This window comes from Lepisosteus oculatus, chromosome 14, assembly GCF_040954835.1.
Source record: "Lepisosteus oculatus isolate fLepOcu1 chromosome 14, fLepOcu1.hap2, whole genome shotgun sequence".
Classification (NCBI taxonomy): domain Eukaryota; kingdom Metazoa; phylum Chordata; class Actinopteri; order Semionotiformes; family Lepisosteidae; genus Lepisosteus; species Lepisosteus oculatus.
This window is the reverse complement of record NC_090709.1, coordinates 23,973,380-24,045,468: the sequence shown is the minus strand read 5'-3', so window position 1 is coordinate 24,045,468 and position 72,089 is coordinate 23,973,380. Positions and strand designations below refer to the sequence as shown.

The 72,089-nt window shown below is 43.6% G+C and overlaps 1 protein-coding gene, 2 long non-coding RNA genes and 2 other non-coding genes across 7 annotated transcripts; 4 read left to right on the top strand and 1 right to left on the bottom strand.

Annotated features, from left to right (window-relative positions):
* Positions 1–9,812: 9,812 nt before the first annotated feature.
* On the top strand, positions 9,813–13,566 carry LOC138242746 (uncharacterized). Of its 2 annotated transcripts, XR_011191699.1 has the most exons (4): positions 9,813–9,922; positions 11,764–12,035; positions 12,531–12,801; positions 13,207–13,566. It is a non-coding gene; the product is annotated as an uncharacterized lncRNA (long non-coding RNA). The 2 variants fall into 2 exon arrangements; XR_011191698.1 differs by lacking the exon at positions 9,813–9,922 and having other exon boundaries at positions 11,673–12,035.
* Positions 13,567–16,120: 2,554 nt separating this feature from the next.
* Positions 16,121–28,365, bottom strand: LOC138243241 (macrophage mannose receptor 1-like). 2 transcript variants are annotated; one of them, XM_069198766.1, is made up of 8 exons: positions 27,977–28,365; positions 27,398–27,477; positions 27,166–27,220; positions 19,255–19,632; positions 18,443–18,793; positions 17,802–17,890; positions 16,397–16,499; positions 16,121–16,315 (listed from the first exon to the last, which is right to left on the bottom strand). In XM_069198766.1, the coding sequence occupies exons 3-8, from the start codon at positions 27,200–27,202 to the stop codon at positions 16,290–16,292; spliced, it is 984 nt and encodes a 327-aa protein (XP_069054867.1). In that variant the 5' UTR covers positions 27,203–27,220; positions 27,398–27,477; positions 27,977–28,365; the 3' UTR covers positions 16,121–16,289. The 2 variants fall into 2 exon arrangements, with proteins under 2 accessions (XP_069054867.1, XP_069054866.1); XM_069198765.1 differs by having other exon boundaries at positions 16,121–16,499.
* Positions 28,366–39,136: 10,771 nt separating this feature from the next.
* Positions 39,137–39,209, top strand: trnav-aac (transfer RNA valine (anticodon AAC)). Its single transcript has one exon. It is a non-coding gene; the product is annotated as a tRNA-Val (tRNA).
* A 1,354-nt stretch (positions 39,210–40,563) lies between these two features.
* On the top strand, positions 40,564–40,636 carry trnav-cac (transfer RNA valine (anticodon CAC)). The gene has a single exon. It is a non-coding gene; the product is annotated as a tRNA-Val (tRNA).
* Positions 40,637–42,328: 1,692 nt separating this feature from the next.
* LOC138243189 (uncharacterized) lies at positions 42,329–70,171 on the top strand. The gene is made up of 5 exons (XR_011192025.1): positions 42,329–42,479; positions 61,877–62,026; positions 67,801–67,977; positions 68,130–68,354; positions 69,668–70,171. It is a non-coding gene; the product is annotated as an uncharacterized lncRNA (long non-coding RNA).
* The last annotated feature ends 1,918 nt before the right edge of the window (positions 70,172–72,089 follow it).

The window sequence follows — 72,089 nt, the reverse complement described above, 5'->3', positions numbered from 1 at the left end:
GCCTCTTTTTCTCCCAGCTCCGGCAAGCCCGCGTCCCTCGGCCTTCGCCGGGCCTGCCCTCCACCAGGTGAAGTTGCTCCCCCTGCCACACCAACTCCTGCCGGCTCAAGTCCAAACTGGCCCCCACTCGCTGCAGTACGTCCAGCCCCAGAATGCAGTCCTCCTGGATGGGTGCAAGGTAGCAGGGGTGGCACACCGTCGCTGCACCTAGACGGAAGGCAAGCACCCGTTTCCCCCGGACTGCGGCGAGCTGTCCCGTCACGGTCCTTAGCCGCAGGCCGGAGGCCTCCCATCCTGGGGGGTTGGTGCCCTCGGTGTCGGGGAGGACGCCCGGCCGGAGTAAGGTTACCGATGAACCGGCGTCGAGTAGGGCCAGGCAGGGTTGGTCCTCGATTCGGCAGTGGAGGTACAGGCCCCGGCTACAGCCGACTCGCCCCACGGTGACGTGAGGGGCGCCGGTCTTAATAGCGCTCTCCGGAGCGGGGGGTGAGGTGTTCGAGTGGCGGCCTTCCACACGCTGAGTCGCCCCGTTCCCGTTTCCCGACGCCGATCGAGGAGTGCGAGGTTCGGGTGCCCGGCAGAACCGGGCTCAGAGTTCCCTCTTCCTGCAGCGGTCGCAAAGCAGCGTGTGGGGCTGTTCCGCAGGGGTCGCTGCAAGGTCTGGCTCCTCTTCCCCCTCGCTGGACTCCTCCGTCGCCGCCTCGGTCAGCCAGCAGTGTCTGCTGGCGCTTCCAGCCACCCTGAACACGGCCTCAGCCAAGGCCTGCTCCAGCGATGCACTTGGTGCCGCAGCTCCTCGGGTGAGAGGGCCTTGAGAAAGGCCTGGAGAGCCATCTCCCCCTGCGCCTCCCGGGGAAAAGTTGGGTATCCTCGGCGGGCGAGGAACGCGACATCAGCGGCAACCGGGCCCAGTCGCTCTCCTGGTCGGCGCCGCCGCAGGGCCAGCCTCTCCCGCATCAAGTCCGGCGCCTCCTCCACACCGAAACGCAGCTGGAGAGCCGCCGCCAGCGCCGTGTATTCGCCTCTGTCCTCCTCCGGGACGTCCAGGAGCACCTGGCAGGCCACTCCTTCCATCTCTGCCCGGCACCAGCCATTCGTCCAGGTCGCGAGCTGGAACTGCGCCTTGTAGGTTTCCCAAGGCGCTTCCCCGTCGTAGCGACCGGGTTGCACCCGCACTGATGGGTGTGGGAATCGCTGGTCAGCTCCAGCAGGGAGGGTATCTTCTCTTTGGGGCATCCACTGGGCGGGAGTAGCGGGCAGTCGCCCCAATTCTACCGGCAGGACCACTACTGGATAGCCCTGGTAAGGGCTGTGGCCACCTGTCACACCCAGGAGTTGCTCAGGCTCCCTATGTGCGCTGCCGATGGGTTCTGTCTCTTTTAGAGTCAGACAGCACTTGACAGAATCAGCTAATGTCTGCCAAGATTTGTCCATCCTGCCCGCTTCTGACACCAATGTAGCATTTAGAGGTTCTTCTCAGAACAAAGGACCAGTGGAGACGCGATTAACAAACCAAGCAATAGCTTTATTCTTTAACAACCACAAAACCAAACACAGGATATACATGCACATGAGGAGACTGACAGAACACGTACACATCTTTAGGGTGGTAATTACTTAACAACACGCTATACACTTATAAGACTACACAGGGCACTAGAACTACTAGGACATTATTTACACAGGTAGGGTCAGCCGCTGGAAAGCAGGGATAATAAGGAAATGGGTGGCACCCAAGCACATGTTAAAGAAAAAAAACTTGGCTTCTTAAAAGTGATTATGATAGCCACAGGACAGAAGAGACAGTGCACTGTGGTCCAATAATGACTGTGTTGAAACAGCCAGAGTGTGCTGCATGCCATGGAGATGGAAAAGGTAGCTCATCCCAGTCAATCGCAAGGTTGTGTAGGACTGCACATGACCTGATGATGATGGTGCTGCCTCTTGATGGACTGGTATACAAACCAAATGACAGCCAAGCAAAGCGTTAGTTGTTTTACAATTCCGAAAGATTGTTCAAAGTGGCTTCTTGCATTTTTATGACTCCTGTTATAGTGCTTCTCTTGTAATGTTGTAGGATTGTGCACAGGTGTCAGAAGATATAGTCATAAAGAATAACCACAGGCAAAACAACATGCCAGCTTGCTCTTCCCTACTTTGAAAGGAAGATATTGGAACTGATTAAAGAACTTAATTTGAAATGTAAGCTCCTACTAACACAGGAGAGAGAGTTCTGAAAAGTAAGCACAAGGCACACCATGGATAAATAAATGTATTAATTTAAAAAAAGAAATACTGAGAAGGTCAGAGGAACAATAATTGTTGTATTTATTTGCTCAGGTAGTTTTATAAGTTTAACTTTCAGTAAAGTTCTGTTAAAAATAAAACTGGTCATTAGTTGGCGTCTTTTGTAACGATTTAGCAATAGTGACATGTCGGCTTGTTCGACTGGAGTGTTAAACAAAAATAATACAGTAGCGTCCTGTCTCAAGTGTACAGCTGCAGTTCTCGTTTGTTTCGTGACTAATTGCAATTGCATTAGTCTGTGTAAAAAAAGACTTCTGCAGCTCCAGTGGTGCAATCGAACTCATGCTGAGATTGAGTTCAAGCCTCACCTGGAGCAGTGTGGCCTATATCTTCAACTATTTAAACTAACTGACCAGTTTAGGTCCTGTTAAGTATTTGCTGGAGATCAGGTCTAAATTAACATCAAAGGAACAAGTAAAGGTTTGTTCCTTGTCAGACCTGAAGAAGGCTCCAAAGCTCAAACGTTGTTTGCTTCTCTTTTCTGCATGGAATAAAATTTTACTTGTTCCTATGCAGTCCACACATGCTGACACAGCTCCCTACTTAAATTACCATCAGCAATGGACCTCCAGCAGACCTATACACAAATATATGAGAGAGGTCTACTGAAATGAGAGGAGCATGATGGAGTACCGAAGACTTGAAAAAGCACTCACTTTTCTGTGTTTTTGTTGTTACCAAGATTTGTTTTTAATGTTCTTTTTCTCTTTGTTTTGAAGTTGTTCTGTTTTTTTTTTCTTTTTTGTAGTTGTTAGACTACTACAGGGATTTACCTAGTCTATTAAGACTTCTTTTATCAAAACATATTTTATTAATAAAAGTGTGATTTCTTAATAATCAACTTTAATGTTATCTTTATTAGTAGCTGTATTACAGGTAATGCATGCACAGCCTTTATTATGCTATAGTGAATTTTCAGGTATCCCATGGAGGGAAGAGAACTGAAATTAAGGAAATACTTATTTAAAGGGGTATAAGTCTTAAAAGTGTTCTGTCACATCTGGGTGTTAATTGAATAGATTTGTTGTATTATTTCATATGATTTGACTCTACACTTGTGTTTCTCAGGAGACAGCAGTAATATTGGGGATTTGCAGGTACAGATAATAAATTATACTATACAAGTGTAGAGGTTTGATGGGTTTACTGAGACAATTATTAATTGTAGCAGTAATCACGAGGTTGTTCATTGTGGCTTTTAGAAAATCAATCGTCAGAACAACTAACAACGCACACACACGGGTTCAATACACGAGATACATTTATTAACATAAATTGTGCACCAAACATATACTAGTCTGCCTGGATACGAGCGGCAGACCTTACTGTGAGGGTTATCAATATACAAGGTATATAATCTCGAAGAGATGCAAACACAAAGAAACACAACAGAGAATATATGTCAATATATATCGTTCGGTTACCAAATCGCTAATCAGTGTTATTACCCACTGTTACTCTAAACTCGGAAGTAAATACATTACTCATGAATTAAATTGATAACAACTTTTTTTGAGGTACAACTGAATTCTCGAGACGGAATGTAGAACATGGGGTTTACTTATCCACTGTGTATGGATTTGGAATCTCCTGGCACGAACACCAAACCAGCTGACAAGCTCTGTTGCAGCCTCTGTTCCAGCAGTTGTCCAATGGGCGTTGTCCCGGCGTCCTCTGGCTACCAGTCTGAATCCATCAAGAAGACAGGAATTTTAATATCGCACTGCCGTCTTGTGTACAAAATATTTGTTCAGCTCTAACGTCTGTGTGCGTTGACAAGGCATCTCAAAAGGACGTATTAAATAAGAAAATGATCCTTTCTGTTACCATTCCTGTGGTTGGAGCATTGTTTCACCCTTTTACGTTCTACAATATTTACAGACAAGGTTTTATCACTGGAGTTGTACAGAACAAGTGTGCATCAGTCCATGAAAATCATCAGTACTGCTGTTTTTCTATGCATAGTTTAATCAAGAGCACTTAAAAGATGCAAAAGATGGATTGTGGTCTGTGAGCACCTGCACATCTTTGAAAGGTCTCTATGTTGGGGGTGTAGCTTAGTGGTAGAGTGCTTGTCTTACATGTATGAGGTCCCAGGTTCAATCCCTAGCATCTTCAAGTGCTTTATGTTACTGTGCTCACATCGCAGTCTTCTGTCGAGTGAGAACTCTTTGCTCGTGTTCATAGAGAGCCAGGTTTACACAATTAAACTCGAAGTGCTACAGTGTTCTCTGCAGTTTTAGATGTACCTCCAAAGCATTTAGTTCTGTTAACTACCAAAGAATGTGAACTAATTTAAAGTCACATTCAGGAAATCCAGAGAACGTCTTCACACTTGTCGTGGCTGTTGCAGAAAAACCTCACCCGGGATTTCCTGAGAGATCATTCACCGAGCGAGTCCTCCCTCTGGATTCCGCACTGAGCTGAAAGCTGCGCGAATTCCTCACTGCGTGTCCTGTACTGTGTAGCACAGTGACAAGAACGCCTTGAGTTTTTTTCCGTATGTGAAGGAAAATGCAAAAGAGCATGAAAAGTGTTGATGGTATAAAATATCCATGGTACAACTTGAGAAAGAACTGACGGACAAAACAATGACATTTGATGATTACAAGAGAAACACAACCATCCGAACATGGGCTTGGATCCTGAACGCTTGTGTTAAAAGACAAAGCAAAGGATATAACCTGTAAATGTCTTCATGTCTTACAGTTTATGAAATAACACAATTTCTTCCTTTCTTAATAATTTCTTACTATTGATAGATGCTTTTTTGAATTTTAACAGAATCACAATTACAGACATTTGGGGTTAAACTGTTATTCACATATTCTAACGAAGAGAAACGTTAGTGTCTTCCGGTATGTGAGCCCATTTCTCAAATAAGAAAAGAATAAGTTATATAAATTGAATTATTCTATTTTGTAGGCTTGCATAGTCTTATTCATATTTCAGTTAAACCTTTTCTTCTGTAGTAATTTCACTTGATATTATATTAGTCCTGATTTACAATTTTTGGACATGGTTCATCTTAAATAATTTGTAATTAGTTTCAGTTTTGGAAAATCGCGCCCAGAAGCTACTAAAACTGGTAATGTTTGCATAATGTGTAATGCAATAGTAGCATTTTGGGTGGGAAAACAAAAGGTATTTCTTGGTATGAATCCCAACACTTCATAAGCGGTGTTCGAGGATTTCTCGCTTCAGATAAAGCTGTCAATACATCACAGATTTTTACTCAATCAATATCAGCAGTGTTATCGCTACCGAACACTAAATATAGATCCTGGCAATACTTCGTGAGATCTTCGTAAGAAAATCCAAAAAAGTACAGAAGCAATAAACGCTTTTTTTGGATCAAGAAGAGGATAATTATGAGACTCAAAATATCCCTGTCTTTTCTTTTTTCGAGGACAAATGGATTATTGAGGTGTAAAGATGGGTTCAAAACCAAAATCATCTGCTATTGCTGCTGTTTCTTTGATAGTTTCTTCAAATCCTTCAATTGATCATTGATTTAGAGGAATAATATTATACAAATTGTGGTTTTCTGTGAATTGCCAATTTTATTGTAATTACATCTTCGTTTACAGATGTCTTGCATGTATCACAAGGTATAATAGTCGCCGTGTGTCCTCAGCTAAAATGTTTTAAAAAGTACGACAAAAGTACAATATGCTTAACAACATTTATGGTTATATCTATATTAAAATGAAGGTAAATATACCAAGATATTAAAAAACAATTGTACAGTCCTAATCTCATAATGCTTGTGAAGTTTTCCAATAAATCCGAACTGTAATTTTGAAATATTATTGCTGAGAATGCGAAGAGAATACAAAGATCAAAATCAATGAGTGAAAATACAAAAGTAGTTCATTAAACTGAGTTTCTTCCCTGAAATGATTTGATTTGCTTGCAAAGTACTAAGCAGCTTTGAACGGATCACGGGAATCAAATATACAGATGGGTTCAGAGTGTGCTTTCCAACTTTTGTGTAACATTTTCCTTTGATAGGGCAGAGTTGTCTTCACAATCTGGGTTACATAAAAAGGAGTGACGTCAGTACAAAACAGCTTTCCTTCTTGGGGAACAACGGTTGTGTTCCATATTTCTAACTATTTTGGTTTCAAGATCTCAATTTAGTGTGAAACATAAAACCACCCTTTTGGTTAACAACCGAGCCACAAAGACTCATGTACATCTTAACACTCCTCGGTCTCAGTGAAAGTAATACACTCCGTAAAATTTCCAGAGATTCATTTATTTTTAAAGGAAAATCACCAACAGCGGCCGAGATCTACTGGAGTTTTTCATTCTATACTGCGATTTCTGAAGGGTACCCTGTGAAAATATGAGTTTTGACGAGAAGGGATGGACATATAAGGCTTGGGGAATTAAACTTTAAGGTGAAGACTGCGGGTTCAGCAGCAGCAGAACCTGATCAGTATCAGTTGACTCCGATATACTTTGAAAATTAACTTCGGGATTTAGAGTCAGACATGCTACCGTTGCACCATGGGGTACTTAATTAAAAAAAATAGAAAAACAGTCAGTGTTCCTGGATCTGTTATCAAGAACAACACCTGCACAAGAGCTGTGCAGGAAGAATAAAATATGGTCTGAGATGAAGAGACTCTCTTCGGAAGAGCGGCGCTCTTCACAGGAGAATTTTTTGTGAAGCTGATTTGTCTCCTTTGGGGAATTCAAAACAGCTGAGAGCTGTGATCTTGTGGCACAAAGGTAGCATGTCTGACTCCACATCAGAAGGCTGTGTGTTCAAATTATGTCGAGGTCTGCTTTTAGTTTTTCAGGTTCTGCTCGTCCTGAACACGGAATTCACACCATGTAGTTGAGTTCTATCTGTACACCACATAGATAATCTAAACAAAATAGAGCCCTACTGGACATACAGTTAGGATCTCCCACAGCGAATACCCTTGAACACAAGAGAGAAGGCACAGTTCACATCTGCGAAACATCACATCCGTCTTTAGAGACAGCTACATCAGAGAATGGAATCCCGGAAGTTTCAAATAATTTCTTTTAATACAGGTTCAAGCAAACCTGAAAGTTAGGGAGTTTCTGGACACTTTTGTTTTATTAAAAAGTGTCTGAAGCCTGAAAATGTAATTTGAAAAAAAAACGCTATTGGACATTAGCAGGTACTTTTTGTAACGATTTGCTATTTCATGCTGGAAAACAAAGGAAACAGACCCAATGTTTGCTTTCAGGTGCGGTTCATTACATAATAGACATCTATTACTGAGGAGCTTGAATAAAATTTACATGAGCCAGGTAGAAGTCGAACCTACAATCTTATGATCCAACATCAGATGCGTTATTTATTAAACTGCTGGTATTTCACATAACCTGAATTCCCCAATAGTGTGCTCAGCGTTGCTACTAGTAATATACCGCCCCGTCTAAAATTTCAAAGTGAGAAACGTGTGTTTTCTGATTTTTTATGAGTTTTAAAATATAATCTCTTTAAATCAGACAAAGGCTTTATGTTCCGCACTGAAATTCCAATTGATTGAGAATTCAAAGAAAGACTGTTTTCTTCCACAACACCGTATAATTATCACATCCACCAGACTCTCCAACTTCTCCAGACCTTGCTGGGTGAGCATTCGCTCCGATAAATTAGGTCACGTATCATGTTAAATCACTTCTTCTCAACACAACATTTCCTGGTACACGTTTTCTCTATGAAAAAAAGACATTTTTCCCTTGCATGATTTCTCGTTTTTTATCAAAGCGTACAGAAAGAAAAAAGAAGAAGAAATAGTGTTGCAAAAGAACTCTGTCGCCCTTGGGAAATGTCAAACGCATTGGACATGAAAAATGCCCAATAAAAGCCATTTCTCTTAGTTTCTTAGTGTCGGGGCTGCTACTGTATGTAAAAGAGGCAATTTGCTCTGAGAGCAGGTTCAACACTTTCTGAACGCAGATGTCTCAGAGCAGTGTGTCCAAGTAGCTGTAAAAGGTGACAGTCATCCTGTCACTGTAGCTTAGTTGGTTAAAGCGCTTCTCAATTAAACAAAAGAACCTATGCTCAAATCCCAGCTGTGTATTTCTTCCTATCTTGTAGTACAGAACGTACCATTTTGGGCAATCACAAAGGGCTTGACTTCGTTAAATGCATGTGTTCATTTCCTGTCTGGAAAACTTGTTTTTGATTAAATTCACACAGCTTGCGAAACATGAAATTCAGTTTTTGGTTATCAGTGCAGAAGAAATATTACCGGCTGGCAAAAAGAACGGTAAGATATTTTTTTTTTGATTCGAGAAAATACTCCACCAGTCAGTCTCTGTGGCACAATCGGTTAGCGTGTTCGGCTGTTATCCAAAAGGTTGGTGGTTCAAGTCCACCCAGGGTCGGGTTTCTTTTGTGATGTAAACATTGTTTTCGCATAGGTCGATTGGATTTCTCAGCTAAATCACAGCCATTTTAATATTTGTAGGAAATGCGATTGTTCAACACGTGTCAAAAATGTCCAATAATGCCCAACATCGCAATTCCCCAGAAAACCATATTCACCCAAGAAAAATGATCGTCGAATCGTCATTTATACTCCCGTCACATCCTCTGCTGAAATATTTTAAAAATACAATGCAGATTTGTTTGAGAACTTGACAAGCATTGTTTTGTTAGCACTGTGCAGTTGGATTTTGATATTTTGACATATTTACCTTAATTTTAAACTGTAAATACTGTACAATCTATTGTAATTGTGTTGTAATATTAAAATATGTTAGCTGAGGATGCAAAGGGGTGAAAGGGAAAGGTCAGAGGGTATAGTAAAAACGAGGTTAGGATTGGTGGAGGTGGTAGGGATGTTGATGGTTTTTCTCTGTAGAGGATGATTGAGTTTTTTATCGTTCTCTGAAGTGAGAAACTGGAAGAGTTGGGAGTTGAGAGATCTGATGAGGTTAGTTATAAAAGGAAGTTGATGTGGAGCTGTTAGCTGTAAGAATTCCTTAATGTCTTTGATGTTGTCATCAAAGATAAACTGCAGTAAGCAAAGATAAAAAGAAAATTATCTTTGCATACTGCCCTGTCTTTCTAACAACTGAAGAAGGCATGGAATAACCTTTTACTTGTTCCTTTGCAGCCTACGCATGCCGACGCAGCTACAGTATAGTTCTGCAAGTCCATCTAAAATAACTTTGTTAATATATGCAGGTGATAAATTAACGTGTCTGAGTATCTTTTCCAGCTTTACTGAATTACATCAACTTGCCCACCGAGGATAAGCGTACCTCCGTTGCCCGAGTAACGTGACGCCTGTGAATGACGTGTAAAGAGCGCATTCTATACCTAGTGGAGACGGACAACGTTTCCAGCGCTGGGTTTCAGGGGCTTTCCCAACCTCTCCTCGACCTTTAAACGTCTTACATAGTAAATTTACATTATCCTGTAATATGAATTTCCCTAACAGAAAAAAAAATGTAACAGAAGAAACTCTCGTAATGTTAAATTCCCCCCCCCCACGATTACAACCTCCGATTAAACTGCTGCCTGGCCGGTGTACGCGTCGCCAGTCCGCTCCGGCTCCGCAGGAGACGGGCTGTCAAACCCGAGACGGGAATCTGGGTCCGGGCTGCCCCACGGGTGAGTGAACCGCCGTCCTCTCCGGGTTTAGTCCGGACGGAAGCTCAGTAGTACCTAGTGCCCTGTTCACTAACTGCTGTAGGGTACGAGAGGTCGGCGGTGACTAAACACTCCGCCTGCAGGGAGAGGGACGGGACGGAGACGGTTATTCTCTTCTGGCAGTTTATTTTAACTGTCACATTTCCACCGTCTCTCTCTCTCTTTCATTTTCGTCCTGCTCTCTCCCGTTTCCTCGTCACATGGCCGCCGCATGGCCAGTCAGAGAACAAGGAAACGCGTGTATCATCATCGTAAACCTGTTCAGAGACGGAAGTAGAGAGCTCTCTTTAACTTAAAAATATTTTAAACTGCATAACCGAATAAAACAATGACAACGGCCCAGGGCATAAACGCGCACCAGTTTCTGACGCGTAGGCGGACTTCAGAGGCGCCTGACTCCTTTTGTCGTTGAACCGACTTCTGTCTTCATTACTTCGGAGTTTCACTCCTACTTCGTATCAGAAATAAATAACTTTCCAAACGACTTTACAGGAAGCTGGAAACAACAGGTTCGAGAAGTGATATTTACATGTCTCTATATATAATACTTTCCGTACAAATAAAAGGTATAGATGTCTGGGGGAGGCTCAGTGGTTGTTTTTCCTGCCCTGGGATCAGTTCAGAACCTGGGGTGCTGTCTGTGTGGAGTTCTGAACTGTGTTTGTGGGGGTTTCCTCCTGGTGCTCCAGTTTCCTCCCAGTCCAGAGACAGGCTGGGGGGTTAATTGACTTCTTGGTGTGTGTGTATATGTGTGTGTCCTGTGATGGACTGGTGCTCCGTCCAGGGTGTGTGTGTGTCCTGTGATGGACTGGTGCCCTGTCCAGGGTGTGTGTGTGTGTATGTGTGTGTCCTGTGATGGACTGGTGCCCTGTCCAGGGTGTGTGTGTGTATGTGTGTGTCCTGTGATGGACTGGTGTCCTGTCCAGGGTGTGTGAGTGTGTGTGTCCTGTGATGGACTGGTGCCCTGTCTAGGGTGTGTGTGTATGTCCTGTGATGGACTGGTGCCCCGTCCAGGGTGTGTGTGTCCTGTGATGGACTGGTGCCCTGTCCAGGGTGTGTGAGTGTGTGTGTCCTGTGATGGACTGGTGCCTTGTCTAGGGTGTGTGTGTATGTCCTGTGATGGACTGGTGTCCTGTCCAGGGTGTGTGAGTGTGTGTGTCCTGTGATGGACTGGTGCCCTGTCTAGGGTGTGTGTATGTGTGTGTCCTGTGATGGACTGGTGCCCTGTCCAGGGTGTGTGTATGTGTGTGTCCTGTGATGGACTGGTGTCCTGTCCAGGTGTGTGTGTGTGTGTGTGTGTGTGTGTGTGTGTGTGTGTGTGTGTGTGTCCTGTGATGGACTGGGGTCCTGTCCAGGGTGTGTGTGTGAGTGTGTGTGTGTGTGTCCTGTGATGGACTGGTGTCCTGTCCAGGGTGTGTGAGTGTGTGTGTCCTGTGATGGACTGGTGTCCTGTCCAGGGTGTGTGAGTGTGTGTGTCCTGTGATGGACTGGTGTCCTGTCCAGGGTGTGTGTGTGTATGTCCTGTGATGGACTGGTGTCCTGTCCAGGGTGAACCCTGCCTTGTGCCTGTTGCTTGCTGGGATAGACTCCAGCTCCCCCCTGTGACCCTGGACTGGATACAGCTGTTAGAAAATGGATGTCACTGTCCCCGGTCTCTTTGTGTGTGTCAGTGTCCCCGGTCTCTCTATGTGTGTCACTGTCCCCAGTCTCTGTGTGTGTGTGTCACTGTCCTTGGTCTCTCTGTGTGTGTCACTGTCCCTGGTCTCTCTGTCTGTGTCAGTGTCCTCGGTCTCTCTCTCCAGATGCGCTCCAGAGGTGGCAAGGCTGTAGACTGGAGGATGATGGGAGTGTGGCTCTGTTTGATCACTACAGCTTCAATGGACAAGACTTCCTGTCCTTTGAGGTGGACAACATGACCTGGAGAGCAAGTTCCCTGGAGGCAGAGGGCACTCAAAGGGACTGGAACCAGAACAAGATTAAAAACCAGTATACCAGATTCTTCCTGGAGACTGACTGTATGGAAACACTGAAGAGATTCCTGCAGTACAGAAAGAAACACAAAAACCACACAAAGGTGAGACAGAGAGATATCAGATACAATATGAGACAAATGCACCTAGAAGCTCTACACAAGAAGTTCCCCCATGTGCAGAGGAGTGGGTGGCACAGTGCAGTTTCTGGGGTGCTGTCTGTGTGGAGTTTGCATGTTCACCTCATGTTTGTGTGGGTTTCCTCCCACTTGCTGGTGGGTAAATTGGCTTATGGGAAATTGGCTCGTGTGTGAGTGTGTGTCTGTGTCTGTGTGAATGTGAAGCTTGTGTGATCCTGTGTGAATAGGACGTGTCTGCAGTGCTCCAGTTCTACTGTGATCTCCTTTCTTAGCCTGAGGAACAGACAAAGAGAAAATGTGTTTGATTTGTATAATTGTCTAATACTGACATGTTTTGGTTGTAAAGGTTTGCAGAAAGGAGCCACACAATATTTTGTCTGTGCAGCGATGTTGCCTCACCTTGCACAGTGTCCACACTAATTCTCAGTGTGTTAACATTGCTTCTGGTCTCCCTCTCAGTCTCTCCTCAGGTGTTTGTCTCTTCCGAGCATCTGGGAAACACACAGAGCTGTTCCCTGTCCTGTCTGGTCACTGGGGCTTCAGTCCTAGAGTCATAGAGGTCAGTTTGTCCAGGCCTGGAGAGACCGAGGGAGAGGACGTGTGGTCCAGTGGGCTCAGACCCAATGGAGACAGCTGAGGAAGAGTGTGGAGATCTGAGAGAGTAAGATCGAGGAATACAGCTGTACTGTCACTCATCACAGCTCCAACCACAGCGTCACGCTGAGCTGGGGTAAGTGTCTGGAGCAGATCAGTGTGTGTTATACTATATCACACACGGGGGTGAGTCTGGAGCAGATCAGTGTGTATTATACTGTATCACATACAGGGGTGATACAGGAGCAGATCAGTGTGTATTATACTATATCACACACGGGTGAGTCTGGAGCAGATCAGTGTGTATTATACTGTATCACACACTGGGGTGAGTCTGGAGCAGATCAGTGTGTATTATACTGTATCACATACAGGGGTGATACAGGAGCAGATCAGTGTGTATTATACTGTATCACACACAGGTGAGTCTGGAGCAGATCAGTGTGTATTATACTGTATCACACACTAGGGTGATAACAGAGTCACATTATTTTTGTTATGCAGCAGGTAACGTCTGAAACTTTTCTTGTCTCTATAACAGATTATGCCGCATGTCTGAACTCTAACCACCTGGATTCCAGACTGCATGTCAGGGTGATTCTGGCACTTCTGTGTGTGATGGCAGCAGGGGCTGTAGTCATCTTGCACCAGAAGAAGCTGTGCTATGTGCCATTTTTACCACTGTCTTCACAAAGTCTTTTCACAGACCCCAGCTTGCTCTCCATGAGACACACAGACAGGGAGAGAAGCTGGGGGTCAGAGTGCAGGGTCAGCCATTGTACAGCACCCCTGGAGCAGTTGGGGTTAAGGGCCTTGCTCAGGGGCCCAAAGGAGTAGGATTCCTCTGCCGGCCGCAGATTTTTAAAAAAGATTTTAAGATTTTTAAAGTACGCAGTTTGGATAGCCAGTAGCCATATCACCCTGCAACTCGCAACTGGTCAGTACTTGGATGGGAGACCTCCTAGGAAAGCTGAGGTACTGCTGGGAGAGGTGTTAGTGTGGTCAGCAGGGGGGCGCTCACCCTGCAGTCTGTGTGGGTCCTAATGCCCCAGTATAGTGATGGGGACACTAGACTGTAAACAGGCGCCGTCCTTCGGATGAGACGTAAAACCGAGGTCCTGACTCTCTGTGGTCATCAACAATCCCAGGGTGTTTCTCGAAAAGAGTAGGGGTGTTTCCCCAGTGTCCTGGTCTAATCCCCCCCTGGTCTTTACCAGTCACAGCCTCCTAATTATCCCCATCTCTGAACTGGCTTCATCCCTCTGCTCTCCTTCCCACTGAGAGCTGCTGTGTGCTGAGCGGACTGGAGCATCATCCAGGTGGGGCTGGAGGGGATCCCCATTAACCTGTAAAGTGCTTTGAGTGGAGTGTCCAGAAAAGCACTATATAAATGTAAGGGATTATTATTAATTTTTATTATTAAGCTGTTTAAGATGGCAACACACTTCAGGCGCATGGAACATGAATGCTGGACACGAATATTAATAAGCTTCCAATGACAACACCACAGAGCATGAACACGTTTGAGCTGAAAGATGTATATTTCACATTGAAACCGCAGGAAGTCTGATTACAGAGTAATTATGTGGTGAATGTTTCTACCACCCTGGGGGTGTCAAAGCATGGTGTTGTAGTCCTAGATGGTGATGCATTTTTTAAAACTCTGTTTGCTTTTGGACATCCACTTTGTAGGAAGAGATTTAGTTCAAGTTTGCTTTTTATTTTATTTAATAGAAATTGGCCTGTCTCATTATTGTCCAGTGCTTCAGGTTAAGGAGCTAGAATTGTGTTAAGGAGCCTCTGAGACTCCTTATTTGATATATATGGAGTACCTGGGGGACAGCTCTGTGGCTCAGTGGTTTTGCTTGGCTGCCTCATACTGCAGAGGCCCCGGGTTCAATTCCAGACCCAGAGTGCTGTCGGGGTGGAGTCTGCATATTCTTCCGTGTGTGTGTGTCCCTTATTGGACTAGCAGGGTACACCACTATCCATCCTGGATGCATGCACATGATCTCACAAAAGACTTGAACGCGGGTGCCTTGTGCTTCCATTGGATGACAGAGGAGCTACGACCACGATGATTACACAGTACCTAGTTTGGATGATGTCTTACGCTCATGAAAGTCGACTGCAGTTCCAGATATTGAGCAGGTATATTCAAGATTTATACAACCCTGACAGCCTCGATCCTTTCTTGACAGCCTTGTTAGGAGCAAAGGCAATTACTGCTATGTTTAATTACTCTGGTGACCGACACCAAGCTGCATGGTCACTATAATCCGCTATTTATTCCATACATTCCAGCGTGATTAAGTAGCACTATAACCCTGAGTATGCACAGATATATACAGTATGTCTCCTTCAAGAAGTTCCTTGAAGTATGTTCCTTTTAAATCATTAATACTACACTTTCTTATATTGATTAAATGAAATGGTCTGAGACACATGTTTGAAAAGTTTAAAATAGGCATGAGGGCGTTATCTACAATACAGTATTTCTAAATGTAAGAATGTGAGAGTTGTGTGGACCTTATCTTTTTTTTACCTTGTTTAGTCTTTTTTTTGGTCAAGTGCAATTGTATTACAGTATGTAGCCCCTGACGGTGTTATTGGTGTTATATGTTATATGTACTCTTGTTTGTACGGTATAAATTTTTGCTGTTGCAATAAAAAAAAACGAAAGTCGTGCATAGCAACGGTCACTAAGGAAGTGCGGCTTAATCCCTGAATTCCGGTGTCCGTGCAGTAGAAGGAGACACTCCCTCCGCTCTCACAGTGGATCAACTGTCACCCTGCTCACAAGGGGGTGGAGGGGATCCCCATTAACCTGTAAAGAGCTTTGAGTGGAGAGTCGACAAAAGTGCTATATAAGTGTAAGCAATTATTATTATTTATAACAAATCAAATTACTTAAGAACATATGAAAAGTTAATGATACCAATAGACAATTCAGCTTATTAGAGCTCAGTATTTGTTCTGTACACATGTACTTATAATACATGGAATAATTTACAAAGATCCCACTATGTCCCCCTGTGTAGAATAGATGTTCATAATCTGTTTAGTCTATTGTTAGTCTCTAAGCTGTCAAAATTGAAAATCTGACGTTTAATCATATTCCACTTACTGTAAGTCCACCTGTTCTGATCTGTGGTTTCAATGTCATCAACCATCAACTAACCAACCATTTTTATTCTCCTTAAAACTTTTGAAATCCAACTTTTCAGCAGCTGGTCAGAAAGTCAAGTTGCCCAGTAAGGCTGATCGAATGTTCCCTTCCAAACATATGTGAGAGGAAAAATACACCAGTGATTGCCAAAGCAAACAATTCTCAAAAAGTATTTCCTTGGACCTGAATACTACTACTACATTTAAATGTGATATATATATATATATATTCATTAAACAACTCTCAATGCATTTTCACTGTACTGAGACCAGACCTTGATGTTTAAACAGAGAACCACTCATAGAGAAAATATTATACTATATCCATATATATTGAACCTTAATATAAATGCTACGGTATTTGAAGCTTGCATTATTCTTAGACGTCGGTCTGTCGCCAGTGGCCAGTCGCCAGTGTTTCACAGAGGAATCCTGTGCAGACTGATCCTCCGACACTCAGTCTCCCATAGGGTGGCACTGCCCTGTGGAGCAAAGACATCACCGATGAAGTTCCTGGCGTTCAGAATGCGCGTCGCCAAGGCTGTGCTGCTTAAGCATCTCACCATCTTCCTCCTTGTCTTTCGAGAACACCACGCCATTGTCCTCCTGGCCCCAGCGCAAGCTGGTGTTGCCCAGCTCGGTGTGCCTGGACAGCTCTCTCGTCACCTGTGGAGGGGACAGTACCACAGCAGCCCGGGTCAGAAATCAGGGCCCGGTACGTCTTCCTGAACGAGAGCCGCGGTTTTGTCGCGGCAGGGAGGACGCGATCGCCGGGCGAAACAGGGAAGCAGCAGCAGACAGCGCCTGTGGTGGGTGATAGTGGTCTGTAGTGGGAGGTGGCAGCTGGAGTGAGCGCTCTGGAAAACGTGGGACGTAGTGGGATTCAAAGTTGCAGAACGAAGCAGGGAGGCAGCCAGATAGGTGACGTCGAAAGCAAGCAAAGCCCGGAGCCGATAGATACCCAAGCGAAGCAGCTAAGAGACGAGGTCGAGGCGAGAAATCTTCGATGCCAAGGAGCAAACACAAGGGCAATCCAAGAGCAAGGTCGAGGGAAATGGGGTCAAAGAATCAAGGAAAACTTGACTAAGGAACACCAAGGCTCAAGCCTGAACTCCCTAACACTGAGCGAGTGGAGGGCTGACTGTGAGCAGGTGGAACTGATCTTCCACCCAATTGCACTGTCACGGCAACCAGGTGACTGACAGGTGGCCACGTCGGTTGCTGTGGTTACTCGGAAGGGTCTTTGAGCAATCCAACGTGAGCAGGCATGATAAAATAAACAAAGCCAGCAAGGGAAAGGTCAGCGCTTCAATATAACTGCAACTATGATCTCCAGTATTCTCTCTCTTATATTCTAGTTTAAAGCCCTTATTAACTCTATAACTCTACCCTGCACTTTTGGGCCTATTCATATGCTCCCTTAATTCAAAATGCCAAAAGGAAGATAATAGTAATTTCTTCTGTTTGTTTTGTATTGTGTTTATTAATCACTTCCACTCCCCAGTTTATAAATACTCCCAGTCTGTCCACAGCTCTGCGCTAATCTTCTCTTGCTCCCCTCCCTCCATCCTATCTTGACCCTTGCAACTGCCTCCCTGGCTCATTCTTCACAAATGATTTTGGTGAGGTAACACTACAATAATAAGTACACTATCCCTTTATATTCATCTGATTGTTTCCTGAATTCCTAAAATGCTGCTTTTTAACCAAAGAAAATCCCCAATAATGATTCATATTGGTAGGAACCCACTGCGTGCAATGTGTGACAACCATTATGATTGAGTGTATTTCTGATTTCTGTATAACAAAGCAATGTGTGGCTCATTATGCATAGCATTGACTGGATGATCTTTTTTGTCTACTGCAGCTCCAACAGTATGATTTGCTTAGTTTCTTCTTTACGAGGAGCCTGGAATATCGCAAGCCACCTATGCACACTGACACAATCTAGTAGTCGATTTCCTATACCTGGACCAGAAGCCATTCTTTAACATCTGGGTCATTAGGATTCACTTCCGAGTCCATTAATATCCTTACTCTCAGCACCACTCTCTTCCCTGTGGAGGAAAGGATGAAAACAGCATAGAAGACAAAAAAAGAGGCAAACCCCATTCTGAAGTAGCATTAAGTGATTCACCCTGCCTGGTCTGAGGGACAGTTATATGGTCAAGGACGTCAAAACATCACTTACAATATTACAAAAGACTGGTGCTCTGAAGGTGGCTCCAGAGTCTATCCCAGCAAGCAACAGGTGCAAGGCAGGGTTAACCCTGGCAGTAATGCCAGTCCGTCACAGGGCACACACCACAGCTCATTTTCCCAGGAGCCGATTCAAAACCTACCAGCATGTCTTTGTACTGCAGGAGAAAACCCACGCAAAGACAAGGAGAACATTCAAACTCCATGCAGACAACAGCCCAGATACTGAACCCAGAGCTCAGGCACTACGAGGCAGCAATGCTAACCACTGCACCCAGTGCACCCTGGGACCGACTCTGGGCCACCACAAGTGCGAACTGGACAAGCGGTCGTGGACTAGCAAAGTGAAGGCGACGTTCCCCGCAAGGTTACCCCCATAAGGCTGTCGAAGTGGCACCGCGATAACTTACCACTGTAGCAGAAGAAAGCGTAGGTGGTGTTGCAATTATAGTCATTCCAGGAGCCTCTCGCACTCCCCTGAAGATTCACGGCGCCACAGCTCTCGATGCCGCCATAATTGTTGGGCTCGCCCACCTGCCAGGGGCGGAAAGTGGAGACGTCCCCATCGGACCACTTCCAGGGCTCGGTGAACAGTCCGATCCAGACCTCCCTGCCTCCGGCCGTAACTCTTACTAACTCATTCTCGCTCTGGCTCCTCACCCGGGTCAGGTCGGTGTAATGTTCTCTGCAAAACGTCAGGGCTTCTGTCCAGTTCTTGGCCTCAGCCACCAGGAAGTATTGATCGGCTGCGCCTTCCCCCCCTGAAGAAGTGAACCCCAGTCAGTAGTCGGGTTGAGGGTCGCGGAGCAGCCTCGGCAAGCAACAGGCAGGATACCACCTGGATGGGACGCCAGTCCACTGCACGGACGCACAAGCACCGCATACAGTCACACCAGGGCCAAACATTCCCAGCAGCCAATTCACTCACCAGAGCGTCTTTGGACTGTGGGAGGACACTGGAGCACCTGGAGGAAACCCCCACGCACAAGGGGAGAACATGCAAACTCCACCTCGCCACCCCAGGATTTGAACCCAGGGCCCCGGTGCCGCCATCCCATCAGCCCAAGAGCCACTCAAAGGATTCAATTCCGAGAACAATGGGGAATTTCATAAGGAGGAATTACTCGTACTCCCAAGCCCCCCTCTCCCTCCACCACCTTCACATGCAGTAGTCGCGTGAGAAAGACCGTAAAAGGCCGTAAAAGACTCAGGGGCCATTTACCTTGATAGCAAACGGAATAGCTCGTGAAACTGCAAGGGCGATCTGCCCACAACCCGCCGCCGACCATCGCCACGCAGTTCTCCTTGCCGCCGTAGTTGTTTGGTTCTCCCGCACGCCAGCTGGTAAAAGCAGACCTCCCCACGCCGTAGAGGTAGCCCCCCCCGAGGGACCACTGCCACAGGTCCCAGACATAGTACAGGCCGGTCCAGGCGCAGCCCGTGACCGGCTCGGTGGTGGCAAGGAGCTGCTCCAGGTCGGCTGGCCCACTCACGGTAGCCATGTCCGTGTACTGGCCCCTGCAGTACGCCCGAGCCCCCGCCCACGTCCTGCGCTTGCTCACGAAGTGGTAGCGGTGAGGTGAGACCAACCCCCAGAGGCCTGAAACACAGGAGGCAGGGTTGAGGCTTAGGAGCAGGGGTGACCAGCTCGCGATGCCTGGCCAAGCCTGCGCACGACGTGCCAAAGCGTCGGAGAAGCAAATCCGGTCGGGGAATGGCCCGGCACTTCTCAACCCGACATTTGTGGCTGTCGTTTTGAGTGGTTTTGTCTTCCCTGGGGGAGGATTTCAAATGGGTCTGCCAATGCACTGTGAAGTGGCACAGGGGCTTTAGGACTGCAGTTTCTCAGCGTTGGGACGCTAGGTTCAGCTCTGCTTCTGGTCTGGTTTGTATATTCGACACTGTGCTCACGCTGGGTTTCCTCTAGGGTGCTCCAGTCTGCTCCCCAGTCGAAAGGCATGCTGGTATGTTCACTGACGTCTGGGAGAGTTAGTGCCAGTGTGATGGAGTACCACTCCTTGTGCCTGCTGTTTACTGGAATAAGCTCTGGCTGTCCCACCACCCTGAACTGCATGAGGTGGAACAGGTGGGAGGATGGAATATCATATAATCAAGAGCACCGCTGATATCAAAGTCAGGCGGAACGATTAATTGGCAAAAAGCAACGGCATCAACAAGACCAGATGATAATCAGTCTAAGATGGCGCCGTGTTAGTGGCAGCCTGCTACAGCAGGTCTGTGTCTTTTTGTTGTCTTTTTGTTTCTTTCAGTTAGTTAATGCTAGTGTGTTAGTGTTTTTTCTTCATACCTTTGCCGGCAACTAGATTTGCGATCACAACATGATGGATACTAGAAAGCTGACATGCTTTTTCTTGTTTTTTCTGATACTCGGACCTCTGTTTCTATCGGGTTGCAATGCCGATAGCTACAGAGGCATTGTCTACACGCATGACCAGCTGATCGCGCTAGCGCGTCCGGCTCTACTCACTGGAGAGAAGCCATTGGTACCGGAGGAGCTGAGGAGGAGAAGCCGAGGCTGTGGGGCAGGTGCGACGCAAAATGCGAAGAGAAGGAGATTTAAACCCTACCTTCCTTCGATCATCATGGGAAATGTGAGGTCCTTAGTGAACAAGATGGACGAACTGGGAGCATTGGTGAGAAGCCAGAGGGAGTATCGTGAATGCAGTATCATGTGTTTCACCGAGACGTGGCTGCAGGAACTTATTCCGGACTCGAACGTTACCATCGGCGGCTTTCAGACGGTGCGGGCGGACAGAAACACCGAGAGTGGTAAGAGGAAAGGAGGGGGGCTCGCGGTGCTTGTCAACAACAGATGGTGGACATACTCATTTTAAGGAGTGCGTCTGTAACCCGGACACCGCGGGAGTTTACATGCGCCATCTTTGTTGTTGTTTACATTCCACCTACGGCAAACGCAGAGGTAGCGTGTGACGTCATAAACACAGTCACAGCCAGTCTACAAACAAAGCACCCTAGCGCTTTTATAGCTATTTCAGGGGACTTTAACCACGTATCTATTTCCACCACTTTGCCTACTTTCCACCAATTTGTTAAGTGCCCGACCAGAGAAAACAAAAAACTGGACTTATTATATGCCAATGCTAAGGATGCATATAGTTCCACAGCCCTTCCCCCCCTTGGCAGATCAGATCACAACCTTGTCTTGCTTACACCACTATACAAGCCTATTGTCCAGCGTCAACCTGCAACCATGAGGACTGTGAGGAGATGGTCTCAAGAGGCTATGGAGGATCTACGTGGTGCTTTGGAGGCCACCGACTGGGATGTGCTGTGCGAACCACATGGGGACGACATAGACAGCATGGTGGACTGTGTCACTGACTACATTAACTTCTCCGTAGACAACACCATCCCCACCAAAGACGTACACTGCTTTTCCAATAACAAACCCTGGATCACCAGCGACTTGAAGGCTCTTCTGAATGACAAGAAGAGAGCCTTTAGGAGGGGGGATAAGGAAGAGGTCAAGCGTGTACAGAGGGAGCTAAAGCAGAAGTTAAGAGAGAGCAAGGACGCCTACAGGAGGAAGGTAGAGGACAAGCTGCAAAGGAATAGGGTAAGGGATGTATGGATCAGCATGAGAGAGATCACTGGCTTCAAACAGGCTGGGGGTGCAACAGAGGGGAACCTGGAGATGGCCAACGAGTTGAACCAGTTCTTTAACAGGTTTGATCCAGGGTCCTCTGTGGCTCAACACCCATCCCCCCACAGCCACACGCTCCCTAACCCTTCACAGGTGCGACTGCCCAACACCTCCTCCATCCCCCCACAAACATGGCCGCCTACAGCTACAACCCCCGACAGCTACTCACCCACCCATCCCCCACAGCTGCCACTCCAACACCTCCGCCATTAACACCTGCAGCACTGAAAGCCCTATGAGCACCATCCCCCAGGCCAGGCTGACCATCACAGCTGACCAGGTGAAGAAGGAGCTGAAGAGGCTGCACCAGGGTAAGGCCACAGGGCCAGATAACATCTGTCCCAGAGTTCTGAGGGCCTGTGTTGATCAGCTGAGCGGAGTGCTCCAGCGACTATTCAACCTGACCCTGCGCTTGGAGAGTGTCCCGGTGCTCTGGAAGACATGCCTGGTCCCGGTACCAAAGAAAGAGCGCCCCTCTGTCCTCAACAACTACAGACCAGTTGAACTGACTTCTCACGTCATGAAGACACTGGAGAGGTTGGTCTTATCCCACCTGAGACCCCTTGGTAAGCTCATCACTGGACACCCTACAGTTTACCTACCAGCCCAGTGTTGGTGTGGGGGATGCGATCATCTACATGCTGCAAAGGGCCTACTCACACCTGGACAGGGCTGGCAACACTGTAAGGATCATGTTTTTAGACTTCTCCAGTGCCTTCAATACCATCCAGCCCTTACTTCTAAGGAGGAAGCTGGAGGATATGCAAGTCGATGCCTCCATGACCTCGTGGATCACTGACTACCTGACAGGCAGACCACAGTCTGTGATACTTCAGAACTGTGTGTCTGAACAGGTGGTGAGTAACACAGGGGCACCTCAAGGGACAGTTCTTTCTCCATTCCTCTTCACTCTCTATACTTCGGACTTTGAACTTCAGGTTGAACCACTTGGAACTAAATGTAACAAAGACAAAGGAACTGGTGGTAGATTTCAGGAGGAAAAAGGTCAAACCTACTCCTATCTACATCCATGGGAGTGGCGTGGAGATGGTGGACTCGTACAAGTACCTGGGAGTGCACATCGACGATAGACTGGAATGGTCTAAGAACATCGAGGCCATCTATAAGAAGGGACAGAGCCGGCTTTACTTCTTGAGGAGGCTCAGGTCCTTCAATGTATGTAGTAAGATGCTACATTTGTTCTATCAGTCGGTGGTGGCGAGCGCCATTTTCTACGCAGTGGTATGCTTGGGCCCTGGGATTAGAGCTGTGGATTCTAAAAGGCAGAACAAGCTCATCAGGAGAGCAAGCTCTGTCATTGGGTCTGACCTGGACCCCTTGGAGGTAGTAGCTGAGAGGAGAATGGTGTCCAAACTAGAGGCCATCATGGACAACATCTCCCATCCCCTCTATGACAGGCTTGTAGAAATGAAGAGCATGTTCAGCAATAGACTGATTCATCCACGGTGCGACAGGGAGCGCTACAGGAGGTCATTCTTGCCTTCTGCCATAAGACTGTACAACACATCCACCTTGCATCTGGGCAGAGGCAACATTGACAGTGACCTGTTTCTGGACTGAACGCATCTACACATCTACTGCTACATCTGTCCTCTTCTTTTCTTTTCCCGTTTACAACCGTTTTTTGTGCAATATATGCCAGGGACCCGTGCAATACATTTATATTTATATCTATATTTAGATCTATATTTATTTTCATATGTGTGCTACGATTTTTCTGCGTACTGTTCTGTTCTAGTTTGTTCTTTGTGTGTCCGGACTGTGAGTAACTCTTTTAGTGCACCCCTCACTGTACTGATTGTATTGTATGTATTGTATTATTATTTTTATTATTATTGTATCATTCGTTACACTGTGGCTGTGTTGTCTGTGTAAAGCTGCTGTTGCGCTGCACTTTCCCTCACGGGATCAATAAAGTATCTATCTATCTAAGGAGGTACAACCTCCGAGTTGGTAGGCTGGTGGCCACAGGTTCTTGGATGAGCAATCGGCCCCCTGGTCATTTCTGTACTTTGCTCAGATCCAGATGAGCGGACCAGTCCAGACTGCAGACGATCGCAGGTGATACAGCGGGATTAGCGGAGGCCGAGAAGCGGGCAGCAAATGAAATTCAAATGATTTAAACCAAAAACACCTGACAGATCATGTCTAAGTGTGGGGTTCTGGCGTGCCGGCAGGAAAAACAAACTTTCAATGCAAAACTCAGGGAGGATACTCGGGGAAAAGACAGGTGTTTATGCTGATGCGTCGTTTGCATCCGCGAAACAATGTGAGCGAGCCATAAGCCACAGGCACAAGGCAGGACAGATGAATGACTATGTTAACACAGGGACACCAGCCTATTGCAGGGCACAGATATGCCCACACTCACACCAGGGCCAATTTTCCCAGAACCCAATTAACCCACCAGCATGGCTTTGGACTATGGGAAGAAACCGGGGCAAACCTATAAGAAACACACATGAACTGGAGGCACATACCAACTCCAGACAGCAGACAGCAGAACTGAATCCAGGGTGCAACCACTCCAGTCATTGGTGAGCCAAGTGCTTATGAGACTTTAGCCATCTTGATCCTGCAGAAAGAGACTGTGTCCCCAACAGAAAAAAGTCTTGAACAGTCTCCTCACAAAGCACATAAGTAAAGGAAAGGCTGTGGAAATATGAAGATAACATGGAATGAAGGGCCAATCCTGGCCCCAGAGCTCTGATATTCACTTTTGAGACTATAAGACTGTTATTCACTGTTGAGACTTTAGACTGCTAAATAGCCAACCTGCAGCTCCTTTAGCAAATCACCTGTAATGGCTACATGGACGCACAGTTTTCACTATATTCAGCATAACTGCACTACTTGTATATATTGCATACACCATGGACACATAGCAGCTCTACTCATATTGAGTTTTATTCCATTTAAAAAAATGTAACCTCAATTTTGTGATTTTGTGAATTTTGTGATTCTTGTGGTTTTTGTGAGCTCGCAGAAAAAGACAATTCATTGCCAGCAACTACTGCTGCTGCATGCCATTTTGTTGTGCATCTGATAAATAAACTTTGATTTGATTTGATTTGATTTCTGAGCCTGGAGGGCTTTTGTATCTTTTAATCTTTATTCCATCCTAGGCTCTTAATACCTGGATTTGGACCAGGACTGAGACCTCCAGATTTAGAAGCATCTTGAACCTTTCCCAGTGGGTTTTAAAGGGAGCCTGCAAATAATATTGTCCTGCATATTGATGTCCTTTCCTGGACTCTTAATGGTTTGAATACACTCTAAATGCAATTAGACTCGATTGGCACTGTTATAAGGCTCTCACTCATAAATTTACCTGTCACACTCCAGGACCAGGAGTAAATAACAGTGCTTTGATCAATTAATAAAGGCCTGGATCACCTGGACTATGATCGATTAAACAGGTGGTCTGTTCAATAAAGTAACTAAGGGATCATTGGGAGCAAACATCAATAAAACTGGCGATTCAGGGTGACCTGTAACATTTACTAGACCTGAGCTCTCCCTGGGTCAGGATCAGAGAGCCCTGCACTGACTGGACCAGAGTCATAGAGCCCTGGACTAACTGGACTGGTGGCACAGACCCCTGGACTGACTGGACCAGAGTCACAGACCCCTGGACTGACTGGACCAGAGACACAGACTCCTAGACTAACTGGAACAGAGACACAGACCCCTGGACTGACTGGACCGGGGACACAGACCCCTGAACTAACTGGACCAGAGTCACAGATCCCTGGACTAACTGGACCGGGGTCACGGACCTCCTTGACTGACTGGACCAGAGGTCACAGACCGCCTGGACTAACTGGACCGGGGACACAGACCGCCTGGACTGACTGTATTGGGACTGATTGTAAGCTCCAGCCCTTTCAACACCGAAGTTCAGAGGTCTTTTCATCTTCCATCTCTGCCGGTCCATATTGGAAAGGAGAGAAAAAGCCCACATGAGGAGATTACAATACATATACTGTATATAATCATTTTTTTAAAACCAGCCATAAATTAACCTTGGCAAATTGTCTATAACTGTTCACTGTTTTTTTTTTCCCTATGACACTATATAAATTTGTGACCAATTCTAAATAAAATTAACAAGTAGGCAGGAGCAAACGGTGTATTTGAATGAAGCTGCACACATATTTCTTTGCCTCTTTACTGGAGAACTCCGAAAAGGTTGATCGTGCGCCCCAGGAAAAACCTTACAGGCCATCATGGACATCTCCCATTTTTCCCTCTAAGACATGCTTGGGAGAATGAAGAGCACATTCAGCGACAGGCTGATTCACCCGCGGTGGGACAGGGGGTGCTACAGGTGGTCATTCGTGCCTTCTGCCATCAGACTGTACCACTCATCCACTGTGTGTCTGGGCAGGAGCAGCACTGACACTGACCTGGTTTTGGACTAAACAGTAAACTCTCTGCTTCCCTCAGTTTTTTTTTTCCCCGTTTACAACTGTTTTTTGTGCAATACATGCCAGGGACAATATATTTATATTGTGCAATACAACTTTTTTGTGTACTGTTCCGGCTTGCTCTTTGTATATTCTGGACTGTGAGCGACTCTTCTTAGCGCACTTCTCACTGACTGGACTGATTGGATTGTGTTTTTGTATTGTTGTATCATTTCATTACACTGTTGCTGTGATGACTGTGCTGCTGTCGCACTGCAATTTCCCCTCACGGGATCAATAAAGTATCTGTCGATAAGTAGCCGTCGTTGTGTTTCAGATAGTTACAGAGAGCTGGTGACCCAGTTCTGTTCACATACTGGGGCTGCCCTCCCATCTATACAGGACATTGATGACAGATGGTGCTTGAGGAAAGCTCTAAGCATCATTAAAGACCCCCACAGACCCCAGCTACAGACTGTATGACCCTCTACCATCTGGAAAACTGTACCGGAGCATTTGGCCCCAGGCTACCAGACTCAGAATCAGTTTTTACCCCTGCACTATCAAACTATTAAACTCCCAGCCTCTCTCACTCTCACCTCACCTCTCACCTATGATCTGAACCTCACAGTGCCTTCTTTCTTACCAAAAACTCAAACACACATTGAAATCTACCTCTACCTTACATGTCAAAAATCTCACTCCCCATAATTTCTATCCTTTTATTTCATTCTGTTGATGCATGTTTTTGTACATCTGATGTTGTTTTGCACATTACCCGTTACCTTTTGTTGTTTTGCACACTGCCTGTTGTTGTTTTTGCACACTGCATTGTTTTTTTGTACTACGTATCGTCAGAGAGCTAGCTAAATAGCATTTCGTTATACCATATACCTGTATATGAGTATAGTGACAATGAACTTGAACTTGAACTTGAATACTGTGCAGTAAAGCAACATCATCTTTCCAAACAGAGGTTCAGGGTTAGTCCACACAAATGAAAAAAGGACTCACTAACCTGAGACGATTAAGGTGAGGCATATCTTCTTAGCCATCACTGTGGGTCGGTGAATCTGCAATCAGAGAAACACTTAAGAGGTCCTTTCAGATTTCTTCGATTTTCATTTAGATGTAGTTTCCAATTAGGTTCCAGACTTTAGTGGCCCAGATGGGAACTTGGCTTTGCCGGACAAACACAACACATACTATATAATATAATATAATAAAGACATAATACATGATCAATTTACCAAGACCTGGGATGGAGTGGCGTCCTGTCCAGAGTGTAGCCCGCCTAGTGCCCTTTGCTTGCCAGAATAGGTCCTGTGGCCTTGAATTGGTAAGATCAGATCACTTTTATTAGCCATATTCAATTTCTTGCATTAGGAATTTGTCTTTTCACAGACCCCAGCTTGCTCTCCATGTGACACACAGGCAGGGAGAGAGAAGCTGGGGGTCAGAGCGCAGGGTCAGCCATTTATACGACACCCTTGGAGCAGCTGGGGTTCAGGGTCTTGCTCAGGGGCCCAACAGAGTAGGATTCCTCTGCCAGCCGCGGGACTTGAACCGGCAAACCCTTCCAGCCACAGGCACAGAGCCTGAGCCACAGAGACACCGATTTGTTTTTAACTGGATAAGCAGTTACTTAAAGCAAGGTGATGTCATGAAAATAAAGGAGAAGCTGATCGTTTTTCATCTTTCTCATCAGGTTCTCCCTGGGTCAACATCGCTTGACCGGTACAGTTTCACTTAAGGCTGTAACGATGTTCTGTAGAGGTGAAAAGGATCCGATGCAGATGCAGGAGTCGCAGGGAGGTAAGTAAACGTACCGAGCAAATCCAGGAGCTGAGCCGTAGTCCGAAGGCGAAGGTAAGTCGAGATCCGGTAAAGGCACTGGTGGCGAACAATCCAAAACGTGAGACAGAATCGTAGTCGATAAGAGAGCTACAGGGTCAAATCCAAAACAGGCAATGATAGCAAACAATCCAAAGGGCGAGACGAGATCCGAAGTCCGAAGGCAAAAGGTGCAGGCAGAATTCCAGGAAGGCAAAAGAGGGGTGAGAACGCTAGGCTGAGCAACAAGTAGAGAACTCAATACCGAGCAACGGGAATCAGGTACGAATGGTATAAATAACCCGGCGTGCCGCACGGTAGAGCAATTGCAGGTGTGTTAACTCGTGCGGCGGCGCTTGTTAGTAGTAATCCGCTGCTGGTGCTGATTGGCTCGCTTACGTGTTGATCTCCACTGGCAGGGCAGAGCCTGGCTTTGGTGTCGCCACTTACTCCAATAAAACAACCAACCACTCCCTCTTCAAAACAGGTCACATTGCGGGCTTAAAGTGAAATAAACGCTCTTTTTGAGCCCTGTCGGTTCACTTGTTACTTAAAAAAAAACCTACCCGCTTAAAAGTTCCCAGACTCTCAAACGAACAAAGCTTACATTTCTCGCAGGTTTGGACATTGATAATCTTTAAAATGTCCTGAAATTTCCCTATAATCCTCAAAATCTTCTTCCACACCTCGAAACAGTAACATCGGGATTTCCTAATAAGTCACTCATTACACAGCGTTTCTGAAATTTTGCACTTTTTCTGAAACTTTGCTCCTCGATATTTTTTTCCTCTCTAATTTAGTCACCACTCACCCTTCTTCTCCCCTCTGGATGCGAGGAGTGTCTCCGACGTCCCGGGATGCTGCGTAGACGTGGACTGTTACCAGGACTGTACAGCCCTCGGATCACCTAGCTGCGGTCCCCAAGGAAACCATTTGGGCTTAGCTAGGCCCTATCTAATTGATTCTCTGCAGGGACAATATTCAAATCGGACTCCTCCCCCCACCCCGTGCCAGGTGCCTAGGCAAATCAGTCTCTCTGCTTTACTTTGGACTCATTTAAATTTTAATCCCTGGCAAATCAGGTTTGGATTTATATCTATTGGGGTGGGGGGATAAATTTGTTTTCTTATGGCCAAGGTCCAGCAAAACCAATACGACAAAGACAAAACACTGTCAACAAAGAAGGTGGCGCAACAAAGTTTCAGCAGATTATTTCAGAAAATTAGTTTACACTGTTCAGAAGTCAGATGGTGGCACAGTTCTGGTACAGTGGTTAGCATCCTTTGACAGACTGGCACCCTTTCCATCAAAGGTACACTGACAGGCTGAAAGAAGTCTTTAGTCTGAAGGAACTGAGTCTCTTTAGTCTGAAGGGAGTGTCCCACACTGACAGGCTGAAGGAGCTGAGTCTCTTTAGTCTGAAGGGAGTGTCCCACACTGACAGGCTGGAGGAACCGAGTCTCTTTGGTCTGAAGGGAGTGTCCCACACTGACAGGTCTGAAGGAGCTGAGTCTCTTTAGTCTGAAGGGGGTAGTGTTCTACACTGACAGAATCTCTTGAGTCTTGAACATAGATCAAAGTCAACCCATCTGATTTCTTCGGAATGAACCATGAAAGTGGAAACTACCCTAAATTGAGAAGAAGAGGCACCAACATTATATGCACTATTCTAAATGAGATCCTCCTACTCCTACTGTGCGATACAATCTTAACACAACATAGTTTCATCTCTGCTGGCAGTGTCACGGACATCCAAAGGGACTAACCGTGGGGAGCAGGAGAGCGGAAAAAGACCCATATGCGTAGCGGCGAGACGGGAAAAAGGCCCGGGCTCATTAGTGCAAAGAGTTCAGGAATGCCGTATAGAAACCTATGCCCTCAGGGAGCGGACGTGGGGCGCCCTGGTGCTAGGTGGGTCTCAGGACATCCGAACGTCAATGCTGAGCGAGTACAGAGTGCAAGACCCAGAAATATATAGCCCAAGGGAAAGAGAGGGACAGGAAGGACAGCAGACCGGAAACTAGGGAGAGGACAGAGAAGGAGCGCCCTCTGGCTGCAGAGGGCGTGACAGTACCCCCCCCTTCATGGGCGGCTCCCGACGCCCATACAAATACATGAGCTGCCCAGCACTGGGGGGAGTAAAAACCTCATTTAACTGAAAGGAAACCTCCGGGAGTCCACGGCTGAGAGCTACCCCCTCCTCCGGGGTATTAACCTTTATTGGGTGGAGGAAGGGGGGTCGAGTAAAGCTCCGGAGACTTAAAACAAAAAAGTACACAAGCACAAACACAACAAACAAAAACCTGGGCTTTACACAGAGAGCGGTGGGGTTGGGATGTCAGCGCCATAAGACAATGTTTTATGCAGAGAGTGGAGAGATTGGTGTCAGGACCATACGACACTGCTTTACGCAGAGAGTGGTGGGGTGGGATGTCAGAAGCTGACGAAAGTACTTTACACAGAGAGCGGAGAAGGTGGGATATCGGGGTCATACGACAGTGCTTTACACAGAGAGTGCTGGTGGAGGGATGTCAGGGGCATACGACAATGCTTTACATAGAAAGTGGAGGGGATGGGATGTTAGGACCTGACAACACAGCTTAACGCAGAGAGTGGAGGGGTGGGTGTCAGGGCCATATGACAGTTCTTTACGCAGAGAGGGCTGGGGGTGGGATGTCAGGGCCTGACAAAACTGCTAAACGCATAGTGTGGAGGGGTGGGTGTGAGGGCCATACGACAGTGCTTTACTCAGAGAGTGGAGGGGTGGGATGTCACGGCCTGACGATACTGCTTTACGCAGTGAGTGGCTGAGGTGGGATGTCAGGGTCTGACGATAATGCTTTACGCAGAGAGTGGCGGGAGTGGTTGTCAGGGCCATAAGACACTGCTTTATGCAGAGAGTGGCAGGAGTGGGATGTCAGGACTATACGACAGTGCTCTACACAGAGAGTGGTGGGGTTGGGATGTCAGGGCCTGACGATACTGCTTTACGCAGAGAGTGGCGGGGGTTGGATATCAGGGCTGTAAGACACTGCTTTATGCAGAGAGTGGAGGGGGTGGGATGTCAGGGCCGTAAGACACTGCTTTATGTAGAGAGTTTAGGGGTGGGTGTCAGGGCCATAAGACACTTCCTTACGCAGAGAGTGGCGAGGGTGGAATGTCAGGGTTATATGACAGTGTTTTACGCAGAGAGTGGAGGGGGTGGGATGTCAGGGCTTGACTTCACTGCTTTAAGCAGAGAGTGGAGGGATTGCTGTCAGGGCCATACGACACTTCTTTACGCAGAGAGTGGTGAGGGTGGGATGTCAGGACCTGACGATACTGCTTTACGCAGAGAGTGGCGGGGGTGGGATATCAGGGCCATACGACACTTCTTTACGCAGAGAGTGGTGAGGGTGGGATGTCAGGACCTGACGATACTGCTTTCCGCAGATAGTGGAGGGGGTGGGATGTCAGGGCTTGACGATACTGCTTCACGCAGAGAGTGGCGGTATTGGGATGTCAGAGCATGAGGACACTGCATTATGCAGAGAATGGAGAAGTGGGTGTCAGGGCCATACGACTCTTCTTTACGCAGAGAGTGGCGCGGGTGGGATGTCAGGGGTTGACGACTGTGCTTTACGCAGACTGGATGAGGTGGGATTTCAGGGCCATACGACAGTGCTTTACGTAGAAAGTGGACGGGGTGGGATGTCAGGGCCTGACGATACTGCTTTACGCAAAGAGTGGCGGGGGTGGGATGTCAGGGGTTGACGACACTGCTTTATGCACAGAGTGGAGGGGTGGGTGTCAGGGCCATACGAGAGGGCTTTACGCAGAGAGTGGCGGTATTTGGATGTCAGGGCCTGACGATACTGCTTTACGCAGATAGTAGCAGGGGTGGTATGTCAGGGCCTGACGATACTGCTTTATGCAGAGAGTGGCGGGGGTTGGATGTCAGGGCCGTAATACACCGCTTTATGAAAGAGTGGCGGGGGTGGGATGTCAAGGCCTGACGATACCGCGTTATGCAGAGAGTGGTGGCGGTGGGATGTCAGGGTCTGACGATACCGCGTTACTCAGAGAATGGAGGGGTGGGTGTCAGGGCCATACGACACTTCTTTACGCAGAGAGTGGAGGGGTGGGTGTCAGTGCCATATGACACTTCTTTAGGCAAAGAGTGGCAGGGGTGAGATGTCAGGGCTTGACGACACTGCTTTATGCAGAGAGTGGCGGAAGTGGGATGTCAGAGCCTGACAGCACTGCTTAACGCAGAGAGTGGAGGGGTGGGTATCAGGGCCTGACGACACCGCTTTACGCAGAGAGTTGCAGGGGTGGGATGTCAGAGCCTGACAATTCTGCTTTACGCAGATAGTGGAGGGGTTGGGATGTCAGGGCTTAACGATACTGCTTTACGCAGAGATTGGGGGTATTGAGATGTCAGGGACTGAGGACACTGCATTATGCAGAGAATGGAGGGATGGGTGTCAGGGCCATACAACAGTGCTTTACACATAGAGTGATGGGGGTGGGATGTGAGGGCCATATGACACTGCTTTTCACATAGTTTGGCGGGGTTGGGATGTCAGGGTCATATGACACTGCTTTACACGGAGAGTGGCGGGGGTGAGGTGTCAGGGCCAAACGACAGTGCTTTACACAGAGAGTGGCAGGGGTGGGATGTCAGGGCCTGACAACACAGCTTAATGCAGAGAGTGGAGGGGTGGGTGTCAGGGCCATACGACACTTCTTTACGTAGTGAAGTGGAAATCTAATAAGTAAATTGATTCTTAAAAATGTAGAGAGCTTTGAAAAAAATATATTGGTGCTTTTAGATAATATATTTCAAGGATGTAACTGCTGTGCTGCAGTGCGTGCAGAATTTTAGAAAACAGTTAGTCAACAAAGTACACTGTTTAGGTTAGTTTAGAAGACAATGTACCAAAACAATATATGCTGTCTGGTCATTAGAATTAGCTGAAAGTAACTGATAAGCTTTGAATAACAAATCTAGTTTTTCTTCTCTCGCTCTATGATGTAATCTGTTTTCTCAGGTGAGAACTCTCTCTTGTGGCTTCCTTGATAGTTATATTTCCATGACAGTAGACAGTGGCGGGAGTGGGATGTCAGGGCCTGACGATACTGCTTTTCCCAGTTAGTGGTGGGGATGGGATGTCAGGGCCATACGACACTTCTTTACGTAGAGAGTGGTGGGGTGGGATGTCAGGGCTTGACGACACTGCTTTATTCAAAGAGTGGAGGGGTGGGTGTCAGGGCTATATGACACTGCTTTACACAGAGAGTGGCGGGGTTGGGATGTCAGGGCCATATGACACTGTTTACACAGAGAGTGGCGGAGGTGGGATGTCAGGGCCGGACAACACAGCTTAATGCAGAGAGTGGAGGGGTTGGTATCAGGGCCATACGACACTTCTTTACGTAGAGAGTGGCGGGAGTGGGATGTCAGGGCTTGATGACACTGCTTTATGCAGAGAGTGGAGGGGTGGGTGTCAGGGCCATAAGATACTGTTTACACAGAGAGTGGCGGAGGTGGGATGTCAGGGCCTGACAACACAGCTTAACGCAGAGAGTGGAGGGGTGGGTGTGTGGGCCATACGACACTTCTTTACGTAGAGAGTGGCGGGGGTGGGATGTCAGGGCTTGACGGCACTGCTTTATGCAGAGAGTGGAGGGGTGGGTGTGAGGGCCATAAGACACTGTTTACACAGAGAGTGGCGGAGGTGGGATGTCAGGGCCTGACAACACAGCTTAACGCAGAGAGTGGAGGGGTGGGTGTCAGGGCCATACGACACTTCTTTAGGCAGAGAGTGGCGGGGGTGGGATGTCAGGGCCTGACGAGACTGCATTCCGCAGAGAGTTGAGGGGAAGGTGTCTCTTCTTTATGCAGAGAGTGGCAGGGGTGGGATGTCAGGGCCTGACGATACTGTTTTACGCAGAGAGTGGCGGGGGTGGGATGTCAGGGCTTGACGACACTACTTTATGCAGAGAGTGGAGGGGTGGGTGTCAGGGCCATACGACACTTCTTTACGTAGAGAGTGGCGGTGGTGGGATGTCATGGTTATACGACAGTGCTTTCCACTGAGAGTGGTGGGGGTGGGATGTCATGGCCATAAGACACTGCTTTATGCAGAGAGTTGAGGGATTGATGTCAGGGCCATACGACAGTGCTCCACTCAGGCCTCTGCTTGAATTTGTACTCCTCCTCTCTCTCGCTACCTCTACCTTTCCCTCTCTCTACCTCTCTCCCTACCTCTCACTTTTCCCCTCCCTACCTCTCTCCCTACCTCTACCTCTCCCTCTCTGTGGGGCCAGCAGGGGGTGCTCACCCTGCGGTCTGTGTGGGTCCTATTGCCCCAGTATAGTGACGGGGGACACGATCTGGCCCACCAGCGATGAGCAGGTTACCAGATCTAGACAAAGGGGGCAACGCTTAGTCGTATGAGCTTAGTCACACATCGCAGCGATTAAAAAAATAAAACAAACATATTATGTCTGTTACTAACGACTTATTTTTCCTACATTGAAAGTCTCTTTCTGGGTGATTTTCTAGCGCAACTGGGGCTCTTCATTTCTCCTCGGTGTCTCATCGCGGGCGGATTTGAAACAGACCACAGAACCTGCCGCTGCAGTGCTCTCGGTTAGGGGCTCTCATCCTGCATCACCAATCTTCCACAGCAGGGACGGAGCTGGATTTCTGTCTGGAAAATAAACTCCAGAGTGAGAGAGAGAGAGCAGAGAGGGGTAGGGAGAGGTAGAGAGGTAGAGAGAGGGAGAGAGGTGGAGGGCGAGGGAGAGGGAGAGTGGTGGAGAGAGAGGGGGTTAGGGAGAGAGGGAGAGGTAGAGAGAGGGAGAGGTAAAGATAGGAAGAGAGAGGGAGGAGGAGTACAAATTCAAGAAGGGGAAAATCCACAACACAACACATGCGTCGGCATGCGTCGGCTACAAAAGGAACAAGTAAAATGTTTCTTCCAGGCTGAAAAGAGAAGGAAGGAAAACACACCATTGCGGCGCTACGACACGAAGACGCCGAGCCAGTTGAGCACAGCAAACCCAACCTGTTCTCACAAGTTGCTTGCGCTTCAGGCGAAATAAAAGCTGCTGAGCTAAATCAGGAAAGCGGTAACTATTAGGACTGCTCACTGTTCCTCAGGCTGGGACAGGAGATCACACACTGTATTATTATTATTGAGAGACAGGCTCACTGTCTGTTCCTCAGGCTGGGACAGGAGATCACACACTGTATTATTATTATTATTGAGAGACAGGCTCACTGTCTGTTCCTCAGGCTGGGACAGTGGATCACACACTATATTATTATTATTACTGAGAGACAGGCTCACTTTCTGTTTCCCAGACTGGAACAGGAGATCACACACTGTATTATTATTATTGAGAGACAGGCTCACTGTGTCTTCGTTTGGGCTGGGACAGTAGATCACACACTGTATTATTATTACTGAGAGAGAGGTTCACTGTCTGTTCCTCAGGCTGGGACAGGAGATCACACACTGTATTATTATTATTGAGAGACAGGCTCACTGTCTGTTCCTCAGGTTGGGACAGTAGATCACACTGTATTATTATTATTGAGAGTCTGGCTCACTGTTCCCGAGGTTGGGACAGGAGATCCCACACTGTATTATTATTATTTAGAGATAGACTCAGTCTTTTCCTCAGTCTGGGACAGGAGGTCACACACTGTATTATAATTGTTGAGAGGCAGACTCACTGTCTTTTTCTCAGTCTGGGACAGGTGGTCACACACTATATTATTATTGAGAGACAGGCTTACTCTCTGTTCCTCAAGCTGAGAGAGGACATCACATACTGCATTATTATTGATTGACAGGCTAACTGTTCCTCAGGCTGGGACAGGAGATCACACACTGAATTATTATTATAGAGAGACAGGCTCACTGTATGTTCCCCAGGCTGGGTCAGGAGCTCACACAATATTATTATTATTGAGAGATAGTCTCACTGTCTGTTCCTCAGGCTGTGACAGTAGATCACACTGTATTATTATTATTATTGAGAGTCTGGCTCACTGTTCCCCAGGCTGGGACAGGAGAACACACACTGTATTATTATTATCGAAAGACAGGCTCACTGTCTGTTCCTCAGGCTGGGACAGTACATCACACTGTATTATTATTATGATTGAGAGTCTGGCTCACTGTTCCCCAGGCTGGGATAGGAGAACACACACTGTATTATTATTATCGAAAGACAGGCTCACTGTTTGTTCCTCAGGCTGGGACAGGAGATCCCACACTGAATTATTATTATTGAGAGACAGGCTTACTCTCTGTTCCTCAGGCTGGGACAGAGGATCACACACTGTATTATTATTATTTAGAGACAGGCTCACTGTATTTTCCCCAGGCTGGGTCAGGAGCTCACACAGTATTATTATTATTGAGAGACAGTCTCACTGTCTGTTCCTCAGGCTGGGACAGAGGATCACACACTGTATTATTATTATTTAGAGACAGGCTCACTGTCTGTTCCTCAGAGTTGGACAGGAGATCCCACACTGAATTATTATTATAGAGAGACAGGCTCACTGTATTTTCCCCAGGCTGGGTCAGGAGCTCACACTGTATTATTATTATTGAGAGACAGGCTCACTGTCTGTTCCCCAGGCTGGGAGAGGAGATAACACTGTATTATTATTGAGAGACAAACTCACTGTCTGTTCCTCAGGCTGGGACAGTAGATCACACTGTATTATTATTATTATTGAGAGTCTGGCTCAATGTTCCCCAGGCTGGGACAGGAGATCCCACACTGTATTATTATTATTTAGAGACAGACTCACTGTATTTTCCTCAGTCTGGGACAGGTGGTCACACACTGTATTATTATTGAGACAGCCTTACTGTCTGTTCCTCAGGTTGGGACAGTAGATCACACTGTATTATTATTATTAATATTAGTGAGAGTCTGGCACACTGTTCCCCAGGCTGGGACAGGAGATACCACACTGTATTATTATTATTTTAAGACAGGCTCACTGTTTGTTCCTCAGGCTGGGACAGTTGGTCACATACTGTATTATTATTATTGAGAGACAGGCTCACTGTTCCTCATGCTGGGATAGTAGATTACACTGTATTATTATTATTACTGAGAGTCTGGCTCACTGTTCCCCAGGCTGGGACAGGAGATCACACACTGTATTATTATTGAGAGACAGGCTTACTCTCTGTTCCACAGGCTGAGACAGGACATCACATATTGTATTATTATTATTGATTGACAGGCTCACTGTTCCTCAGGCTGGGACAGGAGATAACACACTGTATTATTATTATTTAAAGACGGGCTCACTGTCTATTCCTCTGGCTGGGACAGGGGATCACACACTGTATTATTTTTATTGAGAGACAGGCTCACTGTCTGTTCCTCAGGCTGGGACAAAGGATCACACACTGTATTATTACTGAGAGACAGGCTCACTCTCTGTTCCTCAGGCTGGGACAGGAGATCACACACTGTATTATTATTATTGACAGATAGGCTGACTGTCTGTTCCTCAGACTGGGACAGGAGATCACACACTATATTACTATTATTGACAGATAGGCTCACTGTGTCTTCGCTTGGGCTTGAACAGGAGATCACACACTGGATTATTATTATTGAGAGACAGGCTCACTGTATGTTCCCCAGGCTGGGACAGAATATCACACTGTATTATTATTATTGAGAGACAGTCTCAATGTCTGTTCCTCAGGCTGGAGCAGGAGATCACATACTGTATTATTATTATTGATTGACAGGCACACTGTTCATCAGGCTGGGACAGGAGATCGCACCCTGTATTATTATTATTGACAGATAGGCACACTGTGTCGTCATTTGGGCTGGGACAGGAGATCACACACTGTATTATTATTATTGAGAGACAAGCTCACTGCTGTTCCTTAGGCTGAAACAGGAGATCACACACTGTATTATTATTATTTAGAGACAGGCTCACTGTTCCTCAGGCTGGGACAGGAGATCAGACTGTATTATTAATATTGAGAGACAAGCTCACTGTTCCTCTGACTGGGGCAGGAAATGACACACTGTATTATTAGTATTGAGAGATAGGCTCAGTGTTCCCCAGGCTGGGACAGGAGATCACACACTGTATTATTATTATTGAGAGACAAGCTTACTGTCTTTTCCTCAGGCTGGGACAGAAAGTCTCACTGTATTATTATTATTATTGAGAGATAGGCTCACTGTCTGTTCCTCAGGCTGGGACAGGAGAACACACACTGTATTATTATTATCGAGAGACCTGCTCTTTCCTGACTGTTCCTTAGGCTGTTACAGGAGATTGTAATCTGCTTTATTATTATTGAGAGACTGGCTCACTCCTGTCTGTTCTTCAGGCTGGGACAGGAAGTCACACACTATATTATTATTATTGAGAGACAGGCTCACTGTCTGTTCCTCAGGCTGGGACAGGAGATCACACAGTTTATTCATATTATTGTTGAGAGACATGCTCACTGTCTGTTCCTCTAGCTGGGACTGGAGATCACACACTGTTCTATTATTATTGAGAGACATGCTCACTATTTGTTCTTCAGACTGGGACAGGACATTCCACACTAGGTTATTATTATTGAGAGACAGGTTCATTGTCTGTTCCTCAGGCTAAGATAGGAGATCACACACTGTATTATTATTATTGAGAGACAGGCTCGCTGTCTGCTCCTCAGGCTGGGACAGGAGATCACACACTGTTATAGTGTGCTCTCACAAGGCACCAGTTCTGTAGGGGTTTGGGCATTTACTGGGACAATTATTTTTGTGGCAGTAAATCACAAAATTGATTCTTTTAATGGTCTTAGAATCCAACCATGCGATATAACTCAAAGTACCTCAACAGGTACTAATACACGAGGATACATTTATTAATATATAGAATATGCATGTAAACCTAACAGATCTTATCGTAAGAGTTATCAGAATACAAAAGATATAAATTAATTCAGTTACAAAGAGTTACACATATCAAGAGGACATAAGTTCGGTATATCATTCATTTAGACCATTTCGTAATTGAACTTGTTTAAAACTTCTACATTAGATTCTCAAAACAAGTACATAACCCTTAGGAATTAAATTGATTCTCGTGATTCTTATCTTTCACCGTTTCCGTAGTGTAGCGGCTATCACGTTCGCTTAACACGCGAAAGGTCCCCGGTTCGAGACCGGGTGGAAACAGCCTCGTTTTGCACGCTCCTGTACTTCACAGAGGTCTTGAGCGACCGGTCATTTGTTCCCAATGTATTTCCGGTGCCTTCGTGCACTCTTGTACCAAACGCACGTTCCTTCTGTACGCGGAGCCGATCATTTGCAATTGGGCTGTGCCGACAGACCAGGACGAGCTCTGTCGGCTCAAAAGCAGCGCAGGACCTGCAAGAACAACAGAAAGATTAGCATCCAGCGGGGGCCTCTAGTGAGCCCAAGATCTCATCAAGAATCGGCTCCAGCAACAGGGCTGGGCGCATTGTTCCATTCTCCGACCACTCTCGGTGTAAACAAGTCCCTCCTGGTCTCTGCTTGAAATGCACTTTCCTGCGTTTGCTTTGGTGTAACTGGCTTCCCCTGCATGGGCGAATGTGAAGAAAATCCTTAGTAAGTCATTGAAGAAAACCGAGAAGAGGTCGGAGTGGCCTCTGTTGTTCATCAACGATCCAGTCAGGCAGTACTCCTCTGCAAAGCGCCGTTCGTTCACATCGATTGGCTTTTTTTTGCCTTCATTCGTGCAAGTAGTAAAAGCAGACGCCCCTATTCCGCCGTGACCTGGATTCGAACCGGGGTTGTTGCGGCCACACCGCAAATTACTGACCACTATACGATCACGGCGAGTTACCGATACAGACGTGGCAGGGCGGAAAAGGCTGTGCTCTCTTCGTGTGACATAATTCGGAAAAGTCCTGACGTTGCATTTCAACTGAGCCCCAGTATACATCGACCCTTCGACACTCTGAGTTACAACTCTCTTGCGTGTTTTCTCATATTTATGTAGTTTGCTTGCATGATGCCGGGAACAGTGTGGTTGTTCGCTGCCATATGGTCTAGGGGTTAGGATTCCTGGTTTTCACCCATGCGGCCCGGGTTCGACTCTCGGTATGCGAACGTGTCGGTTTTGCCTCCTGCTTTCCAAAAGATCAGCACCGTGTACGAAGGAGCCGCATTAAAACCACTCGAACGTGCAAAACGTGCGAGAAGAGGGGGCGCTTGTTTCCAACCGAAACTTCTCGCGTGTGAGACGAGCTGATCACCGCTGTGGGAGGGTTACTCTGGTAGACAGGGCTGACCTTCGGCAATAGGATTTATACTCTCCAAGATGATATTTGCACTTTCTGGAGAGGCGATTTTCTCCACTTCAGTAGCCCGATTGCGTGGAGAGGGCTGTAGAATGTGGCACCACCTTTCCTGCTCCGTCCATGACAGGCGTGCTGGTCTCTGGAGAGAGAGCACGGTCCATCAGCGCACTCCAATAAAGGCACTGGAAGCAGCTGAATCGCATTGGCGAAGCTCAGCGCTGGGCCGCTGGGCACGTCTTACCACTGTTTCCGTAGTGTAGTGGTTATCACGTTCGCCTCACACGCGAAAGGTCCCCGGTTCGAAACCGGGCGGAAACAGACTTCTTTTGTTGCCACGCACAAATTCGATCTGTCTCCCAGAATTACCTGGGCACACACACACACACTGTCTTGTTTCTCCTACACGTATAGTGTAAAAATTAAGAACCCAGGACGAAGATGTGACAATCGAACAAACTCTTTATTATTTAACCTGTAACTCCGAACCAGTTAGCTCCTAAATTCACTATGACCTGTGACCCTGAGCAACCGTTATTCCCCGCTCAGCCCTCCATCAATCAACATGCAGTTTCACTGCTGACGCACACAAATATTACACCTTCTCCAGCTGTTATGAATCGCCTCTCTTGAAAGCCCGGTGTGTTTTTTTTTTGGAGATGTTATACAGATGCAGCCATTCAAAGTGCCGGAGGTAATTGATGCAAAACACCGCGGTGCGTGATTGGTTGACCGACAGGGGCACTCGTGGTCCGTTGGTCGGTCGTAGAAAGATTTACAGTAAATGTCTTTACTGTGCCCATTTTAGCATTGAATATTTATATGGAATTTTACCACTACCACTAGTTGACTATTCATTGTTATTAAAATGACTTAAATTCGATCATATTGTGATATTTTGAAATATTTATATTTAGAAATATAAATTTGTTTTGTGCGAGTGAGGTTTTATTTAATCTCTGACCAAGGGAAACGTTTCATTTTTTCAAAGAAATGTTTGTTAAGGAGAGAGTCATGGCTTCAGTGGGATTTGATCACAGACATTGTGATAGGGAAGTTGGGAGCCTTACCAACAGCGCCACCAGCAAGGTCACATGGAGAGTGTTGAAAAAGCACTACAGAAACATTATCAACAGACAATGTACAGCGTGTACTATTCTTGTGTTGCGGTACATGAATATAATTATATCGTTATTAATTTCTTTAGATACGCGATTCCATATTATATTCCCTTTTAATCAAATTTTAAAAGTATGCTTGTTGACTCCGGTATCACGTTAGTTAAAGACTTCGATGCTTAAAATGTTTAGGGAGAAATGGAATACTGGTGTGTATGTTTTCTTTAAAGTACCGAGACCAGCCATATACTGTATGTTTAAGTTCCAAAATTAATATCGTTTATGGCCTTCACACGTGTTACAGTATGCTCCTATTCTTTTTATGCTCAGGTACTAAGATTTCCCTTCAGTGGTAAAATTAGATATGAATATTCAATACTTAAACGGGCACAGTTAAGACATTAAATATACATATACATACTGTATACAGTACAGTTTGCATACAGTAATATGTTATGTTTCTAAATCAATCTCTTTTATGAGCATGTGAAAGGTATGGTGAATCGATTCTCAAAAATTACTGTACTTTGCATGATTGGAAACAAATGTGTGATTGCAAAATGCTGTGGTGTTACTTTTACAAAAACGGTCAATGAAAAAAAGAATGTGGACCAGGGCAATACTTTGAGTTTACAGCTTGTCCAAGGTCATTCATTATTAATACTATTAGTAATATCTTCGTCAAAGACTTTGATGGCGACAGCTCAAACATGAGAGGTTGAGCTTCATTAGCTCCACCTTGCGGAAATTCCGGATACTATTATTTTTTTGCGGTATTATAGGAGAATTAACGGTAACTCGCGGTGGATTCTGTAAAGCCCACCGCAAAATAATGCGGTACCGCCCACTTGTTTTGAATGGCTGCATCTGTTTATGTCAGAAAGAGCACTGTGACGTCAGAGACACCAGCCAGAGCGCCGGGATCAGCGAGCGAGACCGCGGGAGGTGCGCGGAACGCACTGCGAAGAGTTATTGATCACTTATCTATCGACAACCAATTAATTCAACTGAAGAACCGTTGAATAAACGATTAACTTCATCGACTGGTGAGTACTGATTCTTTTCCCGTTCTTGACCCTGTTTTAAATATCTAGAAAACGGTCAATACCGCCTGTATCGATCAATTACAGTACCATAGTGCGTTAAGTGTTAATAATGTTCAATCCGAAATTAAAGAATGGTTATTCAAATTATTATTTAGGAATTTAATCCTAGAACTAGAGAATTATATTCCAAGTTGATAAATTTGTTTAAGTAACAGTTAAAATGCATTTTCTATTTGTTTACAAATCATAAGTATGGTAACCACGGCGACACGCGCCAAGTCACTGTGCCCGGCTAGGTGTCTCGCCTTCATCACAAAGAGCGGTGACGTCACGGACAGCTACTAATACTAATACTAGTGTATTCATGTTAAAATTAGTGAGAGTACAACTGGTAGTTTTAATATTAATGCTAGTATTCATGTTAATATTAGTGCTTATTATGGATATACTGTTAGACTATTTACACTAGTAGTCATGTTAGTTTTAGTGATATTATTACTGTTATGGAACAAGAAATAGGTTTATTCCATGCTGAAAAAAAGAAGAAAGAGAACACAACGTTTCGGCCGTGGAGCCTACTTCAGGTATCACAGTCTTTCTTTCTCTCTTTCTTCTTTTTTTCAGCATGGAATAAAACCTATTAGTTGTTCCTTTGCAGCCTACGCATGCTGACGCAGCTACCCACCTGAATTATTACTGTTATTATTAGTATTAGTAGTGTAGTAGTAACTTTGTGTTATAGTTAGTAATAATGATAGTGTTAGTTATAGTGATAGTGTTACTGTTGTCATATTAGTGGTATTTTTGTTAGTGTTTGTTATAGTGTAACTGTAGGTAAGAGTGTATGTGATGTCCATCAGTGTGTGAGTTTGTGTCTGTGAGTATGTGTACTGTCTATGTGTGATTCTGCAAATGTGTGCGTATCAGTGTGTGGGTGTGTATCTCTGAGTGTAGTGTCTACAGTATGTGTGTGTCTGTGAATGTGTGCTAGTTTGTATTTGTGCATGTATGTGTCTGATTGTGTGTATAAATGTGTATGGTGTTAGTCAGTATGTGTAGTGTCTGTGTGTGTGAATGTGTGTGAGTGTGTAGGTGTATACTGTATCTCTCTGTGTGTGAATGTGTTTGTAGGTGGGCTTGGGCTCCAATGTTGTGTCTGATAGAAGTGACCCATCAACAGGTGTTGAGGTCCAGAGCTGCTTGCAAATGGAATCACTTTCTAGAGTCCAGACCAATGTCTACAGAGCTGTGAGTGCTCTGTTTTTATCACTATTAGTAGTAATGACAGCAGTAATAGTAGCAGGAGTATTAGTATCAGAATTAGTATTAGAATCTGAAGTCATGGTCGTAGTAGTAATGGTAGTAGTGGTATTAGCAGTTGTGTCAGTGGCAGCAGTATTAGTAGCAGTAACAGTACTACTAGTAGCTTTAGTAACATTAGTAGTAGCAGTAGGAGTAGCTGTAAAATTTTATTAGTTGCAGTTGTGTCAGTGGCAGCAGTAGTAGTAGCTGTAGTAGCAGTATTACACTAGAACCATGTGTTACGATTCCTGCCTCCCGGCAACGAAAGAGGCAGAAGAAGGCGTAGCCTTAGTTCATCAGTCCACCTATCAGTGTACGCTTTCACCACCACACCTCCGTCTCATCTGGTATTTAAGCATTAGTCTTTCCCTACCCCCTCGCTCAGTATTGTTTCCCTTTCGAGCTTCTTAGTTGCGCTACGCCTTCAACCTCCTCGTACTGTTCTGGTTCTGACTTTGGTTTTTCCCCTTTTACTACATCTATTGGATTACGGCTCGGCTTCGGTTGCTTTCTTCTAGTTTGGTTCACTGGCTTCCCTTGGATTCTCGGCTCTCCCCTTCGTCTACGGTTTTGGATTACGGTTTGGCTTTGGCTACTCCCTCTCGGTTTGGATCACTGGCTTCCCTTGGACTCTCGGCTCTCTCCTTCGGCTACGGTATTAGGATCACGACTCGTCTCTGTCGGCTCCCGCAAGTGGGTTCACTACTTGGTTTCGGTTTCTCTGACCGAATCCATAACAAGCGGTTTATACAAAAAATTGTATATTTTTATTAAGTACAAGCTACTGTGCACTTTTAGGAGTTTAACAGGTTTGATATAAAGCAGCCAAAATATAAAAGGGGAAAATACCCCAGACTGCGTGTAAAGCCCACGTTGTGACTGTTGTTTTATTGTTAAATACGGCATACTGTGCACGAAATGTTGCACAAACATAATCTGATATTTTAATAATTATTATTTTAATAATTTGATCATGTAGCATTTTCAGGTTCCCTCAGGACAAAAGACAAGTGGAAACATGATAGTAAACCAAGCAACTGCTTTATTCTCCTATCAAAACCACACAAAAACCAAACAGAGGATATACACACACATGAGGAGACCGACAGAACACGTACACATGGATAGGGTGGTAACCCGTTAACTACAGGCTATACACTTATAAAGCTATACAGGACACTAAAACTACTAAGACACTATTTACATATGCAGGGTCAGCCGCTGGTCATCGTGCTGACCCTCAGACTCTTCACGGCTACAACTCCCAGCCTGCTCCACGGTACTATGAGCGCCAAGGTGCGCGTCCTCCTCACCACTGCGTTACACTGCCCCCACCTGAAGCGTCTGGCGTCCCGCCAACGTCGAACACCCCCCTTAGGCTGTACTCATACTCTGCTTAAGGCTGCAGGACTCTGCGTGAGCGGCCACTGCGGCGTGGTGGCGGCTGGCGGCCCACGGACGCCCCATCGTGCCAGGTGGTCGTACCATCGACCTGGTAGGGTGCCAGGTGGTCTTGGTGCAGGACCACCACTCTCCCCCGTGTTGTCCCAGCTTACAATCTCTGAGGTAGTTGTCACTAAACTCGGACGTAATGTGCCACACATGTGCCGTGTGCCTTTACTTTTGTAAAATTAAAGTCAAAACCCAAAACAGTAACATACTTAAGAGTAAATGCCTCCTAATAGCTAGCAAGCGCTCCTAGTTAGTAAAGTTGTTTTGTGTCCCTGCCTGTCACCGGGGTTTGATTACCGACGGGGAGACAGCTAGTTTTTTTACAATCAGATTCCAATCTTTAATGCTGTGTGTGAGAGTTTACGTAACTTTCCTTTTCTCACATTTTCTGATGATTATTCCGAAGGAGCGCCCTGTCAACTCCTAATACTTTTCAAAAATCTGCCTGCATGTTTGATTATTTTTGTTTTATTTAGAAAAAGTTCAATATTGATCATAACTAAAGAAAATTATGATCAGAAACAAAAACAAAATGTTGAAGATGCAACTTGATCTTGAATCAGAGCTGGGTGACATGGGCTTCTGTTCTGATATGGTTGTACGAGAAACAGGAGGAATCTCTTCTCTCCTATGGAGCATGAGCTGAATCAGGAATGAGACATGTCATATATTAACGCATGACCTACATCGTAAAACTAAAACTAAATTAAAAACTAACATTAAATTATCAGAGACATTCATTTCTATACAAACAAGAGACAGACAAAGCAATAATTTTACATTAACTTGTCCTGCACTGATCAGACTAATTGAAATGGTCTGATTCAGAGCCTGTGCAGCTCGTGCTAATACAACAATTCCAGTATTGAACCCTCAGCACCATACTGACTACTGAGCACAAGTTCAGCTGCTCTCCAGCTTTGTTATGCACATTTTTTTATTGCAAATGGAGCTGATCTCCAGACAATAGTGTTAATTAGTCAGCAGCCTCTACTAGTAATACATTGCCCCTGTCCAAAATCTCTAGGTAAAAAAAAACACATTTTATACATTTGTCTGTTTAAAGATATAATCTCATTAAAAAAGACAAAGGGTTTGTGTGTCAATTGTTTCGATTAATTTCGAACGCAAAGAAAAGTAGTTTTCTTCCAAGAAATCACACATTTGTCGCATCCTCCATACTATACTTCTCTCTTGTAGTATTAAAGCATTTTGATTTAAACTGAACAATATATTAAATGTTTCATCTATACACTTACGATTAACATAGGCAGCCTTGAACGGATTGTGGAAATCAAATATACAGATGGATTCAGAGTGTGCTTTCCAACTTTTGTGTAACATTTTCCTTTGATAGGGTGGAGTTGTTTTTAAAATCTGGATTAAATAAAAAGGAGTGACGTCAGTGTAAAACAGCTTTCCTTCATGGGGAACAACAGTTGTGTTCCATATTTCTAATTATTTTGGTTTCAAGATAGCAATTTAGTATGAAACATAAAAGCCAGCTGGATAAATCTGTTACACATCATTTACAATGGTCTTTCAACTAATAGCCTGTGCAGGGATCAAACCCCAACTGTTGGTACGAGTTGCATAAGGCTCTGCAACATGCAGATGAGAAACTAACCTCCGCTTCTTCATTATATACACAGTGAGCTATATATGCGGGCTTACTGCCCCCTGCGGGCTCTGTATTTGATTGCGGTACAAGACCGGCCATGGAGAAATGAAGTGAAGAGGGTGTGTTCATTAAAAGGCTCATAGCGTCCCTGGGAGGTCTCAAACCACCACCCTTTTGGTTAACAACCGAGCCACAAAGACTCATGTACAGCTTAACACTTCTCGGTCTCAGTGAAAGTCATACACTGGAGAAAAACGTAAAATTTCTGGAGAATCATTTGTCAATTAATAAAGTATTATCTATCTATCTTAAAGGAAAATCGCCAACAGTGGCCGATATCTATTGGAGTTTTTTTCATTCTATACTGCAATTTCTGAAGGGTACCCTGTGAAAATACAAATTTTGACGAGAAGGGATGGACATATAAGGTCAGCAGGCTTGGGGAATTGGGCCTTATGGTGAAGGCTGCGGGCTCAGCATCAGCAGAACCTGATCAGTATCGGTTGACTCCGATATACTTTGACAACTTACTTTCTGGATTTAGAGACATTTACCTTAGTGTTGGTATACTAAGATGTTTTGGTAACGAGGAAGGAGGGACAAAGCAAATTGGCAGAATGTGTGCTATTTTGTTGACTACAAGTCCTCACATGCCAAAGGGTCAATATATAAAAAAAACGTAACAGTATAATCTCTTGTACTTCACGATTTAATAGTGTCTGTTACATTGTGTCTCACACCTCAGTGTCAGAATTGTGAGGCGAGTTTGTAATCAGGAGGGAGGGCCATAGCAATTCAGCAGAAATTGCATTCACCTTTTCCCAATGCATTCTCACATGCCATTTTCTCACATGCCATGCTCAGAGGGTCATATTTTTAAAATGGTATCATAAAATGTCCTGAAGTTCAGGATTTTGACAGTCTGTTATATTGTGTCTCACACCTTGATGTCAGAAATATGAGACGATTTTAAAATCAGGAGGGAGGGCCCTAGAAATATAGCAAACATTGCATTTACCATTTGACAATGTATTCGCTCATGCCATGTTCAGAAGGTCGTATTTAAAAAATGGTACATGTCCTGAAGTTCAGGATTTTGATAGTCTTTTCCATTGTCTCTCACACATCAGTGTCAGAATTTTTAGACATTTTTATAACCAGGAGGTAGGTTTGATCACCCTCTGCTCATCCTCAGTTAACCATATAGTCTCATATGCCATGTAATAAATGTCCCATTTAAAACTGCTATATTAAAATTTCTTGTAAAATGCAAGAGTTTGAGACTTTTTATGATCAGAAGGCAAGGTCGTGGAAAATATGCAGAAAGTGCCAGTGAATTTACGTTTTGCCTTTGTCTTATTTACTCCTGGTATAACATGCCAGTTTGTTTTATTGTGAGTTGTGTTTCTGAAATGTGTTTCATACAAAAATGCAATTACAATACAAAAATGCAATTTGGACAGTCTCTACTTACACATTTTAGATAGTAGATATTACATATCTACTTACATATTCCCCTTTACTGAGGAAATGTACAGTAATACATCGGGATAAGTATTTTTAAAAATGACTGTAGAGAGCCATCTACAGGCGAAAGACGACATAACATCACAGCAGCAGCATTTCAGATGGAACGAAAAACGCTAAGCAGCGGCTGGCGAATAAGAAGCCAACTTCAGCCTCGTTAATGCAATAGCATTAGGTGAGGTGGAAAAATAGTTTTCGCTCTGAATCTTAACATTTTTATAGGAGGTGTTCTAGGACTTCTTGCCTCAGAAAAAAAAAACTGCCAGTACATCACTTATTTCTACTCCATCAATAGCAGCAGTGTTATCAGTACTGAGCCCTAAGTGTAGGTCCTATCATCATATAAAAAGTCGAAAGTATCGACTGCATTCAACTGATAAAATGTATCTTCTATGAGAGTTATATCTTTATCCAAAATACATCGGAAACAAATTTGCACGTTTTTTGGGGGGGATCCTGAAGACTGAGACTCAAAACTTTTTTTTCCTTCTTTCCAGGAGGAAGGATTATTCAGATGCATACATTGTCCCAAAATCGATGTACTCTTCAATGATATTAAAATCTTCAAAATCTTCATCTGAACATCGATATTGAAATATGATATTGTACAAATTGTGGTTTTCTTTTTAAAGCAAATTTTATGCTTTAAATTAAATAAATTGTATTTATTATGAATGATTTATCAAATGTGTCATTTAAATCTCCAGTCATTTCTATATCAGTCTGAAGGCCTTGCAGTAAAGATTGCAATTCATCCAAAAAATGCCAAGTTTCCCACTGGTGATACATACAAGGAAATGAATGTATATTTCCCCCACCAAATCAACAAATTTAAAATCAAATACCTCCCTCATCTACAGGTGGAGAGAATAATGTCAGAATAAATTCAGGTTTAAAAGTCAGGAGCATTGATAGTCCTATTTTAAAATGACTAAAATGCTCAAAATATATTAAAAAGCTCTGTAAAATGCAAAAATAATACAAAAATTATTAAAACAAGGTAAAAAGAATTAATACACAGTTATAAAGCTCAGGAATTATCAATGGGAAGTTACAATGGGTTGATTGTGATTCATACGATTTAAAAACATAAAATGTTTGAAAAATATCCACTTACAATATGCTAAAAATGGCTAGAAAACCTTAAAACAGGTGTGTATTTTTTTTTAAATAAAACAAGTTAAAAATAAATACTAAATGCGTTTAAAATTCAGGAATGTAATTGGTCAGATCCTTACTATGAGTGATGCTGGTCAAAAAAATATTCAATTTAAAAACGGCAAGAGCTCGTATGAAAGTTCGTAAGTATCTTTGTTATAACAGCTGCGCCAGAACTATTCAGATACATCAGAAAAGTACCTGAACTTGACTGGTTTATATTCAGTTATGTGCATTGGGAACGAAAGGGAGACTTAGATGGATTTTTTTAGGGTTTTAGGAATCAGAACATTTATTTTTACACGTTTATGCCTACGAGCAGAAATAACTTCCTGCTTTCAGTGCTTTTTTTGTTTCTGCTTGTAACCTCGAACAGAGAAACCCAGTACTGACTCACAGAAACACCCCGGAGTTTCTGTGTTTCTGGGATTTAAGAGGGATGTACTGTATGAAGACAGTAAAGGGAGTTTGATGAGTCTTGAAGGAGGAGACACGCATTCCGCACGGGGAGCGCAGAGCAATGAGCCGCACCTGCTGCGCGCCGAGTCCTGTCCTATATAACCGCTGAGCGCGGACACACAGAGTCTCCAGGCAGTGTTGGAGATTTATGATTTTTCCTTTTGAGTAGAAACTGGGTTTTCTTCCTCTAGTTAAAGTTATTGGCGTTGTGGTTACTGTGCTAGACCGTCGGGAATAGCGCTTTTATTTATTTATTTATTTATTTTTTGTCAAGCGGTCTGCTGTGTACGTGAAATAAAGATAAGAGTGCTTTCTTGATACTTCACAAGAGTATACATAATTCACGAGCTGTATTTAAAAAAAAAATGAACTGGAAGAAAAGCAATAGGGCTGGAGTTTATAGACTGTGATGCAAATACAAGAGTAGGAGAGAAGGGGACTAGTTCAGGAGCACAACTGGCCCTCCCCTGCCCATTCTCCCACCAGGGTCTGTTGTAACCCAGTGTGGAATTCAGCTCCTTACAGATCAGCTTTGGATCACTCAGCTGAGAAGCCCTGGGAATATGGGGCAAATACAGGAGATACCCACCAGACTAGAGGGAGAGTTTTTATTCCCCAAAGGATGACTTGTTTTACAACATAAAGAAACAAAAACCTCTGTTCTGCTGCTCCAGGCTTGTTCCATTGGGAGCTCATGAACAGTAATTGGGGGTTGTTTCCACAAGGGGGGCTGGAGTAAGTTGAGGGCAATAAAAAATCATTAGATCTGATTGACCAGTTAAAGTGAATTGTTCTGCTTTCTGCACAGAAGCCACTGCTCTCTTCTCAATGTGTGGGTGAGTCTGTCAGTGATATAACAGCTAGGCAGGACTGCTACTCTTGTGTGATTTATTTCATCTCGTGTGACCCCATCTTCCAAAGACAACAGTCCAGTCTAGCATGGAGTGTCCCAGACTGCTCTGTCAGTGACAGTTAGAGGTTTATCTTGTCTTTTGTTCAGCCAGAATGTGACAAATAGTGACCCCTTAATGGAGGAAACTTTATCTTTATACCACTTGACAATGTTACAGGTGTTGGTGGGGGGGGATCCCCAGTGATCCCACAGTCTCACATAGACAATGGCCAGTCTACACAAACCTCAGTCAACACAGCCCTGACCCCTGTTATGTCACCCAGGTCTTCACTGTGAGACAATGATTATTTAGATTATTCAATGGAAGTATGAAATTAAAATAGTAAAGTCTTGATAAATAGAGTATATTGTCTATTTATTATACTTTTACATTGTGACAAAAACGAATTTCAAGTCCATCATGAGCACATGCAGCATATTGAAAACCGGTCTCTGCACTGTAAAGGAATCTCAGTTCACTTATAAAAACTTTAGCTAATAAACCTGAAACTTCATTTTTTTTACTGCTTGTTCTTTAAGGTACTAACTCATTGACATTATGTAGATTAAAATAAGACTGTTCACAAAGAAAAAGCATTTATCACAAATGTATCATGCCAAAAACACTCGAGTAATCAAGAGCAATTAAGAAAAAACAAAACCATCTTTTGAGGATGCCAGATAGAAATGTAAACACACACACTTGTACGTGGGGCCAATTTTACCAGAAACTAGTTAACCCACCAATGATCTTGGACTGATGTCTGAAAACCAGAGCAAATAGTACAATATTAAGGTACTACAGCTATTAGTAGAACAGATCTAGCTTCTCAACATAATACTAATGTCTAAACTTCATTGAATGGTGACACTTCAATCTTTAATATTCAATGTTTTTCACAAAATCAACAGCTGAGAACAGACCGTCATATACCTTTATCCAGTGGTTTTCAGAGCAGAGACATCCGTGTGGGCAAGAGTGCTTTCCCTGTGGTCCGCCACACTTCAGCTACCCACGTTCTGGCTGTGTTCTGTGTACTCATGGGAGCGTGGCCTGTATTGAATATCGGGCACTTTGTACAAATGAATAATGTGAGCATATTAATATGATTTGTAGTTCAGGTGGGTAGCTGCGTCAGCATGCGTAGGCTGCAAAGGAGAAAGTAATAGGTTTATTCCATGCTGAAAAAAAGAAAGAGAACACAACGTTTCGGCCGTGGAGCCTTCTTCAGGTGTGCCCAAACCTCTTCTTTTTTTCAGCATGGAATAAACCTATTACTTGTTCCTTAATATGATTTGTGTTGAAACCAAACATAGACAATCACTGTTAAAACTTGAATTCAACCTCCATTGTCCACTCTTGAAATGCTGACCACCCATCTTCTGGCTTCTAGATGCACGTTAATGGATATTTCTTGTCATCTTTTTTTCCCCCATATGCTCTTCTCTGCATCATTAAGTACTCTGGGTCATCTCATGTACCTCGTGGCATCCTGGCTGCTTGTGAAGGGCAGACGGCTGCTATAAAAATAACATGCCTATTAGTATGATGTTGAAGACAAAACCAGAGCAAAACAACTTTTGCACTTTACAATTTATCACAAGCTTGTCATATTTACAGTCATCAACTGATTTAGGCTGCTGTTCCTGTGAAAAATGTCCTTTGTTTAAGAGATTCAATTTTAAATCTTTAGATTTTAAATATAAACCACTGACAATATGGTAATCACTTTTAAGAAGTTGAAAGATAGCTCTACAACTATGTTGTCCTTAACCTATTAAGAAACTACCACTAAAATTGTAAGAAATTGTTCTCTAGACTCATCTTGTGGGCTCTGTTCTCGATGAATTGGAAAGGTGTCGTTCATGAAGTCCAGTACTCTGTTGATCTCACTCTTACCAAGAGACTGCCCATCTAACACTACGGGAAACTCCAGTGCCTGGTCTGGGAATGCTGTGATATTCAGATTTTGTCAATAAATTTCAAGAATGCTTCACATATTTGTTTACACTGTGACATTTCTTTACAGTAACAATTGAGTGGGATAGTTATCTGCCTTCTATACTCTTCTGAAAATCATGTATCTTTTGGGCAGTCCCATATCCCTTCTTTATATCCTTGCTGATGAGAATGAGAAATGCTATTTTCAAGACATTAACATGAATATCATTTTTACATTAATTCCAAGGTACAAGAAAATGAATATCTTCAAAATATGCACTTTAAAATGGTCAGTGAACTAACCACTCCAGAGCTTGTCCTTTTCCTTGAAATTATTTCCTGGAAAAGCTGTAATCAAAGAGGAGCTCTTCTCCCTCAACAATGTCCCTTTTTGTCAGAGACAGAATTATGACAGGCTGTTCGTTGATTATAAATGACTCTCTTACAGCCCTTACGTTGTCTTTTCTCTTTATCCATCTTAAAATTGCCTCCTTATCAGGGAGGCAGGCACAGTGTTCTTCATGAGCATCAATTCACGGTTTTTGTGCACGTTCATCTGAAAATAAGACATCTCATCTCTCCTTCTGTCATCTTTGCCATTAGGGCTTCAGCAGTTGTCTTTGTGACCTCGTCATGCTAATCACACACCACCTCTCCCTTCTGGAAACGCCTGGAAGTCACAACCTTCTTCCCCTACACAGGATTGTCAGTGATGCTCAGGCCTCTCTTGGTTTGATACTTTACTATCTTTGTAATTTGCTTGTCATTTGGTGGCAGTCCTGTGTTGGGCTTCCACTTCTCAAGCACTTCAGACACTGTTGATGCATTGGCTGACCAGCCTATCTTTTGAACATAGCGGGTTACCTGGCCTTCTTTGGTAACCTGATAATATGATGGTCTGGAAGGAAAACCACAATATAAATCCTCAGAATATATTCCAAACTTAGTGTTTGTTGTTGAAAATAATTGATTTGTAAACTAACCATTAATGGTCTGCAGTCTCACGTCCTCTGTTCTGATCTCGCCTGTCATAAGTGTTGCCTTTGACTTCCAGTCAGTCTTAGATGCTCCTTCTTTTTGGGAAGCTGCCTGTCTAACGATGCTGGAAATGCCTGTATCAGCTGCTGGAAGCCTATAGCATCATCTGTCTTCGGACGTGTGAATCATGCAGCTGCTGTAGTGGACCTTGGCCTTGATCCAATGTTATAAAAATTTTAAATAAAATATCACAGGTCTGTGTAACACAATGTCAAAAAATAACTGAAGAGGTGTACTGTATTCAAACTTACTCCACAGCAGGTGTGCATTCTTGTCCAGAGTCTGATGATTGATTGCTTGACCTGACATTCCAAAAAAAAAAATGAATAATCGTTGTTTTGTGAGATACTTATTTTAAGATTGCGATGATGCTTACTAAACTCCTTCTCCTGCAAAGCCTTCAATTAATTTGATTGCTGAACAGATGTTGGCATGAGTCAGTATTCTATAATGTTTTTCTGCAGGCACATTGGAATGGGCCAAGTAATCCGCCACAAATGCTCTTCTGTGCATCGGTTACATTTTTTGCTGCCATCTCAATTGCTCTCCTGGCTGGTAATGAATGGCAGGTGGCATCTACAAAACAAACAAGCAAGCATGTGTGAATGTTTCCAGCCCACAGAAATTAAAGTAATATTATTATGCTTACTTTTCATGCAGTCTTCTCAAATCGTTGGAAGGACTGTCAATTGTCTCTCCCGCAGATTAACTGAAAAACTTCTGTCTCCTTTCACAGCTGCTGACTTGGGCATTACAGCGTAGTTTAGTGAAGTAAAGGTGAAACATCTGATAAAACACAAATAAAATGCAATTAAGGTGCATTCCAGGTTTTCTTAAATACTGTACATGATGGGGAACTATGCAGGTGGAGGTCTTTTGTTCTGTATTAACATGGATTTTAATTGGCTTTTATGGACATTGTCCATGGTGTGAGGTTGCAAGTTCTGTGATGGACTGGTGTCACATTATGGGGGATAATGTGCTTTGCGCCCACTGCTTTCCAGGATGGTTCCAGTTCCACTACAACCCTGAATCAGGTGGAGGGGTATATTAATGTTCCTCTTCACTCAATGCAAAGGAAGTCAGCTGCTGTGATGAGGTATTGTGCTGGTTAACAGCAGTTATTACCATTTTTTTGCCCACTTGTTGAAACAACACTTTCCTTGCATCCATTCCTCAACCTGTAATAGCAAGAAAATAAAAACTCTGGTTCTGGACTCTGCATCTGCCTATATCTGTGGGAGAAAGTAATGCTATCAACCTCTTTTGTATTCAAATTAAAAGAAGTATAGTTGAATAATTTTAAAAATGAAAAGTACCTCTTTCTGATAATCTCTTGGCGACATTCTTACTGTTTTTCTTCTGAATATCCTTTAGGATACTTTTGAAGTTGATGATGAAGTTAGCCAATCTGGGATCATCTACTTTTACATTGATTGCATCCAGGATGTAGCACGGAAAACGGTTTATGTTCTTGATATAATTAGCAATGGTTTGGTGAGACAGTCCAGTGGTCTTCATTTGGTTACAATAATTGTGTTTTGGTTATGCCCTTTACAAAGTTTAAGGAATATTCAGATCGATCCATAAAGAAATGGGGATCTGGAAACATTTTCTACCTGAAAAATTTAAAGTCATAATGTTTATGGCTGACATTTCACATGGGTGAATTTTAAGCTAAGGGGTAAAAACATGTGCTATGGAAATACCACTGATCAATTTGTAAATGCCTTTAAAAAACAAATACCTCCTGAGAGCAATCTGCCACCCGCAGATCCTTAGTAAGGTCCTATTTAAACGCAGCCAGGAGAGGAGCATCCAGGAAGTGCTATCTATCCAGTCCAGCCTGGGCCACTGTCTTCCTGAGAGCCTGCTGATGACTTTTAACTACTGGGGGTCAGTAGGAATATAAGATACAAATTTAAACATTATATACCTGTAAGACAAACTAAAATAGAAGTATTCTGGACAGCAGCCTCTTACTCAGGGTATCTGGAACACGGGTTTATTATTTTAACATACCTTTACATAATGGTACATTTAAAAAAGAAACAGAAGAACCCTTATAAATTATAAATATCTCACCTTGATGATTTGTCTTCAGGATTCCACATAAAACAGCTCGTAAAACAGCCCTGACTCTGCCAGTCTCACATCCTCACCAGACATGAGCTCTATGCTCTTGCAATCCCCGTCCTTCGGATGAGACGTAAAACCGAGGTCCTGGCTCTCTGTGGTCATTAACAATCCCAGGGTGTTTCTCGAAAAGAGTATTGGTGTAATCCCGGCGTCCTGGCCAAATTTCCCATTGGCCCTTACCAATCATGGTCTCCTAATAATCCCCATCTATGAATTGGCTCTGCTCTCCTCCCCACTGATAGCTGATGTGTGGTGAGTGTTCTGGCGCACTATGGCTGTCGTCGCATCATCCAGGTGGATGCTGCACATTGGTGGTGGAGGGGAGTCCCCATTACCTGTAAAGTGCTTTGAGTGGAGTGTCCAGAAAAGTGCTATATAAGTGTAAGCAATTATTATTAATTAATCCCCAACTTGCCCATTCCTCAGGTGATTCAATAAGTTCTTCCTGGCATGGAGTGAGACCTCACTGATCTCCTCTGCTGAGGCTCATTTCATACACACCATTTAGGAGAAGAGGAAACTGGTCAAATGTCTTCAGGCAGGTCTTGCACACCAGAGGAATCCTCATGGGTCTCCTTTGAAAATAAATAACTTTTGTGTGAAGAAACAAATTAAGACTGTTTCAGTTTCTTCACTGAGGCTTAATTTTCTCTTCAATAGCTTCACCATATTGTTTATTGTATTTTTTATCAGAATTATACCTTGCTCTAAAATAATGACTTTATAAAACAACTAAACTCTAAACTTAGTCTTGGTTGCAGTCTTTTCAGTAGAAGCCATTGTAGACTTTAAGAACTGCTGTGATAATTTGATCTGCCCCAGTGTCCTTCCCTAACCCAGTATTGATAGCTTGTGTATGGGCCAATGTGTCCTTATGTAATTTCCTCCCATAATGTTTCTTTGATCAGTTGGAAGCAAGCGTGAAAGCTTCCTCCCTGTGGGGAAGCTCAAGATCCTCTAGTTGTAATGACAGATTTTCCTCGTAGTGCTCTTCGAGGATCTGCAGTGTGGTATGAAGCCAATTTTTGGCATTGCTTACCAGCTTCAAATATGTGAGTTTGGCTGGCTTGGAAGGTTTTATGAGGTGCTTAAGTTCCTCGGTCTTCTGTCATAGGCTGGTGGGTGTTCTGTTCTCCCGTCCAAAAAAACTGCTGTTTTGTAAATGGTGAACTGTTTGGGTCATTTTGTAGATGATCCTGGTTCCTTGTTGGAAGGTATCCTGTCTGTTTGACATGTTTGGTGTGTGGCCGACAGTATGGAGGGTGACCATACAGTAGCGTGGGTTGTCAACTCTAGCACGGAAGATCAAAAGCTGGGAGAGAGGAGGAGGCAGGAGCAGTAGAGAGACAGAGAGGCCAGTTGGAGTCCAAGAGCTCTGTTTAGGATTGATATTGTTAATGGCATCAGTGACTGGGTTATTGTCCTCTACTGGAGAGGAGGAGCCGTCAGCAAAATGAACTTTGAGCTGAATCCCGTGGTAAAAACAGTTGAGGTCGACTTGGGTTTGCAGGGTGTCCAGCTTCTTGGGGACTAGAACAAAACTGAGGCCTTTGCTAAGAAGAGATCGCTCATCCTGTGGAAGGAAAAGGTCAGAAGGTATAGTAATGACAAGGTTGGGATTGGTTGAGCTGGTAGGGGTGTTATTGGGCTTTTTCTGTAGAAGATGATTGAGTTTTTTTTTTCCTTCTCTGAAGTAAGGAACTAGTCAAGTTTGCAATCTATGTGTTGAGGTTATTGTCTATGTGTACACCTAAGTACTTATATAAATCAACTTGAGTGATAAATTTGTTGTAGATTACTACCTGTGAGTGATCACCAACTGCTCTGGGATAAAAAAAAAACAATTTCTTGTGGTGTTTTTGTTGCATTTAGAATGAGAATGTCTGTATCTTGGTATTTTTTTAGGAATCTGTACAATGAGTCTCATTTACACAACGAGTATTTAAAATGGCTTATATCGATCTATAAAGTAAAACTTCATATCCAAAATCCCGAGACTTTTTAAACAAGTTGACAATTTTTTTTCCATTCATCATTGGTTACCATCCCAGATTGGTCAATGACAAGTCTTTTTTTTTTCAGCACTTTCCTGTTGTGCTGCTCTACTTGTATTGTGAGTCCCGCATCAATAACCTGGAAACAAAAATATCTGAACAAGCTCTGACCAAATGGAATCGACCTCCCTTTCCAGTTCAGATCCGGGTGCAAGATGCTGTGTGTCCATATTGGAGATCTTGTGCTTGCAAACTTGGGGAAAGCAGTACATGACCTGTGATTTCTGACTAAATCACGGAAACAATTGACCAAGTTTTGAAATGATCTTCACTGTTTAACTCTAGTGTTGTATACGATTTGTAATTTTAGAAAAGATCTGCGACTCCATCCATTCTGTAAGTCAACAGTTATCAAAAGGACAGTTCCCCCAATGTTGGGCATATTGAAACCAGTAGTTAGCTGTGTTTCAGAGTAATCCTGTAGAAAGAGATAAGGAATATTGCACATATACAATGCTTTGCAGTGCAGGGTGGCTGTTCACTTATTAGTGGTGCCTAGTATGCAAAAACATAAGAGGTTCCAAAAAAAGTAAATGGGCAAAAGGCCTCCTATGTCATTTGGTAGTTGATTTACTAATCCAACGATCTCATCCTGCTGTTTCTTGAAAGAAACCAGGGTATCGGCTTCAACAACATGGCTGGTTAGCTTGTTCCATATCCCCACAGCTCTTTGGCTAAAGGGCTGCTCCTTGGTCTGTTTTGAACCTGGTTCAGTCAGTAGTTGAAACCAACTTTACAGTATTGTGAAGAGGAATGCAGGAAAATCCTGTATTCATTTTTTTGAGGTGGTTAGGTTTTGAAAAACATTTTAAATGAAGCACATTCCTATGCAAATCCTCCCGCTGAGAGGCCTACATAAAGGACCCGAATAGTTTAACTGTTTAATGTTCAACTGAAAACCATCTGTAGAATTTTTCAAATCTCACATAAAAATGGTATTGGAATTAGGTTTTTAAACCCATATCTGTAACATGCAATACTCTGGTGCTCCCTCTCGGTGCTTTTTGGAGTACGCAGCTATTTGTTTTGAAAATCCAGACATTTCTGGTTGTGAAATCACTCTTTAATATCATCCCTAACATCTTATCCTACATTTGTTTCAGTAGTATAGGACATAAAATATATGTAACTGATGCATCATATTCTAGCTTAACGATGGTTGTGCAAGCATGTAATAAGGAATAAAAACTGATTATCAATAACTTTTAAGGGTTTCATTTTTAATTTTTTAAGTAGTAGAATATACTAAGAACAAAACAGAGCCTGAAGATGAACTTCCAAACGCATTATATTGAAACACTTCCATATAAATATAAGTTTTTGTATTTTTCAAATCTAAAGTAGCACTACATTTCCTGCTCACAAAACATACCATGGTGATAGTATACATGCCTAAACTACTCGGCACTACAGGCATTGTGAAATGTACATAACCAGGTGTCTTCATTCTTGGCCTTTCACATTCTTCAGTTGAGAGGCACAATTCTTGCAACCAGTTTTCACACGTGTCACACTGAAACTAGACAAAGCAAAATAAGTAATGATATTTCAATGAGTTGTGTTCTAGGAAAATTCAAGTACTTGTAGCGTATGTTTCTTTAACGGGAGAGTCGATTATTTCTAATAAGCAGAACAAAAACTGTGTGAAGTCGTACACATAGAATGATGGGATACACTTCTATATTTGTCCAGTCCACTGACGTACCACTCCATACATTAAGCACATATGTAGAGTAACTTGAATAAACATGACAACGATTTAATGTCATCAATGTTCCTGTAGCGTGTGAAGATTTTCTGGCTTTAAAAGTGGACAGAGCCCGTTACATATGTGAATATTAGATTTGGCACTGTAGTGCTTTTTGGACCACATGCTCTCATGTGAGAACATAACCTATTCATTTATTTATTTTCACTTATTAAAACTTTTTGAGGGTAATCATCACTGACATTTTCCCCTGCCTTTGTTTCAATATTAAGGAACAGTAAACTGAAATTGAACGGATCTTAACAATGGTTGTGCAAGTAAATAAAAAAAATAAACTGCATATCAAACGTTTAGGGGTTTCCTTTTCATTTTTTGCAACTAAAAGTCTAGCCCTCTTCATTTTTCTTCTGATGAGATGTACAAATCATTTAAGAACGGTCAGGCTGCATGTAGAAAATAAGAAGTAAAGCTATTTCATTTCAATGAGATGTTTTGTAGGAAGATTCAAGTACTTATAGAATGTTTCTTTAACTGGAGAGTAAAATACTTCTAAAAAAACAAAAACAATATGTGAAGTCCTACCATAGAGAGATGGGATACACTTCTACAGCTTGTCTGATAACTTGACATTTATCCACACATCAAGCACATCTGAAGCAGAAATTAAATCATTTTGTCTTTTTTATTAAATGTCATTTGCATTTTTGTCGCATAAGTGAAGACATTCTGACTTTGAACGTCACATTAAGTATGTGAATACTGGATTTGGCACTTCAGTGCTTTTGGGACCACACATTATCATATGAGACCATAACTTATCCATTACTTTAACCCTTTTATGACCTTTCATGCTCTATCATAACTTTATTAAAATGCATACAGTACAGCAATGCAAAACCAACATGTTTTCCAATGGGCAGTGAGTTTCTCATTGAAGGGTGGGTCTTGGTTAACTCAACCCCATTGGAAGAAAGTGTGTACTCTAACCCTAGTGAACTGGGATGTAGTACTTGAATACATCACTTTATTAAATGATACAAGCCAAATGAGTTATGTGCAAAACAGAACTGTTCCTTTACATTCCAACTTTTAATACAATATATACAGTAAATACTACTGGACTACAACAATACAAAACACATTTTAAATGAACAAGTAATAGGTTTATTCCACGCTGAAAAGAGAAGAAAGAAAATGCTATGTGTTGGCTGTGGAGCCTTCTTCAGGTGTGAGAAAGATAGGGCAGTAAGCAAAGGTAATGTAGCAGGAGAACAAAGGCTGGGAGGGAGGAGGAGTGAGAGACGGGAGCAGGGGACAGAAAGAGAGGCCAATCAAGACGTGTGAAGTCAGAATAGGTGTAAAGAAGTGTGAAATGAAACTTCCAATGAATGGAGAAAATTTAGAAGAAGAGCAGCCTGTCGTTAAGAGTAGGGGGAAGGTGTGATCCTAGCTGCAGGATAATTTTGGTTTCGGTAGTCTTTCTGATGGACAAGTTTGGAAAGCCGTCTTTGACAACACAGATGGAGAGATTAGAGTGGTCGTGGCCGTCAGAGGTGAAATGAGAAACAATGAGCTTGGAGAGATCTTTAATCTTCACAGCCCTGACACGTTCTCTGAAGCGGTCTCCGAGTCTCCTTCCTGTTTCTCCAATGTAGATGGCTGGGCATTTACTGAAAGAGATACAGTAAATAAGGTTGCTGGATGTACAAGATGCCATCTGGGTGATCTGGAATTGTCCTGAGGGGCCTTGAATGAGTGTGGTTTTAGATATGTACTTGCAGGTAATACAGCGAGCTCTGTTGCAAGGGAAAGTGCCTGGTGTGGATGGTTTCTGAGGACGGTCAAGGGAGCTGTGAACAAGAAGGTTACGCAGATTAGGTGGTCGGCGATATGAGATGATGGGGCGGTCAGAAAAGAGGGCCCCAATGGAGGGATTAAGATCTCTTGAAGGGACTCGCTCATGTTTTTTAACAGAGATTGGCAATTTGATACAAATAAAGTATTTAAGCATCCACAAAAAACGTATAGGTTTCAACAGTCATGCAACTCTGACAAAGTTATGTCCAATTAAACAAAACAAATAATCTTAAATCTGTTATTTCTAGATGGCTCACCAGTAACCTTTCCCTTTAAAACCATTTGTGGGAGCATTGTGGGATACTTCAAGCGGAAAAAGTGACTGGTGGTCATCTTGACGAGCATGAAACAACACTCCACTGAGGAAACACTGCAGTGATTTTAGGGAAATAAAAAAGGTTAGTATCATTCATACTTCATTCGTATCGCATACACACTCAAACATACCAGAAGGTTAGAGGCAAATATTGGAGTATTTCATATTCATCAAAAGAAAAAAAGAGCCACTCTGTCACACTCTGCATTACCCAATGACCCTCTTTACAACTTTGTACACTTCTTAGGAAACCTTTCTGCACTGTGAGAGCCAAAAAATTAAATTGCTTTCCTGGTATTCATGGTAGAGGTTCGTTCTATGCTGAAAAGAAATACCACAATTCGGTTGTGGAGTCTTCAGGTGTGAGGGAGAGAGGGGAAGGCATTGGAGAACAAAAGGCAGAGCAGGTAAGAACAGACAGGAAGTAGGGAGCAAATGGGCATAGAGCAGGTGTGAATGAATAATCAAGTTCTGGAGCACATTCGGCAAGAGGATTAGAAAGAGAGAAAGGAGGTGGTGTGATCCAAGTTTAAGGATAAGTATGGTTTTGGATGTCTTTCTGCAATAGCAGATGGGGAGATGAGGAAGATCGCAGCCTTTAGAGGTGAATAAGGGAACTATCAGTGTGGAGAAATTGCAGCTCTGACGTGTTCCCTGAAATGGTCTGTGAGTCGTCGTTTTCACCAATGTCAATAGCTTGGCATTTTCTGCAAGAGATCCAGTAACTAAGATCACCGGAAATGCATGATGTCATCTGGGTGACAGAATTGTCCAGAGGGGACCTTTGAATGAGCGTGGTATTGGATATGTATTCACAGGTGATGCTGTGAAGTCCGTTGCAGGGGAAAGTGCGTGGTGTGGATGATTGCTGAGTGAGGTCAAGGGAGCTGTGAACGAGGTTGCGCGGATTAGTTGGTCGGCGATAGGAGATGAAGGAACGGTCAGGAAAGAGGATAGCCATGTCAGGGTCATCTGTTAAGATGGGGGGGAAGTTGTCATTAATGATCCTGGAGCTACATTATTGTCCACTGCTGTGGAACTTTCTTTGGCTTCTGCCACAGAAGTACAAAACGCACAAGCAAAACGGAGCAGATCTGTTCCTTTACAAATCTCTAAACAGCTTCCCACAATCTTGTTCTGACAAAGAAACACAGGGTTTAGTACAGAGCTTGAACAGCATCATCATCTCCAACATTTAATCTAGAATCTACAGCCGGTGTCTCAAACTCAAATGAATTGGGGGGCCGCATTCATACACATACAAAATACTTCAAATATTTAAAAAAATTAATTGAAATTTTTATTTCATACGTTGGTTAACTTTACCTCAATGTACTTGGCGTGTGAGGTTATTTCTGAAGTTTGTCCTTCTGGCTCCTTTGTTGCTTCTGCATTTTGCAGAGACCAGAACGTCAACATGAGGCCTGATATCACAATTTTGCTCATTCACGTTCATCAGTGAGTCTTCAGCATAAACTGATTTTGTTGATCTTCATTGATGAGAGAAACTGTTCACTGACGTACATCCTGCCAAACATTATGATTCTACCAGATGTGGAGACTAACCTGGCAAATCTTTCTGTCTACGTTCTTTATTAACAGCACTCCATCAGGCAGCAATTGGGGAAGAGAGACTTAACACACTCAGGGGATGTGAATAGGACACGTACGTGGGTTTAGGGTGGTAACAAGACAAGGGACAAAACAGGAGTAAACAATTAATTTAACAATACTGTTTACCTTAGGTTTTATAGTCACTATTTACATAGGCAGTGTGACCTAGTGGTCAATCTACGGACCCTCAGACCATCTCCAGGCTATAGTTCTTAGCCTGCACTGTGGCACATACATTAGCTCGGTGCACCTCTGCTTCGCTACAATATCTCCATGGCGATTATTTAACAGAAAATGAATCTCTAGAACAATGCATCAAATTACTGAATTTCACGGGTAACTTTTTGTTAGTCCAAGTGAGTCGTTGCAGGCCACAGATAATTGCTTCGTGCTGCTTGTTTGAGACCCTCCTACTCTAGAGGCACTGGCTAAGAGGACTGGACATTACAGTACATTAACACAGCACTGAGAGAGAGAAAGGGGTTAATACAAACATGCTGACTACATAATCAACTTTATTAATTCAGTTCAATTTATTTTTATAGAGCGCCTTTCACAACAAGGTTGCTCCAAGGTGCTTAACAAAGAAAGATAGATACTTTATTGATTCCATGAGGGAAATTGCAGTGCAACAGCAGTTTAACACAGACAACACAGCCACAGTGTAACGAATGATACAATAATAATAATACAATACATACAATACAATCAGTACAGTGAGAAGTGCACTAAGAAGAGTTACTCACAGTCAGGAACACACGGAGAACAAACCAGAAAAGAACAGTACACAAAAAAGTCCTATTGCACAATTTGAATATAAATATAAATATACTGCACAGGTCCCTGGCATATATTGCACAAAAACGGTTGTAAACGGGAAAAGAAAAAGAACAGATGTATCAGTTTACTGTTCAGTCCAGAAACAGGTCACTGTCAATGTTGCCTCTGCCCAGACGCAAGGTGGATGTGTTGTACAGTCTTATGGCAGAAGGCAAGAATGACCTCCTGTAGCGCTCTCTGTCGCACTGTGGATAAATCAGTCTACTGCTGAACGTGCTCTTCATTTCTACAAGCCTGTCATAGAGGGGATGGGAGACGTTGTCCATGATGGCCTCTAGTTTGGACATTATTTTCCTCTCAGCCACTACCTCCACTGGGTCCAGGCCAGACCAAATGACAGGGCTTGCTCTCCTGATGAGCTTATTCAGCCTGTTAGAATACACGGCTCTAATCCCAGAGCCCCAGCATACCACTGTGTAGAAAATGGCGCTCGCCACCACCGACTGATAGAACAAATGTAGCATCTTACTAGGTACATTGAAGGACCTGAGCCTCCTCAAGAAGTAAAGCCGGCTCTGACACTTCTTGTAAATGGCCTCGATGTTCTTAGACCATTCCAGAAGCAAGTGACCATACATGTGAATACAGATCAGAAAAGACCAGAAGAAAATGGAGGAGAGGAACCAAAAACTCCTTAGTAAGGAGGACAAAAAATATTTCTCGAGGTTCGAGATCAACTGGCTGCCCAACCCCTCTGGGCATGCTAATATTATACACTTCTAAAAAGTACTATATGTGGAGTATTAAGCCTTCCATCATGTCCTTCTGTGTGTCAGTACTGAGACCTGGGGATGTGCTCTTAGCAATCAGGCGGGCAACTTGGTTAGAATTAATGATCCTCTCCAGTTTGGGTGGAGACTGTTTAAAAAAAGCCCAGGCTGTTCACTTATTGATAAAGGTTATTCTATTTGATGCACACCAAGTCTCTAACCAGTGGTTTAGTAAGAATATAGCCTACTATAGGTTACTGTAAAGGATTTGTAAGGGACCAGACAATAAAATGCAATAAAACGTTAAATCTTTAACATCTCAGATTGTTGATACTTTATTCATTAGTTCTAGCATGAACAACCAAGGTGGAGACTTCATTGCTGGAAAATGTCTAGTTTCGCCTCAATGTCAGCATTTTACGGAAACCTCAGATTTGTGACGGTTAGGAGTTCTAACTTTCCTGATTATCGAGCTGCCAATTCAGAGCACCTTATCCCCATCGACGGACACGCTGCCTAAAGCAGAGAACCTGTTGCTGAGTCAGATGGGCAACTGGTGTGCAGGGGGTCGTCTTTGAGCTCTTAGACCCCCATCTGACCTTGACCCAGGGCTCGCGTGTGGTCACTGCTGGTGCCAGTGTCAAGCTGGAGACAGCTGGGCCGGGAGGGACTGCAGCCAATTCTGAATTGACTGAGTGCTCCGACAGCTGAATCTATCCTCCCCTCAATGTGTTTAATATCTAATAGTGTGCTAATGCGCCCCTCCAAAATGCAAAATCTGTCCTCCAACTCTACTAGAACTGAGCAGTTCTGGCATTTAAAATGTATCTACATTGTAGGTGGAACTTTCTACACTGTACATGCAGCAGGACTGGCGAAACACAAGGGGTGCTCCCAGTGGAAGACATAATCGCGACTCGCCTTTGTTAGATGTGTCAGCGGCGATGACTAATTACTGACAGCCGAGTCTGATTGAACTCGGCTGTTGTCATCTTTCGCGATCAACTCCATTTCATAAAAGCCTGGAAGACTGCTGGAGCGTTCACTAGGCCAAAAGGCATAACCAGATATTCCTAATGTTCATGTGTTATCATTAATAGCTGTTTTCCCACTCATTGTCTTCTCGTATATGAAAAAGATTATACTGTACACCCCCCAAAGATCTAGTTTTTTTAAAACAGTCGCATCCTGCACTGACTCGAGAGCTGCTGCTATTTGAGGCAAGGGCTATCGATGTTATTTTTTTTAAATAGTTATTTCATTGAGATCTGGATAGTCAGAGCTGGGTCAAAGTCTCCCATCCTTCTTCTCCACGAAGAAGAGACCCGCACACACTGGGGCTGTAGAAGGTCGATAAATAAATCCTCAGACTGCTTATTGCCCTGGGCATGTACCAATAAATTACAGGAGCATATCTATATATCACTGCATTGAAGCAGGAGACACAGAATCACTGCAAACACATCCTAAATACAGTGTTCCTGCACCTTTGACCTCATCCAGAATGTTTCATTTTTTTAAAAGGGATTGCTGTCTGAATGCACATCTGAATCCCAAACAGAATCTCTAGTAAAATACGATCATTTGTGAAACGGGCAAATGAGTGTTTCAAGGGCCCATTCCTCATTCTCAAGACACATGTATGCAGTAAGTTCACCATGCATTGAGCAATAGGGATTAAAGACACCACAGGTAAGGTTAGAAGTCATTCTGAGGTGCCACATGTGAGGGATACAACTAGGAATCTGAAATGCAGGGTTTGAGAGCCCTTCAGGAGCACTGCATCCTTTGAGACACACCTGTGCATGTTAGACAAATGATCATTTCTTTCAGCATTAGGGACTAAATATACTAAACGTATTATTCTAAAATGTTATTTAAGGAGTAAGAGTGCAGGGGGTCTAAATCTGCGATCCAGTGTATTGAAGTATTTCACAACACTACCTTTAGCCCGTCTGGAAATAAATCCTCATTCTGATTATTGCCCTGGGCATGTACCAATAAATCACTGAGCCTATATATATATATCACTGTGTTGAAGCTAGAAACACAGAATCACTGCAAACACATCCTAAATACAGTGTTCCTGCACCTAACCCTAACCTACCTAATTTAAGTAGAATAGATTCTAATAATATAATGATCCAGTGTGTTGCACTACTTCACTGATCTATGCCATTTGGAAATAAATCCTCAGACTGCTTATTGCCCTGGGCATGTACCAATAAATCAACAAATCGAATTAAAATAAAAGCTTTATTTTATGATCATTCGTCCAACCTCTCCAGAGATTGTCCTTCTCCATTAAACGACTTCCTGGAGACACCATAATCACATAGGAGCTCTTCTCCCACTGCAATCTCTCTTTTTACCAAGAACAGAATTATGTCAGTCTTTTCGTCAATTACAAAAGATTCTTTAATTGGTCTGAGGTTGGCTTTTTTGTTTGAATGATTTATGCGCCTTCCAATTGTGTCCATATCCAGGTGGCAGGTGCAGTGTTCTTCACGCGAATCAATGCACATTTTTTGTTTAGGTCCAACAAAAAAGAATAGATATCCCATGTCTCCCTCTGCCGTCTGTGCCATTAGGGCTTCTCCAGCTGTCTTTGTGATAACCTTGCCATGGTAATCACACACCACCTCTCCCTTCTGGAAACGCCTGGAAGTTATAACCTTCTTCCCTTTCACAGGATCGTCAATGATGTGCAGGCCTCTCCAGGTTTAGAGTTTTACCAGATTTTCAATGTCCTTGCCATTTGGTTGGACTTCTACATGCGGCTTCCAGTTCTGAAGTACCTCGGACACAGCTGGTGTATTGGTTGACCATCCCATTTTTTCTATATAATGGATCACTTGGCTTTCTGTTGGTAACCGTCTATTGTATTGATCTGTAGTGAGAAATCAGAAATCCACCCAAAGAATATATCCAGTAATAGACTCTTGAAATATTACTCTTTAAAAAGGGAAGAAATCCTGTTCTTACCGAATATGTTCTGTTGCCTCCTTTTCCTCTGCTCAGCTCTCCATCTATTGTAACAGTGGTGATTGTGAACGCCGGTCACTCTCAGGCGCTCTTTCTTTCTGGGAGGCTGGCCATCTAATGTCACAGGAAACATCTGTATCAGCTTCTGGAAGGCTGCAGCATCAACCATCTTTGGGCATCTATATGCAGCAGCTGCCACAGTGGACCTATTTGTAAAAAGAAAACTTAAATATCTCAGATCTAAGACAGAGTGGCTAAAAGGTAACTGAAAGAGGAATATTGAATTAAAACTTACCGTATAGCAGCTGTACGTTCTTGTCCATAGCCTGAAGATTGCTCTCCTGATCCTGAACTGAAGTTTAAAAAAATATGAGAAATTTATGTTTATCTTAAATATTGACTTTCAAATACTGAATTTAGATATCACTGTGACACTTACAGAGATCCTGCTTCTACAATGACATGAAGTAATTCGCTGGCTGAGCACATGTCCTCATCTGTCAGCCTTCTGGCTAGGTTTTCAACAGTTCCGTTTGAAACACCTAAATAATCATTCAGGACAGTTTTCTGATCAATAGGTAGCTGCTTTATTTCCATTTCAAATGCCCTTCTTGCAACATAGCAAGTAATCAGTGGTAGGTGGTACCTGCAAAACAAACATATATATAAAATAGTTGTTTTCAAGCCACAGAAAAGTAAAAAGAAAATACATCAAAATAATTATATAATTCAATTTACTTCTCATGCAGTCTTCGCAGATCATAGGTAGGATTGTGAACTGGTTCTCCTCCTGCATAGACAAAAAAATGTTCCATTTCCATTCTGCAGTTTGCATCACAGCGTAAGTTAATGAAGTAGCAGTAAAACAAAAAGAAAATAAAAAAAATAAAAATGCAGTTTAAATGCAGTATTCTTCACATACCATTGAATGCTAAAGACAGTTTTTAGCAATGAAATATCAATAAAACCTTCAACTCACCTTTTCCTCTTCTTCATTTAGTGCAAAGGAAGCTAGTCGCTGAGTTGCAGCCATGTGCTCTTTGACAAAGATTATTACCCTGTTTTGCCCACTTTTATTCACAACAATTTTTCGCTGTATCCAATCCAGGACCTGAATTCAGAAGATTTTTTTATACAAATATTAATTAAATACAATTTCTCAAAAAGAACATCTATAATCAAAATTCTCGGTTGTATGCTTACTGTCATATTGTTTACCACCCCTGGGCGCTGAAGGTGCTTCAGCTGGAGAATGGCCTGCAGGTAAAGCATCACAACAATCTGCTCACTTGTGGTGATGTCTGCAGAGGTGTGTGTCTTGCCCAGTATCCGCTGCACATCTTTCTTTGCAACACTCAACACCTTCAAGCAATCGCTTAGTTTAGGTGGAGGACTCTGCAGCTGTGTTTGTCTGGGGGAGAGAGAGCAATACTATCAGCCTCCAAAAGGCAACATTCATGTGTTTGAATAGAAAAGCAAGTACAAGTTGAACCAACATTTAATAAGTAAAGTACCTCTTTCTGGTTATTTCCTGTCTGACACTCTTGTTGTTTCTCTTTTTTTATATCCTTTAGATTGCTCTTGAAGTCTTTTAAACTCTTAGCTTGACTGGGATCCTCCACTTGCAGGCTAGTGTTTTTTTAGGACGAAGAGCAGGAATCTGCTGATATTAATGATATAACCTGCAATGGTCTGGTGAGACAGCCCAGTCATCTTCAACTGGGAAACAAATGTCTGCATTTTGGAAATGTCCTTCAGAAAACTTAAGGAAACTTCCGATGGATCCATAAAAAACAGGAACCTGGAGACATTTTCAACCTGAAAAACATATATAGTGAAAGTCATTATTTTTATGACCAACATCCGTGGTATGTGAAATTTAAGCCGAGTAAAACCATGTACCAAATACCTACCTCCTTGGAGCAGTTTACCATTCCCAGGCCCTGGATAAGGTATTGTTTAAAGCCAGCCAGGAGAGGAGAATCAAGAGAGTTATTTCTGTAAAGTCCAGCCAGGGCAACTCTTTTTCGGAGAGCTTTTAGATTACCTTTAACTGACACCCTGTAGATATAAGGCAGATGGACAATTACATGTATTATAAGTGTTTCCATTTTCTTAGTTGGCTTCTGGGAGAAAATGGCTTTAGATGTGGCCCCGTGTGAATATGTATATCTACCAATTCACTGACATCCCAATTAAGGCTACATTTTGTCTTGCCTCTGTGAAACAAAATCAATTTTTATACATACAATGTGCCAATAAAAAATAAAGCACTAGAAACCCTATTGAGCAGAGAGTCTTACTGTTCCCTATCTTCCCCTTCCTCCTCCGCTTCTACTTCAGTTTCTGGAGCAGCCTCTGGCATCTCTTCCTCCTGGACAGCGGCCTCTTGCTCAGGGCCACTGGAATACAGGTAGATTCTTTTCAACATGCTTTTGCATGATATGTTGTAACAATGATTTCAAAAATAAACTACAGAAGCCTTACAAATTAAAAATATCTCACCTTGCCAATGTCTCTTCAGGCTTCCCACGTACAAAAAGGCCCAAGGACTCCAGCAGTCTTACAACCACTGTCCTGTTTGCCTCACCAGACACGATCTCTATTCTGTTGTAATCCACGATGACCCCGTTCTTCAGGTGATTCATCATGTCCTTCCTCGCCTGTTGAGAGGCCATCCTGATCTCCTCTGCCGTGGCGTGCTTCATACACGCCCTCTTCAAGTGAGCAGGAAGCTGATCAAAAGTATTCAGGCACATCTTGCACACCAGGGGAATCCTCGCGGGTTTCGTTTGAAAATAAATAATATAATTTGTGTATAGAAACAAGCTAAGACTGATTTCTTAAATTATCCTTAATTTTCTCTCTCATAGTTTGAGCATAATGATTTTATTGTATTGCTCATTGCTCCCAAATAAATAATGGTTTCATAAAAAAGTGAACATTCTCATTTATATTCATTTGCAGTTTCACTATTGCAATTAATCTGTCTCCATTCTGCATTCATATCTACTAGAAAGAGCTCTCAATTAATTGAATGCCCCATTGAACTGGCCCTGATTATACAATGCAAGGAGAAGTCTTCTAAGCCAATACTTGTAACCAGAAAGAGGCTGTATTTCAATTATACAATATACAAAACAATAACATTTAACACAAACATATATTCCACAACTCAGCATGCACATGATGAGATTCTTGATATTTGATTAGTAAAAACAATATCAATGCACTGAGAGACGCTTAAGAATAAAGATGCATCTGCCTGACTGCATATTAGTTTTAAAAGGTTATCAGCAAATGCATTTAAAAGTAAAAATGTAAAGTCTTGCCTCTTGATCGTAGTAGTGATTCAATATCCAGGACCTTAGTCAAGTCTCAGAGTTACTGTACCTCCTGTCTCGATTGCAGGTGAAAAGTGAAAGGTATATTGCACTCAGCAGAAAGTTACCCCAAGCAAAGACTCCACCCCTCCCAGAAAACAGCACTCCCCTTTGGCAAAGCAGTGGGTGGAGGAAGGCTCTGCTGCCATTATCAAACACAGAAATTGTTATAATTTAATTTTAAACACATGGCTAAGCATGGGTTTAAAGTATATTCAACAGGGCAGGTGCATCCAAAGAAATCGAGTTTCTCAAGCCCTCGGAAAGAATTACCATTTCCAAAGATGTCTAATTTCAAGCATTAACATCCAAAGTACCTGTCTTAGCTGGGGCATGTAGTTTGCCAAGCCATCTTAAAGAATTACCATTTCCAAAGATGTCTGTTGTAAGCCAGGTTCAATCATTACCATCCAAAGTATCGGTCTTCCCTTGGGGCAAGAGGGTTTCCTGTGTGTCTAGGATGTGTACTTCCCTTAAATAAAGGATGAATATGGGTACCATAGGTATTAAATCTCTCAAAGCTCAGAGTTAAACTAAAAAACCCTTGGTGGGTGTGTTATAACATGGATGGGTATTTATAGTCCAGTGGCTCCTCTTTGGTGTCCCCTGAAGG

What these genes read in the sequence shown, in the direction of transcription:
- LOC138243241 (XM_069198765.1), bottom strand. Translation starts at nt 27,202, where the DNA reads ATGGCTAAGAAGATATGCCTCACCTTAATCGTCTCAG. An exon ending in CCTCACCTTAATCGTCTCAG is followed by an intron (nt 19,633 to 27,165) that starts GTTAGTGAGTCC and finishes CCTGTGTTTCAG; the next exon opens with GCCTCTGGGGGTTGGTCTCA. An exon ending in CGCTTTCTTCTGCTACAGTG is followed by an intron (nt 17,891 to 18,442) that starts GTAAGTTATCGC and finishes TTTCCTCCACAG; the next exon opens with GGAAGAGAGTGGTGCTGAGA.